Raw genomic sequence first — 67,819 nt, 5'->3', positions numbered from 1 at the left:
GGTCTCCAGTCTGCTGCAGAGCATCACAAATCACCAGACGACTGAGGGGACGACTGAGGGGACGACTGAGGGGACGACTGTGGGGACGAATGAGGGTACGACTGAGGGGACAACTGAGGGGACGACTGAGGGGACGACTGAGGGGACGAATGAGGGGACGAATGAGGGGACGACTGAGGGGACGACTGAGGGGACGACTGAGGGGACGAATAAGGGGACGACTGAGGGGACGACTGAGGGGACGAATAAGGGGACGACTGAGGGGACGACTGAGGGGACAAATAAGGGGACGACTGAGGGGACAACTGAGGGGACTGAGGGGACGAATGAGGGGACTGAGGGGACAACTGAGGGGACAACTGAGGAGGCGACTGAGGAGGCGACTGAGAAGTCTAGTGAGGAGACAGAGTCGCGGGTGGGGACAGTGGGCATGTTCGCCTGGATCGGTTTGCGGAGACACCGGTGGACGTGGTCAGACGGGGACAGCGCTTCCTTCAGGGCCTGGGCACCTCAACAACCTGAAGGCGCCCCGCACTGTGTCCTGCTGGACTCGTCCAGCTGGTACAGTGAGTCCTGTGACCGGCATCATCCCTTCATCTGTTACAAAGGTGAGTCCCCTGTCGAGTCCCGGATTGGGCCACGCGGTTCTGGACTCACCTGGTCTTCCTGTTTGCAGACCTAAAACCTAAAGTACGACGGCTGGTGAAGGTTCGGCTGAGCGGAGAGTCTGAAGACCCGAACGACCCAGCTCTGCAAGAGGCCATCCTGCACCAGGTCAGTAGACCATGGGTCAGAGTCAGGATCAGGGTCAGGGTCAGGATCAGGGTCAGGATCAGAGTCAGAGTCAGGACCAGGATCAGGTCAGGATCAGGTCAGAGTCGAGTCAGGGTCAGGACCAGGATCAGGGTCAGAGTCAGGACCAGGATCAGGGTCAGAGTCAGGATCATGGTCAGGATCATGGTCAGGATCAGGGTCAGGATCAGGATCAGAGTCAGAGTCAGGATCAGGGTCAGGGTCAGGACCAGAGTCAGGATCAGGGTCAGGGTCAGGATCAGGATCAGGGTCAGAGTCAGGATCAGGGTCAGGGTCAGGATCAGGATCAGGGTCAGAGTCAGGATCAGGGTCAGGGTCAGGATCAGGATCAGGGTCAGAGTCAGGACCAGGATCAGGGTCAGAGTCAGGGTCAGGACCAGGATCAGGGTCAGAGTCAGGATCATGGTCAGGATCATGGTCAGGATCAGGGTCAGGATCAGGATCAGAGTCAGAGTCAGGATCAGGGTCAGGGTCAGGACCAGAGTCAGGATCAGGGTCAGGATCAGGATTAGGATAGGAGTTCAGGATCAGGATCAGGATCAGGGTCAGAGTCAGGACCAGGATCAGGGTCAGAGTCAGGATCAGGGTCAGGGTCAGGATTAGGATAGGAGTTCAGGATCAGGATCAGGATCAGGGTCAGAGTCAGGATCAGGGTGAGGATCAGGATCAGGATCAGGGTCAGGATCAGCATCAGGGTCAGGATCAGCATCAGGGTCAGGATCAGGGTCAGGATCAGGATTAGGGTCAGGATCAGGGTCAGGATCAGGATCAGGATCAGGGTCAGGACCAGGATCAGGGTCAGAGTCAGGATCAGGGTCAGGATCAGAGTCAGGATCAGGGTCAGGGTCAGGACCAGAGTCAGGGTCAGGGTCAGGATCAGGATCAGAGTCAGGATCAGGGTCAGGATCAGGATCAGGGTCAGGACCAGGATCAGGGTCAGAGTCAGGATCAGGGTCAGGATCAGGGTCAGGACCAGAGTCAGGGTCAGGGTCAGGATCAGGATCAGGGTCAGGATCAGGGTCAGGATCAGGATCAGGATCAGGGTCAGGATCAGGGTCAGAGTCAGGGTCAGAGTCAGGGTCAGGATCAGGATCAGGATCAGGATCAGGGTCAGGATCAGGGTCAGGATCAGGATCAGGATCAGGGTCAGAGTCAGGATCAGGGTCAGGATCAGGATCAGGATCAGGATCAGGATCAGGGTCAGGATCAGGATCAGGGTCAGGATCAGGATCAGGGTCAGGATCAGGATCAGGGTCAGGATCAGAGTCAGGATCAGGATCAGGATCAGGGTCAGGGTCAGGATCAGGATCAGGGTCAGAGTCAGGATCAGGATCAGGGTCAGGGTCAGGATCAGGGTCAGAGTCAGGGTCAGGATCAGGATCAGGATCAGGATCAGGGTCAGGGTCAGGGTCAGGATCAGGATCAGGGTCGGAGTCAGGGTCAGGGTCAGGATCAGGATCAGGGTCAGGGTCAGGATCAGGATCAGGATCAGGATCAGGGTCAGGGTCAGGGTCAGGATCAGGGTCAGGATCAGGATCAGGATCAGGATCAGGGTCAGGGTCAGGATCAGGATCAGGGTCGGAGTCAGGGTCAGGGTCAGGGTCAGGATCAGGATCAGGATCAGGGTCAGGATCAGGATCAGGATCAGGGTCAGGGTCAGGATCAGGATCAGGATCAGGGTCAGGATCAGGATCAGGGTCAGGGTCAGGATCAGGGTCAGGGTCAGGATCAGGGTCAGAGTCAGGACCAGGATCAGGGTCAGAGTCAGGATCATGGTCAGGATCAGGATCAGGGTCAGAGTCAGGATCATGGTCAGGATCAGGATCAGGGTCAGGGTCAGGATCAGGATCAGGGTCAGGATCAGGATCAGGATCAGGGTCAGGGTCAGGATCAGGATCAGGATCAGGATCAGGATCAGGGTCAGGATCAGGATCAGGGTCAGGGTCAGGACCAGGATCAGGGTCAGGGTCAGGGTCAGGATCAGGATCAGGGTCAGGATCAGGATCAGGATCAGGGTCAGGATCAGGATCAGTTTTTAATACTGTACTGTGATGAAAGAAAAAAACTGCCTTTCAGCTGCGGGGTGGCTGGAGGAACGCGGCATCAGGGAGGGCGTGATGCTCCAGTGGAGGCAGCAGCCTGATGGGAAGGTTTTCCACAGGCAGGGGGAGACGGTGTCCCCCCCGGTCGGAGACATCTGTGAGGATGTTTAGTTTAGACACCCAGATGAAAATGTTTAGATCTTTTAGTCTGAATTAAATTCTTTGAACTGTTTCTTTTATATTTTAAAAGTTATTCTGTGATCATTTCTGTTCTTTTTCTAACTCCCCTTTTGGGTTTTGCTCTCCTCCCCCTTCAGCATCTCAACATTTTATCTTTATGCTCATCTTGATTTTTAGTTAGTTTCTAAATACTAATGTCCTTTATTTTCTTTTGTTGTTGTTGCGTTGTTTAATCACTGACGGTTGCACTGAAAATTAATTTTGGAAAATCTGAGTGAATGTCAGACGACATATATAGAACATGAGACCCAGAGTCCAGATCCAGGTTTCTGAGACAGTTTGGTGGCTTGAACAGTCGGTCTCTGAAAAGTCTCGGTCTTGAGGATCCTCTGGCAGTCCACTCTGAGCTCCGTGGGATCGTCCTCCGGATGGTGATGTCATTTTATGAGGTCTGATTGGTCAGTGGGCGTGGCTTCTGTACTTAGTGATCTCAGTCTCCACCATAGCCTTCTGTGGAGCAGGCTAGCCGTTCAGCATCAGTTACCATGGTGATATATCTGGCAAGAAGTGATCCACTTTTTTTTAGGACCAAAAAACACAGATAACCAGGATTTGGCCTCAGGAATGTTTGAGTGGTGATGCCATCAACAGTTCTGATGACTCACAGCTGGCATCATCAGATGATACTCCACCCATTTTCATCATGAGGCACCAGCAGATCTTCAGTGCAGCTTCATGATTGTCCATAAATCATGGACGGAGCGCAGATTATTGTTGACAAACATGCAGACAGTTCAACTTTAACGTTGGTATCTGGTAAACCCCAATTTCTAACTTTTGAAACATTTCTGTCAGAAATTGGAACAAACAACAGAATGTGAGCAGAAAATAGGATTTTGGACAAAATGGTTGAAAACTTCAATTTATTTTCAAATTTTATTGATTAATTTAAAAATTTATTTTGTGTTTTTGTTTGTTTTGTAACATAAAATGGGTTTTTTAATGTGTTTGACGTCTTTTAATTGAATTGCAGTTTTACTTCTGATATTTCTCTGTTTGATTCCAATTTTGATTCACTGATGAGTCATCAGACAGGATCTTAGTGTGAGATCATCTCTTCCTCACTGGACTCAGGTGGACTCACTGCAGCAGACAGCTGCACTTGACATTCTTATTGTGTGTGGCATCAAACAGCTGGATGGCCTGTTTGTTGATCAGAGTCCAGAAGTTCTGGAAAGAGATGGTCTGACCGCTCTGGACCCCCATCTGCTCCAGAACCGGACCCAGACTGTCCTCCTTGTCCAAAGTCTGTTGACAGGAAGCAGTCCGAACAGAGACACATGGAAACAGTTAGAGTGAGGTCAGTGGGCAGTGATGTCATCCCTGAAGAACGCTACAGACGACTGAGTCCAGGACTCACACAGAGCTTCTTGAGACTGAGGACATGTATATACAGCGGGTCCTGAATTTGAGGACATTGAGGGACATTTTGTAATAATGAAAAAGACAGAGTTTGAACGTGGCTCTAAAAGATGGAGGGAATGTTTTTCCTGACTGCGGACAGAAAGGTCAATTTCAGCTTACGCCACCAGGGGCAGCAGGAGGCCTTAAGAACCGAGCTGCTGTGATGTCACAGGTCATACCTTGGCAAAGGTCGGCAGCTGTTTGGAGACCAAGCTCTGGAGCTGTGTTGTATTCAAGGTCATTCCATCATCTGCAGATCTGTGGAACTCGCTCACCAGAGTGTTGATGGCCAGTTCCAGGTCTGAGTACTGAACAAGAGCAGCACCAATCAATAACCAACAATCAATCATCATCGATCAATCACCGATCATTGTCTGTCAAAGGGCAGAAGTTAAAATGATGATGAAGATGAGGCTGAGCCTTGATCACATGGCACCATCAGAAATGGCAGAAATCTGAGACTCCTCAAACTGTCCAACTGGGTCCAGGTCACACCTGAAACCAGAGTGTTACAGCTCTGTGTGTGTCAGAGGAAACACACTAAATAAATTCACTCTCATTATGCAACAAACCAACAACCGACGTCAGCAGCAGCTGTTCTAAATAAACAGTGGAGCAGGCTGTTTCAGGAAATTCCCGCTCCTCGTGCTCCTGAATCGACGCATTTCTCATACAGATTCTGGTCCTCAACACACCTTTGTTACACCATTTCCTTCAGATTTGGTCCAAAAAACTCCAGAAATACCACGACCGGGACCAGAAAGACCTGACTGACTGAGTGTCCAATGCCAGTTTCCTGCCGAGTTTCTGCCCGAGTTACTGATCCTCCCCCTAAACACACACAGTTTGAATATTTGTGGAAAGTCTTTACAGACTTATTCCAGCCACACCCAGAAAACGGCTCCGCTTGAGACACACACAGACACACACACTCACTTCAGACTCAGTCCCCCTTCAAACCTGAGGTCTTTCATGTGTTCCTTTGAGCTGGGAGTCTGGGTTCTGAGGGTCAGTCTCTGAAGGGTTCAGGTCTCTCTGAGGGTTCAGGTCTCTGCAGGTGTTCAGGGTCACTCTGAAGGTTCAGGTCTCTGAGGGTTCAGGTCTCTGAGGGTTCAGGTCTCTCTGAAGGTTCAGGTCTCTGAGGGTTCAGGTCTCTGAGGGTTCAGGTCTCTCTGAGGGTTCAGGTCTCTCTGAGGGTTCAGGTCTCTCTGAAGGTTCAGGTCTCTGAGGGTTCAGGTCTCTCTGAGGGTTCAGGTCTCTCTGAAGGTTCAGGTCTCTGAGGGTTCAGGTCTCTCTGAAGGTTCAGGTCTCTGAAGGTTCAGGTCTCTCTGAAGGTTCAGGTCTCTGAGGGTTCAGGTCTCTCTGAGGGTTCAGGTCACTCTGAAGGTTCAGGTCTCTGAGGGTTCAGGTCTCTCAGTCCAGAATCCTCTCACTGTCACTTACTGTCACATGAATGTTTTCCATTGGATGAAACCATTTCCTCTTCAAAATAAAAGCCTGATCATGTGACACGTGAGTCGATCTGATTGACAGCTCCTTTCCCTGACCGCTGCAGACCAATCAGACGGCTTCATTCTTGCACGATAAATATTCACTCCAGACTTTTATTGTAGTGCCCTGTGCAGAGGTCACGGGTCATCACCATGGTGATCCAGGCTTTTAGTGGAACCAAACAAGGTGTAACCAACAAACAGTTTCCTGTCAACAACAGGAAGTATTACCTGAACGCCTTTGTGTGATGCTGTGTCCCTTCAAAATAAAAGTCCTGTGTGGAGGGGAAATAATTCAAGCATCACCGTTTCAGGATGAATTTTAATCATACAGCTCCAACTAACACTGGTCTGCTTCAGGGTTCAGGTCCTGGGGGGTTCTGGGGGTCAGTCTGGTGGATGATGACCGTGACAAGGGCATCGTCTTGGTGTCTGCTGATTGTGGAAGAAGTGGTATGAAAGGAGGCGTCACTGTCGGACTCATCTGACCCAGGGTAGTTCTCGTACGTCATGTCTGCTTCACTGACAGTTGCCAGAGTGGGGAATTATACAATCACAGCTTTTAATAGTTTATACAGTTTGAAAATTAAACAATAAACAATAAATCAGCGTTCAGATAATCAATAAGGACAGTCGGGTCCTACCTGAGCTCAGAGTCCATACAGACATCTGCTCTCATTTCTTGAACTTTGGAGCACTCAGTCAGTCCTCGCTGTTTTTTCCATGGTGCCCCTCCTCTTCATCATGCTCCTGAGGTGAAGGTCAGTGAAGTGGGAGGAGTTCAGAGCTGCAGACCAGAAACTCTGCTGCTTTGTAATCACCGGAATCTCTGAGTCAAACCAGAGATCACAGGTGGAGTCTGCAAAATTTAGCCTGACTCAGCATTTCAGAGGACTGAGTCAGCACTTTTTAAATGAGTCAGCACTTCAGGTAAGTAGCTTCTAAACACAACTCAGTGATACTGAACATTTTTACTGTCAGCTCTGAGGTTGCCGCTGACCACTGGAAGTAGGAGACGGTCCCATAACTGTCTGACAGGGGAACGTAATCAGATTGAGGAAATTGTGATGTGGGACTGTCCGTCACAGGACGTCGCCTGAGTCTGGCCTCAATCAACAGACCGTGGACTGTGATTGGCTGCTGGTGTCTTTGTAGGAGGAGCAGAAGGTTTTTAGCCCAGACCTGCTCTACTCTTCTGTCGATTATAAACCCCAAATCTGATAGAGACCTGCACTTCATTATATGTGGTTCCCATAGAAACAGGCATCATATGAACCCTGTGATGTTCCAACAGTGACTCACAGCTCCGCCTCCTCGCAGTCTTCCTGGGAGGTCAAAGATGGCACGCAGAAGACACATGTGTTCCCAGACTGTGAAAACATGGGCGGCAGTACAGGCCTGAAACAGAGCAAGGAAGCAGCTCATAAAACTGAGGAGCTGGAAGGACTGATGGAAAGCAGAAACAGACAGGAAATCAGAGAGGACGCTTCATGAGTCCAGCCATAGAAACCTGAAAATCATGGAGCAGAAGATCAACATTTCCTGTGGGGAAATACACCAAACACTGCCAGCCCAAAGTTATATTCTAAGTTCCCCTTTTGTTTTGAAGGCTATGCCTTCTCTCTGAGACTTGACAGTTTGCATTGTGTCTGTTTTGTTTTTGAATAAACTTTGTCAATAGCCAGGAGCAAGAAGTGACCTCGTGGTTCAACCTGCAGGGAACACAAACTACCAGCTGCAGTCCCTGATCCTCCTGATCCTCCTCCAACACCAGGCCTAGTCCAGAGTCTGAGTCTCTGAAAGGGTTAACTGAACTGGCCTGAGAGGAAAACATTACAGTTTTCAGTTTGTTTATCTGACAGCTGAGTCATAATGTTAGGACACACACTCAGTACACACACACACACACACACCCTCAGTACACACCAGTGTTTCCCCTACCATTATATTAGGGGGGTGCCCCGCTGAGAAGGTCAAGTTAATTTAATATAATTTAATTTCCTATATAGTGCTAGATCACAGCAGACGTCATTTAAGGTTAATTTAACTTTGTTAAACAACATAGTAATTTATTAGTTATTTATTTTATCTAAGCGACAGAATGTCAATTCTGTCTCTTCAAGTCTGCACAGTTCTCTGTACTCTGTATCACACACGGCAGAGTTCCTCCTCTGTGTGCACGCACACAGCTGAGCAGACTCCAGCCAGCGAGTGTCGGAAAATATCACAAGAAAAGCAAAGCAAAATATCAGTGTTTTTTTAACGCTCACAGGGCGCTTCTCTCCTGCTCCGGGTCCAAGCAGCAACAGTTCTACACACCCTCCCCCGACTTGCAGCAAAAGTCTGCTCACCACCGCATGTCGGGCTCAGAAGGGAAATATTCCGCCTGGCTGTACAAGACTGATATTGGTAAGTAATTAAATACATACATTACATAAATAAAAGATAAATAGATGGATAGATAAATTAATTATCAAATAAATAGTTAGATACGATTGATAATGTATTATATATACATTATTGTCATTAAAATATATTATGATTCTGATGAATTTTTTCATGTTTTTTGTTTGACGACGACCCCCCCTCACCAAGACTGCAATCCTAGGGGAAACACTGCGCACACACACACACACACACTGAGGTGATGGCGATGCTTACTTGAACATTGGGGGATGTCACAGGTGACCACGTCGTACTCTGATGTCATCATCTCTTCACAGGCCAGACAGGTGACTGATGGTGACACACCGAGCAGGTAAGACAGGTGAGCTCCTCCAGGTAACCTGACACACGCACACACACGCACACACACAGAGTCAGTGACTTACTGATTGGTCCAGATGTGTACAGATGTTAAAGGTCCATGTTTGTACCACAGTACGAGGGTCTGAAGGAGACCCCGCCCCCTCACTCCTCTTTCTTGGTCAGCTTGGATCCGGACTGCAGACCTCCTCAGGGCCTCCCCCTCCGTCCTCCTCTGGTCCAGGATCTGCTCTCGGAGGAAGTGAATCCTTTCCTGAACAACAAACTGAGAATGTAATCCCCAGAGACCTCAGAAGGTTCCTGGTTCAGGTCTCAGTGTGTTCAGATTTGTCTCTGTCTCTGTCTGTCTCGTCTGTATCGTACCAGCTCCCTCTCTGGGTGATATTCAGCACAGACCAGTCGTCTGAAGCGTTGGATGAGTCCTCCAATCACGGAGACCAGCAGAGCCAGACCGAGCAGGAATCCTGGAACAGGAACCAGAGGTATAAGACATCTGGTCTGGATCTGTGGATCAGGGTCCTGAAGACAGGAAGTGCTTTCCCAGACCTGAGACCATCGTCCATTGATTGACTGGTTACTCACCCAGGATGAAACAGGAGTTGTAGTTTGGCTCTGATGGCTCCAGCAGACACTTCCTGCTGATCACTGTTATGTTCCCTCCCTGTAAGAAGTTAAATGAAGACACCAGGTCTCTGTAGATGTCTGAGGCAAATCCAGATCCATTGACCTGCACTCCCATGATGACTGGAGCTGCTGGGACACAGTGGTTTCCATGGTTACCCGCCTTTTTAAAACCACCATCATTCATATTTACAGGCTGACGTCTAATCTCACCCCGGGCCACAACGTCACCCGTGACCTGGTGGTGGACCTGATCCAGCATCCAAAACACCAGGAAGTCCAGCATCACCAGCAGACCCCCAGTCACCAGGTGTCTGAGGACCGAGACCACGCCCACCATCACCACCCTCCGCTCACAGCTCGACAGGTGGAGCGACACTGCAAACAGTTCAGAAAGAGAACACAGAGACAAATAGAGGCACAAGCTGGCCGCCTCCACGGGCAGACCACCCACTGACAAACTACATCCAACTACAGTAAAAGTCAAACTACGACAACTTTGTGAAAGAACAATAAACACAAACCAGACAGAGAGAGAGAGAGAGAGCGAGATTCACAATGAACAGGGAGAGAGAGGTGGACTGACGTGGTGTGATGTAGGTCTTGGCTTCTTTTCGAGTGATTGGCAGGACTGGGGCCCCACCCCCTGAGGCCACCTGTTGGTCAAGCGCTTTAAATTGAGATGTGATGTATACGTTGTCGAAGTCGAGCTCACGGAGATACCTGAGTCTGTACTGCACTGCCCTACACACACAAACAGGAACGGGGTCTCAGTGTGTGTCTGAGTGTGTGTGTGTGTGTGTGTGTGTCTCAGTGTGTGCCTTTGACCTCAGGAGGGAGCAACTAAGCAGCACGAGTCCTCCATACTTCAGCATCTCACTGAGGGTCTGAACCAGCTCCAGGTCTGAGGACACGTCCTCCATGATGTCCTGAGACACCTGCTGCAGGGACCGGCTGCTGTTGGCCTCCAGGTCAAAGGTCACAGATGTTGTGATGTTGAATTCAAACTCGCGCTTCATTCGCTCAAACGCTGCGATGGTGGCTGAGCAGAGACGTGATGAGATACTCCAGGTGAACCCCGCCCCTTCAACCGAGGAGGATGACCATGATGAACAACTTACGAGCTGCCAGATGTTTTTTCAGTAGGTTAGCGATGTAGGAGGGAATGATGCAGAAGAACTCGCCAACTAGAGCCGAACGAAGCCGAAGGAAGTCACATTGAAAAAAATTAATTCAAGGAAACAAAGCTAATTCATTAATTATTCACCTCAATAACATTTTAAAACAGCAGATTGTGCGAAAACATAAGGTCACCAAGGTCAGTGAACGCACCACGAGCAATGTTACAGAGCGGCAGGAAGCCGTTCATGATGTCACACAGGAAGTTGAAGTCTTCCCCAAGCAGGTCAGAACAGTCGGCCCGAGCCTCAGTGAACACCAACCGGCACTTCCTGTACGGGGAGCCCAGTTTGGCATTACAAGCATCCCCGATGTCAACCAGGAAGTGGAGGACGTTCCTCAGAGTGCGAGCTGTAGATCAGAGGTCAGAGATGAGAATGCTCAGGCAGCCAGCTGCCGTCAGCCATCTTTGAGCTGGTCATCTGGTCTGAGATATTTCACTGAGACTATAGTTCCCTGAGTTGAAGGCAGATGTCAGGTGACTCACATTAACTCCATATAAGGACAAGAGCCAAACACCTTCCAAAATCTGACTGCTCATTTGATGATTCTGTGGTTCGTTCAAGTGATAGTAATAACACTGACTGTGTCAAGTCTCCTAATGTGAAGTTCATTAGTGAAGATGATCCTGCTGAACTGAACCTGGTCTTTATTTTATGGAATCATTTGGAAGATGAAGGAGAAATCCAATTGGATGTTAGTTTGGGGTACAAGTGATGATGTCATCAGGGTTACATCATCACTGTAGGATTGAAACTAGTCTGATCTCACCGACATGTTGGACGCTGTCAGTTAGAGCTCTGATGAAGTTGTGGACTCTTCCTGCGACGGCGCGAGCATCACTACTGATCTGTGTGAATTTGTCCAATGCAGCTGCACGCACACACAGACACACACACACACACACACACACACACACACACACACACACACACACACACACACACACACACACACACACACTGTAGTGCAGTAGCAGCAGTGTCTTGTCGTGCACTGTGGGTGGATCTTACAGAAGAGGGGCATGGCTGCTCTCTGCATCAGTTCTTGCGTCTGATTGGCTGCCAGCTCAGCACCACACAGCAGACTGGCAGCTGCTCGCTCTGCGTTTTCTAAGGTGTTGGTGAGTGGGCCAGACAACAACATGGTGACAAACAGGAAGAGGAGGAAGTCCTGCCGTGGGCTTGAAACACAGTCAAAGAAGGAAATGATGATTATTGATAGGCCACACACGCTTTTAAAGCACACTCACACACAGACAATGACAGATGGCTTTACCTGAGCAGAGTGAGGGGAGCATCACCATGACGATTGTCCGGACACCAGTGGACAGGCCCATACTGAAAGCCACTATCAGAGCCATGGCGAGAGTGGTGTAGACGCAGAACCACAGGGGCTGTTTCTGCAGGAACAGAGCCGTGGCTCCATACACAGAAGCCAACACCAGCCCAGAGAAGAACGCCATGAGGCTCCATCCTGCCTCCAAAAGATGACCTTTAATCCTCTTCCAGGTGCTGATGCGAGAGCGTTCTGCTGACCTGTGGAGGGATATGGTCAGAGCTCCAGCATAGAAAGCTGCAACGTTCTGCCACAGATACGGACAGAGATGTTTCATTTTCCAGAAGTTACACTGCAAGATCTGCCATCAGTCAAACCGTCAACGGTCAATCAATTATCTATATGATGAAAGCAGAACTGGTGGGTGTGATCAGAGAAGAAGCAGCTGGTCAACTACTTTAAACCAGTTGGCACATTTACATGACACCTAAAAAAACTGAATTATTGCTTTAGTTCAACCAAAACTGGACTTTTTCAGTACATGTAAACACGTTAGCTCGACTGAAGTCCAGTTTATAATAGTTGGACTAACACACCCAGATAATACGACTGAAAGTCAATCTGTGGCTGCATGTTTATTGGACAGTCGGACTGGAGCTGGAGAAGGTATCTGCGCATGTGCTAAAGTTTCGCGCTAAACTATGACTCATTTAAAATGTAAACATAGGCGGTCAGGCAAAAGAAGCCGGCTAACTGCTAATTGCGTCGACAACTGACAAAGTCTGCAGCAAAGGCAAATTTTTGGACGGATACAGAGGCTAACTTGCTAGCTCACCTGTCTTTTTTTCTTTCTACCTTTTTAAAAACACTCAAGTTTCATAGAAAAATTCAGTGTTTTAGTGAAAAATGCTAAGATCAAAAGATTTGTTTTCAAAATAACAAAAGAATATCTATACATTCAATCTGTTTTTCCTCCATCCTGGACAGACCTCCAGCTCTCCTGGAAACTCAAGAGCATCAGCTCCTCCTGGCTGCCTCGAAGGTGAGTCTGGTCCTGATGAAGACGTCTGTTTGTTGTGTTGTGCGTCTCACATAGTGACTTTGTCTGTGATACCATGTTAATTTTGGACAGGAGATATTGATTATTTTGACAAAAATGCTCTTTTGTTTTAGTCATATTTTATTCAACTGAAATAAATTTTTTTCTAGTTTTAGTCAACGAAATACCAAAATGATTTCAATCTGACAGAATTTGTGGAAGATTTAGTCAACTAATATCTAAAAATTTTAGTTTAGGTGCAATCGCAGTAACATTTGTTAATCTGTTAAAATGGTATAACACGAAGCCCCTCCCACCACCTCTGATTGGCTGACATAAATCAGTGCGCAGGCAAACTTTCCTCAGGTGTGTCCAGGTCCTACAAGTCGAACCTCTGGATATGTAGAGTTAATTAAAAACGTCCATGTCTAACGGGCTGACATATCACCGTTGATGAGAACAACATGGCGGCACCGGAGAGTCTGGCGTCGACACTGCGGTCGAAAAAGAAATTCCCTGGTGTCACGGTTGCTTAGCAACCACAGTGGCGCGTTGCGACTGAACGTTAATACAGCATATTCCCGGGCAACGGCTCATTACGTCACCGAGTTAACGTTTAAGCCTCAAGAGCTGGCTAGCATCAGTTAGCATCAGTTAGCTCCGTGTGTCACCTGTGGACAGATACCTGCTCAGGACGCCTCTGATGCTGTGTCTGGCCTCGCCTCCTTCCACCAGGACTGTGACGTCAGCCTTCATCAGGTCCCTGCTCCTGTCCGCAGTCCTCAGCTTCCTGTCCAGGTGAAGTGTTTCCTGTCACCTGGAGACAAAAAAGTCACAACGACATTAAACTTCCAGAAGCTGCCACGTCACCCGACGCCAGGAAGTCACGTGATGAAGGCCCCTCACAGCAGTAGGTTCACCTGTCGGAGCTAACGGCTAATTGACAAACTATCGCCGTTGTGTGTAGACTCACCTGGGGGGCTTCAGGTTAACCGGACGTTTGTCACTTTCAGCTCTGGAGACCTTCAGTCAGACCTACCTGCCCCGCTACCTGCACCGGCTCCTCTTCAGCCAATCAGACTCCTTGGTGTCTCACCTGGTCAGAGCGCTGAATGGATTGTTGATGGGCTCAGGTAACATCCTGTCTGTGTATGATTAATTAACTTTTTCTTTTATTTTAATGTGAAAGGATTTCCTTTTTATTTTGTGTAATTTTTAACCCTTAATTAAATTTGAATTTACATATTTATTTATTTGATTTATTATTACAAAGAAATATAGAAGTATGGTTACTCAGTTATGCATGTCTATTTTAATACTTTTTAATATGTTTTTAGTTCTATTTTTAAGGCTACCTTTTAAACATTTGTTGTTTCACACTTTATATTTATCATTTTTATTTATTAGAGTTAGTTTTACTCATTTTTTTGTTTATTGTTTCATTTTCTTTATTTCATAAGTAATTATTTAAATGTGATGTGTTCTGTCCTGTTCTTTCATGTAAAATGGACATTTCTCATTGCCTCGTCCTCTGTCCGTCCTTCAGTCCTTTTCTTGGGTGTCGCTAACAGTCTCCCTCTGACCTTTGACCTGAAGCTGGCAGCAGGATGTGTGTTTGTTGGTGAGTAGAAGGAAACATTCAATCAACACATATTTATGGCATCTGACTGACATTTGTGTGTGTGTGTGTGTATTCCAGGTGTGTGTGTCATGGGTGGGGCATTGTCCTCATCCCTCAGGTGTTCAGTTCTTCTGATGTTTCCCAGCATGGTCGGCTCCCGCGGCAGAGCATACATGATGTTGTTTATCCTCTCTGTGCTCTACAGAGGTAAACGCACATAAACAATGAAATTCCCTCGAAATTAGCTGGGGCGGTCAATATGTCAAAGGTAGACTGGAACCAGATCGGTCCTTAGAATACTGCACCGGTCTGGGATCTGATGGGTTCACCTGATGATGCCACTTCCTGCTTTTATCTCCTTAAGCACCAAACTTCCTGCTTGTCAGCTGATAAATATCTCTCATAATACTGTGTATAAATCTAGCTGGACAATCCTCAGAAGAACCTGTCTTACTGGGGACACCTGCTGGTAAAGATAGAGGACAGCAGGCAACTGTCTGATTATTGTTGAACCGACTGCACATGAGTTGGGTGCTGTCTGTAAAACAGCTGGACCCTGCTGGTCCTGGAGACAAGTCCTCAAGTCCTCTGTCCTCCACACACCTGATCCAGAGGAGTGTGATGTTATCAGAACTCTGCAGAACTTGATGAGGGTGTTTTGGGGGACAGAGGAGGATGTCCCTGCTGTAGACCATGTGTGTCTATGTTGAGTTGTGGTGAATCATAGTGATGTTGTGATGCGCCTTCTCTGTATCATGATTTCCTCATAGGACCGGTCTCTAACATTCAGAGGAACGTGGAGACAGCGGCATTGTCCCTCAGCTGTAACTTGGACCTGCAGGTTCATCACAGCAAGCTGCTATGGCGAGATGCCATCACACCGTTTCTACGCATCACTCAGGAGCTCATGGTGAAACACACAGACAGCTAACTGCTAACAGCGAAATATGACCAGGGCTGAATGGTCAGTGTCTGATCACCAGGGGGTGGGGCCGTTTCCTGTTTCCTGTTGAGGATGGGGAAGTAGAGCTGGAGGCGGAGGCTCTGGATGTCAGCAGGAAGTTTCAGAGCATCAGAGATGAAGTAGTCCTGCAGTATGGATACGAACGGTTCAGACCTCAGCACAAAGAGTCGGGCAACAGCACGCAGCAGCAGTTCACTACAAAGACCATGATGCAGTGCGACAGTGAGTCAGACATTACATTCAGTATGGGGCTTTGGAGGAGCAGCACTCAGGTTTGTGGTTCAGTCCTGACGATCCCAGCTCTTCACTGCTGCCTCCTTTAGCTCCTGTTTCTCCTGGACTCCAGGACCTGGTTCTTCACCAGCTGGTCTCTGTATGTCCTCCAGGTGTGGTGGATGAGGGTGTGCAGCGCTGCTCTGATTGGTTCAGACAAAGGTGGGCGGAGTGTATGAAGGTAATACCTGTCCCCATCATCAACCACATCCTGTGTGTCTCCATGAAGTTCCATTTCCTGTGTCACGTCATGAGAGGTCAGAGGTCACCTGTGATGGACTCAACTTTTACTTTAATGTCAGGAAGCTTAATTGCAAGAATAACCCCCCCCCCCCCACACACACACACACACACACACCTCACAGTGATGACTCCTTGGTGCAGGGAGCAGATTCCAGTGGAGGGAAACTTTGGTCAGCTGTTTGATAGGTTGAATCTGTCCATCGGCTTGTTGTCCAGAGAATTCAGCACCAAGTTCGTCCTGCAGGTCTGAGCTCCACGACGCCTCTGTGACCTTTGGCTGGCAGCGAGTTGTCCTGTAGTAACTGATCTGTGACCTCTGACATCCTACAGGAGCAGCAACAGGCGGTGGTGGGCGGAGCTCTGACAGAACAGGAGATCAGTGAGTCTGTCAGACGATCTCTGCAGAGTCTGAGGAGGAACATGGACCAGCTGCTGGACGTCTTGGAGCTGCTGCTGTCCCTCAGCTTCCTGTCCATCTTCAGCCAGTGAGGGGGGACACAGGAGGGGCGTGGGGTCAAGTGACGCATGTCACATACATAACACACGATCCTCCTCCTCCTCATCCTCAGGGCATTTGGTTACCTGAGACATTACAGGAGGGACATTTGGTTCGACAACATCTACATCACCACCTATTTCAGACAGATCGACGCTCACAGGAGAAGAGTGGTATCATCATCATCTTTGTCTTCAGTGCTTCACACCAAGTTGAACTAAGTCCCAGTTTGATCTCCCGATGTATTCTCCTGTGGTGTGTTCAGGGACAGTGCACTCTGATGCCACTGAGACGCTCAGAGAGGAAGAAGCTAATCGACCCATGGAGCCTGAAGATTCATCCAGTCGAGTTCAAACAAGTGGTGAGTCCAAGTGTCCCTGTTGATGTGTCTGTTTCTTCTGATCAAGCCCCTCTGAGTTCGAGTGATTAAAACTGATCAATAACTGGTATTGATTGCTTGTCATGAATTCAGGATTTTATATGATAATTGTTTTAATTCATAAGTTTTCATTTTATTTTGAACTTAGACTTCTTGAGATGCAGGTATTTTCACTTAGGTCCTCAGTCCAAATATCACACAATGAAAATAAAATAAAGTGTGTGTGTGTGTGTGTGTGTGTGTGTGTGTAAGATGTCAAGTGTGTTTCAGGTGTTGTCATTGTCTCTGTTGTGTGTCATTCTCCTGACGGTCGACTTCTCTGTGTTCCACATTTTGGACATCGTGAGCAGACACAGCTTCACCCAGTTCAACCTGACCAGTAAACACACACACAAAAACACTCGCCATAAATCATTCAATGTTGTTCATGTATGACAAGTGTACAACTTATGTCACCAATCCATCAATAATGATATCAATCAGTGTGTGTGAAAATAAATGACCCTGACTGATGTCAACCCAGAGGGTTTGTGTGTAATGAAGTCCTCTGTGCAGGCAGCCATAAGGTGGACATCAGAGTGGGCGGGGCATCCATGATGGCCCGCCTCCTGAGGAAGACTATCTCAGCCTTCAACAGCTCATCTGACCTCCACATCCACACTGACAACCAGGGTAGGTCAGAGGTCGAAGTTCACAGACATTAATAAAAATTATTTTGACATGAATAACTTGAATTTTATTGCTAATTCCAAGATTTGATTATTAATTGTTTCATTGATATAGTCATATTTATTTTCCTTTTTATTTCATTAATTAGAATTTTTTTATACTAATTGATCTAATATAATGACTCAACCTGTTTTTTTGTTTTTTTTTTTAACTGCCCCCAGCCTGTGTGTCCCCCCCCTCCTCGCTCCCAGCAGCTGTCTATGTGAGCTGTGTGTGCTGTGTCCTGGTGGTGGTGCTCTTCGGCTGCCTTCAGGTTTACACCAACCGCCTCCGCCGGGTCATCGCCGCCTTCTACCACCCTGAGGTACACACACACACACACACACACACACACACACACACACACACACACACACACACACACATATATATATATATATATATATATATATATATATATATATATATATATATATATATATATATATATATATATATATATATGAGGACTTTAAGGGACAGTTCATCCAAAATAAAAACATGTGAGGACATCATTTACTATTGTTCACAATAAAGAAGCTCAGGAGACTAAAGCTGGTCTTCATGATTCTGTATCTGACTGGATTGTGATCAGGACCTGATCAACATCTGTCCTATCAATGTCTGTCTGATCTGCTCTCAGATGTTGACCAGTGTTTGTTAAATTTGTTTATTTTGAATGCATGCTACAATATGATGTCATTTCCTCTTCTTTTCTAATAAAGCAGCTCAATCCCATCAATACAAACAGACATGTTCTCTCTCACAGTTTAAACTCAGTAAATCTGATCTAAGAACAGATTAATGTAAGAGTCTTAGAACAGCCAAGCTGTGGTTGAGAGACACTGAGTCACAGAGACAGAGATAGAGTGAGAGAGACATCAACACTTTTTATATATAAATTAGAGAGCTCGTTCATATTTTACCAGGAGCTACCTGCTGATGTCATATATCTGACTTTTGATGTCCTGTGAAGTCCACATGTGAGCCCCCTGCTCTCTAACAAGACCATAACCCATAGATCTGATCCAAAGTCCAAGAACCCACCTAGGCTGGGTTCTGTTCAAGAGCAACAAACATGTAGTTCATGATGTTTGTGTCACAGAGGGAAAGGAAGAGAATCCTGTTCCTCTACAACCTGAAGATCCAGAGACGGATCTCTACCATGGAGGAGAAGCAGCGAGGGAGGAAGAGGACGGTGAGTCCCTCTTCAACACAGAAAGTTCCTCTCGTGTGTTTGGGTCATTCTAGAACTGATCTGGAGTTTCTATCTTTATCTGCTCAGGAAGTCTGCTTATTCTTCGGAGCAGTAACGATGAAAAATCAGCTCTAAATTAATCTGATTGTCTTTATTCTGTCAACACCATAAACTCAGAAACATACAGGACTGACCCGGAGACTTTGACAGCTAGGCCTCTGATTGCTGTGACATCACCCATCGGAGCCAATAGGAACGTCCAATGAGACGTGACTTGTTTTTGTTGTTGGTCTATGTTCTCCTGACTTTTGTGTCCTTTGTGTATTGACAGGAAGATCAGTCTTATGTGGCCCAGGTAAATATGAGACACTTAATATTTATACTTAATAATCAGATGTTTGAATTGTGAAAAATGAAATCTCAGTTTACTATTTTATCAGATCTGCATCACTATTGATGTTCTGTTGATGCTGCTTGGCCTGTTTGCGTTTTCATGTTATTTATTGGTTCACAATGTTAATTTCCCAGTTTAATAGATTTACAGAGACAAATGTTGGCCTTCCAATAATTGGTTTCAATGTACTGATGAATGTCTTCCTATTTTTCTTCTCGGCTCTGACTTTTTGTTCAGGCTATTGAAGTATTTAAGTTTTTATCTGATGTTTAAATAAAGATGAAATCTCTGTATCTGTGTAGGTACTTCAGTCTCTGAGCAGGTGTGGGCATTGCCTTCATGGTTCTCAGAGACAGGAAGAGTCTGACCCAGAGGAGACATTCTACGACCAGGGTTAGACAGAGGGATGAGGACAAGGACCAGACAAACCTTCATCCTGGCTGTCAATAAAACATTTTGAATGAACAGCTGATTCTCAAATGACAGTTTCCCTATGTTTTCTGATGTCTCTTAATTTTTTCTCTCCTGATTGTTTGTATGCAGGTGGGAGATCTGATAATGAATGACCTGTTGAGGATAAATACAGTTGTCTGAAATTAACCCACAGGTATAGCTGTAGTCTTTAAATCCTCATCTGGACCTGGTCCTGGTTGAGAATTGTCCCCCATGTTGCCCAGGGTCCACAGCTTTAATCACAGTTAAGTCACTGTGTGTATGTGAGATCAGATAAGACATAAATTATGTAACCAGCTGATCCAGCAGCACGTGCAGCTTTCGCTTCATTCGGATTTAATCTGATCCTTAAACAGGATCAGTTTACATCAGAGGAGCACAACAATAACACACATACAACAACACAACAGGACTCTACAGAGATCACACAGGTGAACCAGACTCAGGACTGGTGGACAAACCGGACTGACATGCTGTTCCTAATAAACTGGACTCTGTCTGACAGGAAGGGGAAACACCCTCTGGGTGTGTGTCACCACCTCTGACACCCTGTCAAGAGCCACAGTTGTGCAAATGGTGCTTCTGTGTGGTTTCAAAATAATAGACAAGCCACATTTTAGTGACATCTTATCAAAATAGACAGGTTGAATATCTTGTTATCCAAAGTTTATTATATTCCGTAATTTGACTCTATCGGTCTCGATCTCACCATATCAGTTTAATGTCCTACTCTATTATACTCTATTCTATTCTACTCACATTTCACATGAAAATCTGCTTTCTCAATAACTCTGAGGGGAAAGTGGAACAGGAGTACTGTTGGATAACAGGATGGATTCAACTTTTCTCTGTTTTCTGTGACTCTTGTGGCTGATGGCCAAAGTGTTTTTATATTTGTTCCAACAAAAGTTTTTGGTTGTGTGCGTGAACGTTGCCGTCATTAATGAAGTCTGATGTGACATAAATGGGATTTTCTTCATTAGTCGACTTGAATGAAAATTAACAACATGAAGGCATTTATTTTGAAGGCTGTATCCCAGTGTTTCCGGTCTTTTCGGTAGCTCAGGTTAGCTTAATGTAGCTCGACGGCCCCTCCGTTATCCCGGTATAAAGACGGAGAGCCGGTGTGTCCGCCGGTAATCAGCTGATCGGACCGACTCAGCTCGATTCTATCAGGACTTTACGGAACTCAAACAGTTTTGGCCGGACCAGGGGACCGGAGACCGGAGACCGGAGACCGGGGTTCGAAGACCGGGGGACTAGTTGACCAAAGACCGTGGATCGGTCACTGTCCCGGGCAGACCATGGAGTTCCGGAGCCTCCCGAAGGTCCCCACCGGGAGGTAACGGGAGCAGCCCGGGCCCCGCAGAGACGATGACCGCAGCAGGAGCGACGTTCCTCCTGCTGCTGGTCTGTGGCCGTGCTGCCTTCACCGCCGCCAGGTCCCTGAACGCACCGCAGGACGAAGAGGCGGACGGGACCGGGACAGGTACCGGAGCCCGTTCTGAGAACACTCAGTGACCCTGGATCAGTTGTATGGTACATATTTGTAGATGATCAATAATCGATAATCACTGAGTCCTCCGAAGTCTTCTTTCTAAACTTAACACGATTGTGTCAAAGTGAATCCGGTTCAGTCCCGCTCCGACCCCACGGGTTCACCGGTGACCTCCGGAGGGGCCGGACCCCCAGATTGGAAACCTTTATTTAATCTGAGTGTCAGAGATGTCACAGAGAGCTCTTTTACTCTGAAACTACCTACAGGAAGTACTTTTACTTTGATGACAGGAAGTGCTGTAGTTACGGCTGCACCATAAGGGAGTGTTTGTTAGGGGGCGTGGCTACGTGTGTTTAAGTGATTGAAACCCCCAATCAGGGAGCCTGAAGAGTCTTCCTGTAGCGTGACATCACACCAGGTGAGTCACCTTGTAGCTCCAAGTCCTCCAGGTTGTCCCCTGTGTGTCCTCAGGTGTGGACGGACGGCGCCGCCTGCTGGAGAAGATCCGCCCCTTCGCCATTGTGGACGGACAGAGGCGGAGTCTCGCTGAAGCTTTACAGGTGAGAGACAACCTGTGTCCTACTCTCACTACCTGCTTTTTGGTGGGTCTGTACTGGGTGTGTTTCTGTTCTGGTCCTGGTCCCAGTCTGGATGTTTGGGACGGGTGGGACACAAACACACCCTTCCTTTTCTCAGTTAAGAAAATAACCGGCCAGCTGTTCCCATGGTTACCTGACTGTGTCAGAGGCTCAGTTGTAGTTCTGTTTCCCTCCAGACAAAATGACTGTTTTTAAATCAAAAGGGTCTTTTCTGGTTTGTTGATGGTTTATTGGTTGTTCATTGATGTTTATTGATCAGATGATCTAGCCCCTTCCTGTCTGCAGTGGGCAGATTGACCATGTCCGGTTTAGTAGGGACATTGAAGATTACACAGTACTTGTGCAGCTCAGGATGTTTCAGAAGTCCCAGTGAATCTGTTGACGTGGACCGGGGTCTTGGTCCGGTTTAATAGATCAGGGCCAGATGAAGACCACCAGCTCTGATCCCACAGCTGCACCCAGCTGGGATGCTGAAGGTCTGATTGTGTCGTATGAAGGTTTCTGTCTGACTGACATTTTGTAGAGTCCTCGGTGTCTGTGGTGGGTCCAGTCCTCCTGACCCCTAACGGGCCTAATGGGTCTGAAGTGGAACAGTCTGGTGGGGACCAGGAGGACCAGGACCTGTTTCCTCCTGGTCTGATGTTCAGTATAACAAGCGAGAGGAAGGAAGTTGGAGCGCTGACACTTTTCTCCAGGAGCTTCCTGCAGGAACATTTAGATGGGGGGGGGCACTTCCTGTGCAGCTGACAGAAGCTCTGAGATAATTTCCTGTAGAAGTCCCCTGACCCCACCCAGACGAGAGGAAGCCAAGAGTAGAGGAGAAAGTGACGGAGTGAAGGTGTGGTCAGTTTAACGATCGAACGCACTGTGACTCTTGGTCAGGGTGTCGAGATTGTAGTGAAAGTTAACACTGTCCAGCTGTTGGGACCACATTAGACCGGCTCTCTAAACAATAACAGATGGTGAAGGATCAGGACAGTTCTGGGTCTCATGAGGCCTCTTTGTGGATCAGGAGCATCACCATGGTCACCAGTCTGGAACAGGTCTGGTTGTGTTCAGGTCCAAAATTTCACAACAGAAAATGTGACATCACCATCCAAACCTTCATCAGCTCTGTTCCCGCCCATCCTCATCCTCCCCCTCTTCCTTCCCCGCCCACGTGCTGTGACATCATTAGATGGGACGAGAGACATGATCTCACTGGAGAGAGAGAGCTTATGGCAGAACAGTGAGCAACAGATGGTGAGAGAGAATGAGAGAGAGAGAGAACAGAGAAACACAGAAATTGGGTTTGTCTTGTTTAGAAGAATCTGACTGGGCGTTCAACTGAAGGGTTGGTAGTTTGAGTCCCTGACCTATTTCCCTCTGCCGAAACTATCCATGTGACAGGACGGTCAGCTGATCAGGTCAGATACCTGGAGGGGGTGGAACTAGACAACCTCAGACTAACCCCCTCCGAAAGAGTGAGGGCCAGGTGTCTGGACTTCATGTATGGTTCTGGTTACAGAACCCCCTGAAAGACCTGAACAAGAGTCACCAAACAACCCCCCCCATCCTGCTGCACAATGATTCGACCCCACCTGGCACAAAGTACAGAGGGTGGAGAAAACAAACACGCCTAGGAGGGGAACTGCTGCTTCTGAAGGGAGACTCCACCCAAAGGGTCTATAGCAAGACCAGAACCACTTCATAGTCCTCACACACACACACACACACCTCGTCTACCTGCGGATCTGAATGGAGAAAGCGCGGAGGTGTCGGACAGGAAGTGACTCCTCTTCAAAGAGCAGCTGCTTTAAGAGGCAGGAAAACATGCTGATTGGTTTACGGATGTCCTTGGACCCACCCACTTCCTAAAGGAACAAAAAAAAAAAAAGACAGAATCAGGAACATGGACGCACAGGGACAAAAATGTGTGTTTTCTAATACTCACTGAAGTGGTTGAATGTCAGTGTGTTGTCTTACACTTACCAGCTGGTTAGAGTCACATGGATTTCTGATTTCTGATCTTCATGTGTCTTCATGTGTATTTTGTGTTTCCTGTGTGTTCCAGTATGGACACCCAGACCAGCTGCAGTGTGGAATGGAGGTTGGAGGACGACTCCTCCTGCTGGACCTGGAGAAAAACCAGTGAGTCCAATTAAAGGACGGCTGTTAACCACAACACGTACTGAAAAGCTCACCCCTGTTCTGAAGGGTCTGATCTCATCTCATCTCATCTGGTCTCTCTGCAGTGACCTCCTGCCCAAACCACCCAGCGTCTTCTACTACCTGCCTAATGGCACCGGAGTGTCTGTGAACACTGATCCTGTGGTAAGTCAGTGAAGGCAGCACCGTGTTTGCGCCCTCAGTGTGTGCTTGTTGTGACAGATGTGCCTTTGTTGTGTTTGCAGACTCATTGTTATTATCACGGCAGTGTCCGAGGGTTCCCTCGATCCAGAGTGGCTCTGAGTACCTGTTTTGGACTCAGGTCAGTATCCAACAGTTCTTTGTGCTGCCTCTTTTGGACCTCTCAGGCCACAGTAGATCCATTTAATCAGATGGAGCTCTGAGCTCAGAATGAGGAGAAGTTGGTCTGAGATTTTAATGACAATGAGCAGAATTCATCATCAGATAAAGACAAACTTCATCAAGATCAGGGTTTTTTCTTTTGCACAGAAAAATCAGCCTCTGAGTCAGAGAAGAAAAGAGGGGGAAGCTGCGGGAAGAAAACATTTCATCCAACTGCTCCGTGACATTTTCAGCCACAAAACAAGTTCGAGATTTCTTGAGGCTATTTTTGGACGCTCTGTCTGAAAAAACACATAAAAAGTGAATAACAGTCTGAAGCTGACGGAGCTTAGTTGAAGTTGAAGACTCAGTGACTTCAAGGATTCGAACTAATCATTTCAACGAGCAGTTCTGAGTCAGCATTCACTAACCTGATAATGAGACCTGCTGAGTCCAGAATCTGCCAGAGACCACGTGGACTGAAACAAAAAAATCTCCTTAAACCTAAAAGCCTTCAATCTGGTTTGTCCAGAGTCCAGGATTTGTAGTGTTTTGGATCTTTGTGTTTCTTGGCTGTTCTCAGCACAAAACGTGAGTCCTCCTACAGGTCCAGCTGATCCGGATCAGCATTTGTGACCTCTGACCCCTGCAGCACAGAGGGTGGAGGCAGCAGGAGGATTACAAGGTTTATGAATCAGTTTACATGAGGTGACCAGGTCAAGGTCCAGTTGGTGGTTTTCAGGGTCAGGAGGTCCAGCTGGAGACTCAGTCCTGTCAGGTACATGTGGGCCCTGATTGGCCCAGTCTAGTTGTGATGTGACTGTGATATATGGGGAAGCAGAGAAACGTTTCTCTGCCTGTGGAGTCACTTGATGCATTCAGGAACATCTGTATAGAAAAGAAGCAGCCTGTTTATCCTCTGGGGACCACGCAGGTGATGACTCCAAGGCACATGCCTCTCATCATCCACTGACTGTGCTTCCTCCTGCAGAGGCATCGTCGCCATCAACGCCACCCTGAGCTTTGAGCTGCAGCCGCAGGACACCGGCCACCATCATCAGCACCTCGACCAGGGGGAGGTGGGGGGAGGGGGAAGCGGAGGAAGTGGAGGAGGAGGAGCTGATGAAGAAGAAGGAGTCCACCTACTGTTCTCCACCCACCCTCAAAAGGACAATGCTGGAGGCTGTGGGGTCTCCCACACAGCTGCCCCCCGCCTCCACAGCCCCTCACACACACACAGGGTGAGACCCCCTGCCTTAGCAGCTAAGGGTGAACAGTTAGCCGTTAGCTGCTCCTAATGGTCCTGTTTTTTTCTTCTGCAGAGGAAGAGAGACATCTTGTCTGAGACCAAATACATCGAGCTGGTGCTGGTGGTCGACCACCAGGAGGTCAGTGTGTGTGTGAGGATCCTCAGAAATTTGTTAAAACACTTTTGTTGTCATGCATTTTATGTTTGTTGGCTTTATATTGTGTGTGTTTTACTGACATCAAATTCGTAGAAAACACACAGAGCCATGTATGTCACCCCTGCTGGTCCTACAGTTGACTCAGAACTAGAATCTTGTTTATTATACTTTAATAATCACTTTTATTTTGGTGTTTGGCTGCAGAAACAGTGACAGAGATCAAATCATGAACTCTAAATAGAAAAAACTACCATCACTGATGGTTGCTGTGTCTCTTCACAGTTCCTGAACTACCAGAAGAACAACAAGACCATCATCTACCGCATGCTAGATGTGGCCAACCAGGTGGACTGGGTGAGACCTTTGACCTTTGACCTCCCTGTCACTGTAAATCCGCTATAACCTCAGAGCTGTGCTGACCGGCCCGTCTCTCAACAGTTCTACCGTCCGCTGAATGTGCGAGTGGCGCTGACTGGGCTGGAGATCTGGAGCGATCGGGATAAGATCCGTGTGGAGAAGAGTCCGACCGACACCCTCAACAACTTCCTGGAGTGGAGGAACAGAGAGCTGCTGCCGCGCCTTCGCCATGACAACGCCCAGCTCATCATGTAGGACAGGAAAAGTTACCAGAATAGAAGTCTGATTGGGTTAGGGCAATAATCCTGTGTGTCTCGCAGGGGCGGAGCTTTTGACGGCACCACAGTGGGGATGGCGTCTCAGTCCTCCATGTGCTCCAGAGACCGGTCCGGGGGTGTCAATGTGGTGAGTGTCCCCATCACCAAGGTAGCTGGACCTGACCTGGTTCTGAATCTAAAACCAGATGAAGGATTTAGAAAACCTGTCTGTCTCAGGATCACCTGGTCAGCGTTTTGGGTGTGGCCTCCACTGTCGCACATGAGCTGGGTCATAATCTGGGGATGAGCCACGACACGGCCGAACGCAGCTGCTCCTGCCAGACTGAACCACGGCTCGGAGGCTGCATCATGGAGCCATCAACTGGGTCAGTACCAGATCCTATAACCTTCCTCTGTGTCCCGCTGTCTCTCTAAAACCGGGTTCTTGAAGATCACTACCTGGTCTCTTTGAAACGACTGAAAATACAAAGACTGACCACTTCAGACCAGGATCTTTGTGGTGGTCTACCTCAGGTTCATGCCAGGTCAGCAGTTCAGCAGCTGTAGCGCCGCAGACCTGTCTGTCAGCCTGCTGCACGGCGGTGGGATGTGTCTGTTCAACGTGCCACAGCCGGACCGTCTGCTGGGGGGGCCACGCTGTGGTAACCTGTACGTGGAGACTGGGGAGGAGTGTGACTGCGGCCTGTTGGAGGTGCCTACCTGTCTACCTGCTCACCTGTCTGCCTACTCGCCCTGATCTTCTTCCTGTTAATGTGTTGCTGTGCTCTGATTGGTCAGGAGTGTGATGACCCCTGCTGTAATGCCTCCACCTGTCAGCTGGTCCCTGGAGCTCAGTGTTCTTCTGATGGAATCTGCTGCCAGGACTGTAAGGTAAAACTGAAACTGGACCTTCATCATCATCAAAATCAAACCTCCTCTAACCAGTACCACCCCCCACCCCCCCTCCTCTCACCCAGTTGCGGACGGCGGGCTCAGTGTGCCGTGAGCCACTCGGAGAATGTGACCTCCCTGAGTTCTGCACCGGCTCCTCTCCCCACTGCCCCCCTAATGTCTTCCTGCAGAACGGAGAGTCCTGTGAGGACGGCGCCTCCTACTGCTACGGAGGCGTCTGCGCCAGCATGAATGCTCAGTGCCAGATGCTGTGGGGACCCAGTAAGACACAACAACAGGAAACTGATGGTGTTAGCACTGCTAATGTTAGCCACCTGAGGCTAACCTAGTCTACCCATGATGCATCAGTAGACGCTAAAACCAGTTTATATGAAACACAACCACTTCGTACTGGTCAGTTTAGGCCCTCCTGAACCTAAACCAGTTTGGACCAGTTAATTCGCAGTCAGTTAACACAGACCCGAAACCAATTCTGGCCTGAAGCCGGTTTACTGAGACCAGTTTGACCCGTCTCTGGTGTCATCCTCAGACTCCACATCTGCTCCAGCTGTTTGTTTCTCATCAGTCAACAAACAAGGAAACAAATATGGAAACTGTGGTCAGCTGATCAACGGCTCCTACATCCCCTGTGCACACTCGTGAGTACACCCTGTACACACCAAACTGCACAGTATGCACTGCAGAGTTCTTCCAATAGGAAGCTCCGCCTCCTCTTTCCTTCTGTGGTCTTGGTGCTGCAGGGACGTTCACTGTGGGAGGATCCAGTGTCAGGGGGGGAGGGAGCGCCCCCTGCTGGGCACCAACGCAGAGATCCTGACCACCACGGTCAGTTTCAACCGGAGCGACCTGGTCTGCAGGGGAACCTTCTTCCACCTGGGAGACGACGTGTCCGATCCCGCCACCGTGGCCCAGGGCACCGCCTGCGGCCACAGAAAGGTCAGACGGCGGCACTGCAGGACTGTCAGCCTGTAAGTGGGGGTCCTGTGTCATTGTATGTTGTTTTGTGCTGCAGGCCTGCTTGAACCAGAAGTGCCAGGACGTGTCCGTGTTCGGTGTTGACGAATGTCGCAGGAAGTGCAACGGTCACGGGGTGAGTGAAGTACACCATCGTGTGCCATCATCATTCCTTTATGTTGTATTGTGTAGTGTTTTGTTGAAAACTTGTAATAGTGATGTCTATAACTTCCCAATTACACAACAATAGAAATACACAACTGCAGAACATCATGAAGGTAAAGGTGAACAGGGGAATGTTGCTGACCCAGTGTGGTGACAGTGTGTGTTGTGTGTTGCAGGTGTGTAACAGTAATCAGCGGTGTCACTGTGATGCAGGCTGGGCTCCTCCTGACTGCAGGTCTTCAGGTCTTGGGGGCAGCGTGGACAGCGGCCCGACCCGAGCTGAAGAAGGTGAGGTCCTGAGGACCGACTGACCCGTGGCCGATCTGACCCTGGGTGACCCCTGGTAACACTGTCCCTCTGTGTGTGTCTGTGTGTGTGTGTTTAGAGTCTGACCCCGTTCGAGTTGCTCTGCTCGTCATCTTCCTCTTCATCCTGCCAGTAGTCCTCCTCTTCCTTGTTCTTCGCTTCCCTCGTTTCCGACGGAGTCTCTTCTGTTTGGGACCAAACAGCCCGTTTAACAAAGCTCGACAACACAACCGGTAACACAACTGTGTGTATGTGTGTGAGATTCTTTTGTTTTGTCATCGGTAAACAATAGGAAATAATAATCAGCTAATAAAGTTTTATTGATTTAATTCAACCAAAACGTGTTGTTGACTCAGAAACTCTTCAGTCTGAGAATGATGTGTTTTCTTACCCATAATGCAGTGTGGCTCACTGTGAGATATGGGAGTTTGACCACGCCCACGCCTGCAGGTACTGTTGGACCCACTGTGTCCAGCTGAGACCTGCTGGGTCCTGGTTTGTAGTCGGTCCCTGTAGAGTCTGGATCAAACCCACAGGTCAGGACTTAAAGCTGCTCTGATCCAGACTGCGTGTCCTCCTGGTCTGACAGAGAGGCTTCTGGGTAATGACAGTGCAGCTTTAAGTATGGCTCTGTTCACATTCACACATTCTGCTGAAGGCGGGAAAAGCCTCCTTCCTCACTTTTGGCATCACATCGACCTTGTTAGGTTGTTAGTGTAGCGGGACCTCTCTGTGGGAGGGGCTTGTGTTTGTTGCGTACTTGGCCTGCCCCTTTGAAACATTTTTTTTTTTTTTTTTAATTGTTGCTGTGAGACCGAATTTCTTTTTCTGGTCCAGGACGCCAGCGATGGAGCGGGTTGATGGCAGTAACGGTGAGCAGGTTCGACCTCTGCGATACCAACTGAACACGCAGCCTGGCATCCCATTGACTCCACCCAGCAAAGAGGTAACCATGGCAACCTGGCTAATTCTGACAGTGAAGCTTGATTGTTGAAGTCAACAATGAAATCCAATCAAATTTTATTTCTAAGGCACCAAATCAAAACAGTTATTTTGCATACAAAACTCTTTGTTATGATTTCAAGAGGTACACAAATCCTTATAAGGTCATGGGGGAGGAGCCTGTCCCCTCTGACACGTCCACCGTGATGGACGCAGTTCTTTCCATCACGGTGACTGTGAACCTGATGTCCACATCTCACAGAGTCCTCCAACTCAGGGTTCAAACCCCAGTGGTGACCACTGTACCACCGTGGCCCCACATTCCCTATCAGAAGGTGGTTCGTTGACTAAATCAGATCATAAACTATGACTATAATCTGCCTGTTGCATGGAGCTGCATGTGTTTAGCATTCAATTGTCAATCACAGTAAGAAGCTCCGCCCACTGGTGGATCCAGGTACTACAGAGAACTACAGCTGAGCGTCAACAACTTCCTGTCTGTTTATAAAAATACATAACCAATAACAATTGTTGATAGATTGGCCATTGACATCCTTCACCCTCTAAACTCTGAAGAACAGAGAGGTGACCAATCAGAGAGTGAGAATGGTGTGATGTCAGAACTGTCTGTGATGGTCAGATGCACACTGCTCACAAATGTTATCTGACAGCTGCTCATCAGTTTGACTAAACGCCAAACAGACCCCAGAGGACCAACTCAGAAAGCATGATGGGAACTGTAGTGCTGATGGCCAGAGGAGGAAATAACAGTACCAAGAAGTTTATGATCAATGGGTACAATTAGCACACCTCTTTGACCATATTTGGATGAGTTGGGTTTGGAGGGGGTGGAGTCAGACATTTCTACAAAGGCGGTGGTGGAGCACCTCACTGTGAGCTTTAGAAACCTGGTGATGTCACAGAGGCGGTGTCCAGGTAACTAGGATTGCAGCTTTGGGGGGTTGTATCAAAACATGAAAAAAGGAATCGGAATCATAATATATTTTAATGACAACAATATATAATACAATAGAACTGGACAATGAGTTTTCGTCACTGCTTTCATGTGCAGCTTCCTGGACTTCCAGCGCCTCTTCACATGGGCAGTCTGAAACTTCTGGCTCATTTATGGAGATCTGCAGGCAGGCTGCTAGATGGTCCCTTTGCAGCCTGTTGCGGATGTTTGTCTTGACCTGCAAACACATTAACTGTTAGGCTTTAAAAGTGATAGCATCGTATTTATTACCCTGTCATGGTTGAGAAGTCCCTCTCACAGTTTCCACTGGGCAATGGAAGCCAGCAGGCTCATAGTTCAGATACTATCGCCAACACAGTATAGTGTTCTCGATAATGTCATGTGAAAACACATTTTAAGTTACCTTAACCAGAGACCACTTGCTCCTTGAAAGATTTCCATTCTTTGAGGACAGTGCGAAAACCGACACAGGAACAAAACTTCTCCACCAGTATCCTCAGTTTTGTGTGTAGCTGCTTGTGGACCGAGTATTCCAAATGCAGCAACGACGCCAACCTCACAGAAATCATTCAAGATGGGCAATGATCTATCTATCTACCTATCTATCTTTTATTGATGCAATGTATGTATTTAATTACTTACCATTATCAGCCAGGGAAATATTCCCCCTGGCGCTACCTTGCTTTGCTTTTCTTGTGATATTTTCCGACACTCGCTGGCTGGAGTCTGCTCAGCTGTGTGCGTGCACACAGAGGAGGAACTCTGCCGTGTGTGATACAGAGTACAGAGAACTGTGCAGACTTGAAGAGACAGAATTGACATTCTGTCGCTTAGATAAAATAAATAACTAATAAATTACTATGTTGTTTAACAAAAGCGATAGATATGTTCTATAAGAAAATTAACCTTAAATGACGTCTGCTGTGATCTAGCACTATATAGGAAATTAAATTATATTAAATTAACTTGACCTCATCTCAGCGGGGCACCCCCCTAATATAATGGTAGGGGAAACACTGGAAGCTCAAGAGTGGTAACAGAAAAAATGATTTTGAAGGTCAGCATGACCTCGTCAACCTGGTTTTATTGTGAAAGGAAAATCATAAGGAAGTGACATCACTGCTGCAAATGTGTTTCCCTCTCTTTCTGCCATTAACTCACATTAACACGGCTGCTTGTTTGACCTTTGACCTCTGGTAGAGGCTCCTCTGCAGTGCATGTATCAGCTGTCACTCTGCCTCTGCTTCCTGTTTTCTCTCCTATCAGGTTCATGACAGACCTGCTCCTCCCACTAAGCCACTCCCTCCCGACCCCGCCCTAAAATCCTACACTCAGGTAACCTCACCTGAACAAAGCGTCCATTCAGATGTGTGACTGTGTGCGTGTGGATGTGTTATCAATGTTGTGTTATGTCATTAGTGTCAAACACAAGCAGTTCATCGCTCTGAGACACACACTAAGTGTGTGTCAGCAGCAGAAGTTGAAGCTGATGATGATGATCAACATCTTCATCTTCTTTTATTTCTGCTGCTTCCTCCCACCGCTGCCTGTGTGCTGCTCAGTGTGTGTAGAGTGTGTATCTGTTCATCTACTTTGTGTCTCAGTGTCTTTAATCGCTGACAAACTCCAACATAACACAACACACCTGAGCTCAGACTCACACAGCTGTGGCGCTGTTCTGATTGTTGTGATGACGTCAGTCTGTCAGTTTAAATTGAATCATGGGAGTCCTGTGAAGGAAGGTGTAGTGTTTCCTTGCTGAAGGAGATGAGATAGGAAGCACTGAAGCTCCTTTGCTTTGCTCTCTTCACTTCACCTTGCCCCAGTGTGGTGCATTGTGGGAATGAAGGGGGCGGACAGAAAGAGGTTGACATCAATAACTGCCTGTGAGTCTGAGTCTTAACCCTCCTCTTCCTCACTAACCCTCCAGCAGCTGGTGAGTCGACCGGCTCCACCCACCAAGCCGCTCCCCCCCGACCCCGTCTCACCTGGACAGGTACACCGTCTGCCTGCTGGTAGCTCCTAGCGTGAATCACACGATTATTGATGATTGATAATTGCTATCAAGTGGTGTCAGGAGAGGTTTGACTGGATCAGGTGTTCATAGCTGTACAAATATCCACCTGCTTTCCGGCTGCATTAATTGATACCTGATCAGACCTAATCATCTAGTTCCATCACACACTTTTACTGTGACAGTCAGCACTTCCTGTCACAATAAAAGCTCAGTAGTAAACAACAGGAAGGGGCAGCTGAATGCTTTTAATTTAACACATGGTTGTGATAATCTCCCTCTTCAGTCTCCACTTCCTCTCAAACCGATGGTGCCCAAGAAGCCCCGCCCATTGGCCACACCCTCCAACCCTTATCTGCCTCCTCACCCTGGACACACCCCCAGCACCAAACCTCCACCACACGGCGCCATTGCTCCTGCAGCAGTTCCCAACAGGTATGCCCTCCACCCCCCTTCTGTGACAGCTGATGAACTGTGATGCTGACAGGATTCTGTGCCTTTGTAGACCTGCTGGTCCTCGTGGTCTTCGTGGTCCTCCTGGTCATCATCCTGGTCCTCGTGGTCTTCGTGGTCCTCCTGGTCATCATCCTGTTCCTCGTGGTACTCGTGGTTGTCCTGGTCCTCTGGGTCTTCCAGTCCGGCCTGCAGTTCCTCATAGGGTCCAGACCTCGCCTCCCCTGTAGGACCCTGGGTTCAGGGGTGGGGGTGGGGATGACAGAGATGAAGAGGACTTTGACCTTTCAGTGCCTTGCTCAGCAGCACCTCGGCAGTGACCCTTGGGAATCCAACCCATGGCCTCTGAGCAGCCAGGGTTAGTGCCTTGTTGGAGGAACCCAGACAGGGATCAAACCTGTGATCAAAGTGTTTTCCATGCTGCAGTTTGGGATGGCCTTCTTTTTTAACTTCAATAACAATATTTTAATAAAGTGACACAAATGTTTTCTATTGGACTGAACCTCCACAAAGATCTGGATCTGGACCAACTGAGACCTCATCCAGGTGGACGACAGCGCCGGGAAAACCTGAGTCTGAAGTGGGACTTTAAATATTCAGGAAAAAATTACGGTTTCATATTTTAACTTTATTCTGTAAATGTGCTGACTTTAATGATGAAGATGATGACGATCACAAATGTCCTGATTAGTAAAACAGTGTAAGGCTAAAGTCTAAAACCTGACGCTTCCTGTCTGGACTGAATCAACCAGATCAGCATCATCACAGGGATGAAGCTCCTGTTGGTCCTGAAGTGTCTGATCTGTTCATCAGTCCTTCTGCTCCTCTCAATAAAACAGACTGTTAGTACATTTATTGTTTGGTGAATAATTACATCATGATGACATCACACTGACTTCAGTGTCTCTCCTCGCCCTGTTGGATGCCAGGGGTCTGAACCAAGAAGCGGGTTTTGGAGTTCTCAAGGTAAAATCCTGATTATCTGGTCTTTAGTCCTACTGAACTGGAGCCTTTCTTCTATATGACACGTCACCATGGTAACTGATGCTGCGCGGCTAACCCGCTCCAGAGCAGCTTATGTTGGAGACAGATCACCGAGTATAAAAGCCCCGCCCACTGATAATGGAGTTTGTTTCAGGATCATATATCTATGGACATCAGAAGTAGAAATACTTGATGAATCGACCAGGGGAGATCCAGGTACAGAATTAAGAGAGCAACAAACGAAATATTACAAGAATATAACACAGAGGGTAGAATATAGATCCATAAGAATATTCAAATAAGATTAAATACAAAGAGAGATAATGAAGGTGTGAAGTAAATACATTTCACTTTAAGGTTACTTCAGTAAATGAGCTGAATTATGAGCCTTGTGACCGCCTCAGCCTGTTATTACTGTCAGACTGACGCTCACACCGTCTGTCTTCAGACAGACTTCCGCTTCCTGTCCGATCTCTGTTCAGGTGGACTGAGAGGATCTGAAAACAGAACAGAATCCTCTTCAGAAAAACACTTCCTCTTCTTCTTCGGCAGCTCCCACTGATCTGTGGCTCCGCTGCAGGACACTGAAGTCGAGCTTATTTTGTGTTATTGTTGTGTTGTGGGTGTGCAGCTGTCAGATTAACTCTGAAGTAACAACAGGAAGTTGTCTTTTCTCCCTGTTTATAATAAGACACATCAGCCCTGATGATGATGGTGGTGGTTTCAGCCCCCCCCCTCCTCAGGCACCACAGAAACGGGAAGTTGTGGTGTTTTTGTTCTTCATTGTTTCTTCAGTCACCGCTGCTGACAGTCATTCAACATTTAACAACAGAGCTGACATCTGTCCTCTATCATCTGCTCTTCATCATGGCTCCATCCCTCCTCCTCCTCCTCGGCCTACTGTGTTCTGGCTCCTCTCTGTCTCCGCCTCGAACCTCCTTCCTGCTCGGTGAGTCCAAAAAGCTTTTCTCGTCCGTAATCTGTGGTGTTGTCATGAGGACTGATCTTCTGATGATCCGGAACAGGAGCACAGTGATGTTATGACATCACAGCTCATGCCATGTTTTTTTTAGCTAATCATTATTTTAATTATTGATTATTTGTCTGTTAAATGTTCATCTGTGGACCACAGATGAACAGCTAAAATCTGATCGAGGTTACACGGGAGTCTACTGCATGTCGGTTGTGTCAGATTGTGTAACACTTCCTGGTGTGTTTGCATCAGATAAAATTTTGAGGTTTTCATGCAGTGTCACAGATCAGTCATCGTGGAGATCAGTGTTACCATGGAAACAGGTGTGTATTCACGGCATTGACGAGAAGTGAATCTGCTCAATGATCTTTACATCAACTCAATCCAGTTTAATTTTCAATTCAAAGTTTCAAACTTTACAGGTCGTGTGCAACAGAAACAGAACTGTTTGATTCAGTTCACTGTTTTATAGAATAAATCTGATGAAACTGAATCACAGCTCAGATTTAAGGTCCTTTTTGGAACTTCTCAGACTTGAAGGGTTGATCCATAAGAGGATTGTTTGTGCTCGGTCTGGTTTTACACTTCAGTCAGCCAATCAGAGGCCGCTCCTGATGGCTGGTTTGAAGGACCACTTCCTGGATCCAGACCTTTGATACTTTCACTGGATTCACAAACCACAGAGACCTCACAAACAGGAAATTCTTCTGCTGTCCTCTGATCAGCTGAAGCTTTTGATCGCTGCAGGTCCTGCACTCTCATTTCAGCTTCACTCTGCTTCTCCACTCAGAAAATGCTATAAATGACTTCCTGTTTCCGTTAAGAGGAGGTGCATGATGGGAAGATGGGGCCCTCCTGCAGCTCAGTCCATGTGTCCCCTGCACCTCGAACCTTCTGCTTTAAAGCTGGATCTGAACCCTGTTTGTGTCCAGGATCTGCAGACAGGCCTCTGGTCCACTTTGGTCTCCCGGACGTTCATGACACCGCCACGCTGTTGCTAAGCGGCGACGCCTCCACCCTGTACGTGGGGGCCCAAGACACTGTCCTCTCACTGGACGTCAATCAGAGTGATGTCATCAGCCTGAGGGGCCAGGTGAGCTGGACCTCTGACACCTGAATCTTCTTGATGTGAACCCTGTGCTGAGTGTCTGTATCTGGTCCAGGTCCAGTGGAGTCCGTCTCAGACCCAGATCCAGGAATGCCAGGCTAAAGGGAAAAACATGACGGTAACAAACACACTTCCAGCTATGCTAAGCTAAATGGTGCCGTAGTGTTTCTGTTCTGTGGTTCCTCCAAGGTCCTGATTGGACCACCAGATGGTCCAGCCCAGACCAGGTCTCTCAGAGGCAGTGAGCAAGTCCACGCTTATAGAGACCTCTGGGCTTGGAGCATTTGTTAGACCAGTCCTGAGGCCTGTGATCAGCTGTTTCCTGTTTCCTGTCCTCAGGTGGACTGTCCAAACTTTGTGCACGTGTTGCAGCTGATAAACTCCACCCACCTGTACGCCTGCGGCAGCTTCGCTTTCAGCCCCCGAGACGCCATCATTGTATGTCCACCATGTTTACTGATGGTAGATCAAGAACTGAAGTCCAGTTCAGACCTGATGTGGTTTTGATGATCTAGACTCTGTTTGTTTCCAGGACACTGATTCTTTCAACATGGTCCGTCAGGGCGAGGCCAAAGGTCGCTGCCCCTTCAGCCCCCTCCAGAGGAGCACGGCCATCACTGTCGGTCGGTTTGATGACTCACACTCTATCTGTCACCTGATTGGCTGAGTGGACGACTCTAACAAGGTGCTCGCTCTCTGTTCCTGTGCAGATGGCGAGCTGTTCACTGCCACCACCAGCGACTTCAGGGGCGCCAAACCTCAGATCTCCCGACATTTCAGCAAAGATGGCCGACCGGATGTCAGCCAGGACTCCGTCAGTCTCCTGGCAGGTGAGTCAGACCAGGTCCTCAGTCCTTCTGAGTCCGACAGACCAAATCTGTCTCTGAGTCCACTCATACTTCCTGTCCCTTCATGTGGGCCCAGGACCTGGTCCTGTGACGTTCAGATGTGATCTGAACCTTGATGTGCTCTCATGTGGCACGGCAGAGCCGCTGACATCGTTTCCCATGTTTCAGAGCCGACGTTTGTGGGTTCGTCAGCCGACGTGACGGAGAGGAAGCTCTACTTCTTCTTCACTGAAGTTGGGAAAGAGTTCAGCTTTGTGGACGACTTGCAGACCGCCAGAGTGGCCCAAGTCTGCAAGGTGACTCTGCCCCCTCCATTTCTCTGTCCCCCTTCCTGTTTAGAGCACAGCTCATGTCACAATAAAAGCCGAGGAAGGAAGTTTTTCCTTGCCACTGTTGCCAAGTGCTTGCTCATCGGGGGATCTGTTGGGTCTCTTTAAATAAATTTATAAAGAGTTTGGTCCAGACCTGCTCTATATGTAAAGTGCCTTGATGTAACTTTGTTATGATTTGGCGCTATACAAATAAATCTGATTTGATTTGATTTGATTTGATTTGAAGCCCAAATTAGAAAGAGAAATAATCAGACATGACGGGTCACCGTGTCCTTCGCTCCGAGTCTTCATTAGACCAAAGCACTGAGGGCACATGACCACCCGATCACCTGACAGTGGTCCTGTCTCTGTCCTGTCTCAGGACGACATTGGCGGCCAAAGGACGCTGCAGAAGAAGTGGACATCCTTCGCCAAAGCCACTCTGCTCTGTCAGTCCCACAGGCAGCTTCCCTTTAACGTCCTGCAGGATGTGTTCACACTGCCTCCATCTGATGACACCAACTCCGCCGACACACTGTTCTACGGGGTCTTCACCTCTCAGTGGTGAGAGAGCTGAAGGTTGTTGGTACATGGTGGTGAATCAGCCATTCAGCTGCAGTATTTTTAAAGTCCCCTCTTTCTGGTGTCCATCAGGTCCTCAGGTCCAGGGTCTGCGGTCTGCGTCTTCAGGCTCCAGGATGTCCAGGCGGCGTTCTCTGGAGACTATATGACCTTCGACATGCAGAGCCACCAATGGCGTCCTTTCTGGGGGAAACAGCTTGGCCTCGGGAAGGTGAGCACATAATGACCACGATGCATCAGTGCTGGGACATCTACTTCCTGTTTTTGCACCAGGAAGGAATCAGGAAGGAAGGAGAAGAGTTTACTTAATACTCATCACACATAGATTAAACACTGTCATGACCACTGATGTTGGCTGTGATTCCGCCCTCAGTGTGGTCTGGACGGGGCGTCAGACTCTGACCTGGCAGAGGTGAAAAAGAACTTCCTGACCAACACCCACATCAAGCCGGTCTCAGGCGGTCCACTGGTGGTGTCCTCAGGACAGAGCTACAGCCGCGTCACTGCCATGAGGACGACAGCTGCCGATGGAAAAAAGTACACCGTCCTCTTCCTGCTCACAGGTGAGGGGTCCTGGCGGTCCTGATGGTCCCTAATGATAAACGTGATAAAAACCTGTTCTTTGTGTCTCCATGTCCAGAGTCTGGATTCCTACACAAAGTGGTTTTGTTTGATCAGGGTTCTCAAGTCATTGAGGAGATCCAAGTCTTCACCAAACCCCAACTGGTCAAAAGCATTGTCCTGTCCTCCACCAAGGTAAACCTGGTCTAGATCTGGTCCACATCTGATAGCCTTTATTTGGTCTAACTAGTTCTGGTCTCTGGTCCGGTAGGGAGTCCTGTACGTGGGGACATCGGAGGCAGTGACTGCCGTCCCTGTGGCCAGATGCGCCACGTCCAGGACCTGCAGCCAGTGCATCCAGTCCAGAGACCCCTTCTGTGGCTGGAGTCCCACAAGGAGGACCTGCACCAGTCTGGGCAGCAGTCCTGAAACCTTGTAAGTGAAACATGAAATTACGCTGATCCTGGTCAATCTGGATCAGGTTTTTAAGGACAGTATGCCCTGAGCAGTGACTGACAGGATCTGGTCTCACACCTCAGGCTCCAAGACCTGGAGAACGGCAATGCAGGAGAGAGGTGTCAGCACCAGACCAGGACGGGTCTGGATTCAGGTGAGTTCTGGATAAAGATCGGGTCATCTGGTTGAAGAGTCTTGTTTGATCCGAATCATTTCTGTTCTTCAGACGTCGTCGTGGTTCTGAATCAAGTCGTGACTCTTCCATGTCTCAAACCGTCCAACTTGGCATCTCTGAGCTGGATGTCCCCTCAATTCACTGAGCTGCCTGAGAATCTCTTCTTCCAATTGGCCGACGGCAGCCTTAGGTTCCTCGCCACTGCTGCCACATTGGGGACGTACCGCTGCCAGGCAGAGGAGGGCGGATTCAAGGACATCGTTGTGGGCTACATCGTCAAACAGGCAGCGTCGCCGCGCGCCATCAGTCCTGACCACATAAACGCACCAGACAAAAGCGGCATACCGGAGAAGCTCCCTGTGACAGAACTTTTAGGAGAACCTGAGGACGAGGAGGACACACTCACAGACAGTTATGAGAAAGAGACCAAAGACTCTGAGGACGGCAGATCGAATCTGACTTTGGGAAGAGACAACCAGTCCAGTGAAAAGGACAACGTCTCCGGGAAAGGGAAGAGTTTCCACCGGGAGCTCGTGGTTGTGTCCGTCCTGCTTGTCCTCTGCATCTGCATCCTGGTCCTCGGCGGCATCCTCATGTCGCGGCAGCAGAAAACAAAGCCTAAACCGAACTGCCTGGTGAGTCCGGATCCTGGTCCTGAGCTGAAGGTGGTAGACTGATGCTGGGAGACCAGAACCTTTTTCTGTTGTCCAGAATGAGGAGGGGCTCAGTTAACTTACCTCAGCACAAACGCTGGCAGCAGATAGAAACTGTTGGTTTTCCTGCGTCACGTTGGACCGCACTTTATTTCAAGATAACCGTCTAAGCTAACCTTTATCTGGAACATTTGCTGGACGCCACTTCCGTGTTTTCATCCATTCATTCTTCTTCTTCTTCCTCTGATCTGTTTCCGGGTCGGGGGGGGTTCTGGAGCCAATCCCAGCTCACTCAGGTGAGGGGTGGGGTCACACTGGACAGGTCTCCGGTCCATCACAGGGCCGACTCACAGTCCTGCATGTTTTTCAGTCAATATTATTATTAAAACTGAAAAACATCACATTAGCACACAGCAGCTGTTCAGCTTTGTGCTGATTGTGAACCAGTTCACATTAAAGCTGCTTTATTTTCATCACCTTTCTCTTTTGGTCAGTTGTTGATCACTTCGACCAAACTGGTTTCCCTCCATCGGTAATTGTGCTAAACTAGGCTAAACATCGCTGGAGCTTTGGACCTTTAAACTGGGGTCTGTGGTTTATGTGCTGATTTCGTCAGTTTCTTGTTCCATTTAATTTAGTTTTATTTCTTCTTTCAACTTTCCTTTCTCTTCTGTTGAAAACCTTACTGAATCAATAACCAACCAAAGAGTTCAGTTTGGATTGCAAATTATTCCTCTAAAATCACAGCAGACTCTTTTATTAGTTTAATTACTGATTTAGAATGAATACACACAAAAAAAGAAAAGTTTAAAAGGCAACTTCATGAAGTAATTTTATTTGATTTTTGATTGAATTGCTTTAATTTTTGAATACCCAAAAAACTTTTGAGAATTTTAATCAATCCATCCATTTTATATTTAACCCCCCAAAAAACTGCTCTTCATTTTTATTTGTCATAAATAAAAAAACAAATGTTAAACAAAAAATTCTGCTTCCTTTCTTTTATCTTTCTGTTCCAACAACATCCTCACACTTAGGAATGATAATCAGATTGAGAAGTTTTGTTTGACAACCCTAACAAAAACAAAACACAACAAAAAACAGCTTTCAGTTGGTTCATTTTTGCTTTGCATCATTTTGTTGTTATATTTTCACATTTCATCATTTAGCATATAGATAGATTAGTAGATTTAAAATAAATGTCTTATTGTCTGTCTCTCAGATCTACAGGGTGAGTTCTGTTGGTTGTATTGTAATCCTGCTGTTTTTTGTTATTTGCTCCCAACCAATGGCAGCGGAGTGGGCGTGGCCTAACGGTCTGATCCTTCTCTGATTAATTGTTTTCATCACTGAGCTTTAATGGAGCTCTGATTTTAATAGACAATTTCCAGGCTGAGCATGAACGGGAAGTCAACAACCACGACCCCACAAGGCTTCCACAGCATTTATGGAAGCCTCATGGGAACTGTAGTTCATCAATAGTTATAAAAAAAAAATCATGTGACGTTTTTGTTTCCTGAAAGTCCTGAATAATGAACCTTATTTTGAAAACATAACTTCTTAGTGATTAAAATGATAAATCTGAGAATTTTACAGAGATTTTCAGCTTTTCGTTTCCATGAATATTTAATATCATTGGAATGATTTTGATCCTTTTTTTTTAATACCGTCTGTGTGAGGGTGCTGCTGTGCGTTATGTCAGTGTTGTGCTGTTTTTGTGGAGATGATGGTTGGACTGGTGGACATCTGTCTGGGTTCACTTCTGCTGAACTGAAGGAAATCTTCATAGTTCTCATGGCTGCAGTTTGGAAACAAAAAAAGAAACCCTGTGAGGTTTTTATTTTGAAAGTCTTTAGCAGTCCCGAAGGTTGCTGTGAGTGATTTATGGGACTTTTATTTTGAAAATACAGCCTAAATCCGTGTGTTAGTATGAATTATCCATCAGTCTGCCAGCTGATGGCTCAATTAATGAGCTCATTAATTCCTGACATTATCAGCTGTGAGTTAATCACACATTCTCTTCTGTCTGATGAAGAACACAATAACTGGCCAAAGTTGACTTCTGGCGTGCTAAAAACGCAACTTCCCACTCACATTTTCCCATTGACTTCAATACAATGGGACTTCTTTTTACAGCCCCCTGGTGGCAGGTAGACAGAATGAATGTGTAAGGCTCCTCAGACATCAAGACTTCTTCTGTGGTCATCATCGTCGTCGACCTCTGACCCTGAGGTTCTCATTTCTTTCTGGCAGACTCTGAACCGACCAGATGACCCTGACCACATCGAAAGCACCGCCTCCCTGCATCAGGTGACCTTGGTCAACGTCTGACGGACAGGAAGGACATTTTCAGATTAAAGTGACTCATTTTAATTTAGTCTCAAAGACAAAGTGAACATCTGTTGTAGCCACACCCACTGGTGATGTCACAGTCACGTTACATCACTGCAGCATGACCTTCATGTTTCAATATAAGGGAGGAGGAGGGACCTGTGTGTGTGTTGATTAGCCGATTAGCATAAAGCAGCGCTCCTGTTTGTGTTGTATATTTAAATACCGACCTTTGACCTTTATCTTCCAGTCTTTTATTTTGAAGTGTGGAACCGGAAGTTTGTCGCAGCCAAAATGGCGTGATGGTCGACTTTCTTCTGTCAGGAAGTTTCTGCTGTTCGTTTGTTTGACCGGTTTAACTTAAAACTTCATGGTCGGTTCGTCGGTCAGTTTACAGCAAACAGCATGGACAAAGTCCGGAGGGTCCTGGTCCACATCTGCAGGGAGACAGCGGCTCCGCAGAGAGCTCCGTTTGTCCAGGTCAGTGCAGCCAGACCGGTCCGGACCGGTCCCTTTGGCCATCCGGACCGTCCCCTCTGACAGCTCTGACCGTCCGGACCGGTCCATTTGGCCATCCGGACCGGCCCCTCTGACCGTCCGGACCGGTCCATTTGGCCATCCGGACCGTCCCCTCTGACAGCTCTGACCGTCCGGACCGGTCCATTTGTCCGTCCCCTCTGACAGCTCCGGCCGTCTGGACCGGCCCCTCTGACCGTCCGGACCGGTCCATTTGTCCGTCCCCTCTGACAGCTGGCCGTCCGGACCGGCCCCTCTGACCGTCCGGACCTGTCCATTTGTCCGTCCCCTCTGACAGCTCCGGCCATCCGGACCGGTCCATTTGGCCATCCGGACCGTCCCCTCTGACAGCTGGCCGTCTGGACCGGCCCCTCTGACCGTCCGGACCGGTCCATTTGTCCGTCCCCTCTGACAGCTCTGACCGTCCGGACCGGTCCCTCTGACCGTCCGGACCGTCCCCTCTGACAGCTCCGGCCGTCCGGACCGGCCCCTCTGACAGCTCTGACCGTCCGGACCGGTCCATTTGCCCGGCCCCTCTGACAGCTCTGACCGTCCGGACCGGTCCATTTGCCCGGCCCCTCTGACAGCTCCGGCTGTTCTTCTGCTGGTCTTTCAGAGTATAACGGGTCACTTCAGCGTCGGCGGTGAAGATGAGGTGCAGGTGAACTGCTGTCTGGACAAAAACCGGTTCATCCTGTCTGGAGGAGACGAAGGACCTGCTGTCCCTCTGAAGGTCAGACACACAACACGTTCATGGCTGAACGTCTTAGTGACATCACACCAGCGCTGTATTACTCACACCCCTCAGCTCAAAGCTCATTGGTCCACACCGATCTACAACCTGAAACATCCCACAAAGAAAAATCCAGATTTGGTACAACAGTGTTTGTGTTCAGGTGATGAGCTGTCTCTCTGGCCTTCAGCCAATCAGAGAGAGGATGAGTATCGGTAGATTTCCCCAGGTAAGGAAATGGCCGACAGCGGACAAAGAGCCCTGTTGTTGGGGGAGGAAATGGGAGCCCCCCTCAGACGGTGTATGGAGACAGAGCTCTGGGGTTGATTTATTATAAAACCATGACATGAGCGTTTTCTGCAGCTGATCCTGACTGTGACCCCCCCGTGTTTCTCAGAGGCCCGCCTTCTGTCCCATGAAGCACCTGTCAGTCACAGAGGCAGCAGCAATCCCACTGGACATTCAGCAGCGAGGGGTGGATGTGGGTGTGGCCATACTGCTGCAGACAGCCAATCAGAGAGTGCTGCTGACGCGACGGGCAAAGGAGCTTCACATATTCCCAAACGTCTGGGTCCCTCCAGGTCTGACACACACACGACTGGCTTTGGTCCTCCGAGTTTAACACCACAGGGTGTCACACCATATGAAGATCGAACATAAAGAACAGAACTGAAGCTCCGATACACTAACACAGCATCTGTAACTGTTCCAACACCTCAGTGATGCAGCTGACGAGCTGTCTGTAGCAGGCCAATTAACAAACGAGTCATAAATAACAGCTTTAAGGCTTCACTGGACAATATCTCCGCACACACGGTCACAGCGGTAACAGTTCCGCTTCTGTGCCTGTCCCAAAAGTATTCAGAACTGTACTTTCTCCGACATCTTCTCTTTTGTTTGTCGGCTCACCATTCGTCTCTTCTCTCTTTTAACTCTCCCAGTGGCTAGCCAGCTAGCCATCTTTATACTCCAGTTTCAATATTATCAAACATAAACAAGTCAAGTGCAATTTGTTCCTGCCGATATCAACAAAAGTTCCAATCTGTCATTTGCTTGTCACATGTCTAATAATAATGAAAATATTTAAACATGTTTAATATCCTTTTAAACGTAAATGAGTTTTAACATTTAAAACATATTTTTCTTTTTATATAGTCAGAAAAATCACACACTTCTTGATCCCCCACAAAAATCATACTTTTTGGGAAATGATTTGGCGGCCCACAGGTTGGGAGTCACTGATTTAGTGGAATGACCTTTGTGTGTCAGTGAGCACGGGAGAGAGGGGAGTCCAGGTATGTGAAGGTGTCCCAGGTTTCATCAATTCTTCATGAGCTGGCAAGTGACTCTCTCTTGTTTTTTCTCTGAGGCGGACACTTGGAGCCTGATGAAACGGTAAAAACAGTCTTCATTTTCTTTCACTTTAACAGGATGTGATGTCACAGCTTCACACACACAACAAACATATCATTTGAGCGTTAGGTGTGTGTTGTGTTGTGTAGCTGCTGGATGCTGGCCTCAGGGAGCTACAGGAGGAAACTGGACTGAAACTGGAAGCAGAGGAAGTCTGCCCTAAAATACTGGGACTGTGGGAGGTGAGACATGAGACATGAGGTCCAAGACCTGCTGTCTTACTGGACCATCTGGACTCAGAGAGGATTTAATGAAAGGGCCAACTGTTCTCTGTCAGTCAGTGTATCCCCCCATGCTGTCCAGAGGACATCCTCAGAGACATCACATCGTGGTCTACATGCTGCTGAGCTCCTCCCTGTCTCACCTGCAACTGCAGGTAGTGTTTGAATCATGACACTGACCTGAATGACCCCGAGGACACGACCTTGACCTTAGTCATGGCTGTGTTGTGTGTTTTCCTCTCACCCTGCAGTGCTGTCTCCGTCCGTCTCCAGCAGAGGTCAGCGCCTGTCTGTGGGCCGACAGGCCGCTGGTCCGAGCCATCGTGTCTGCCAAGGACGGGGAGGACAGAGAGCTCCAACTGGACCAACTGCCCTCCAGCATCAGGTATCACAGCGTTCAAGGTCAAAGGGCTGAGCCCTGACCCTGGACTGAAACAACATCCTCAACCTCCCCCTGAACTCTGACCTCTGACCTCCTGCGTTGTGTCCAGTGTGTCTCAGGTGTCTTCAGACGGAGCTCTCAGCGACTGTTGTCTGCCGCTGAAGGTGTTGGTCAGTCGTGCACCAGCCAGCGGTCCTGATGTGCAGCGGGTCAGCACAGGGACCAAGTTCGCTCTGGAGCTATGGCTCAGGACTTTGGGGCCATCTGACCCCAACAACCTAACCCTCTAGGCAACAGGAAGGACTCTTCAAAATAAGAGAAATGACTGTCACTTTGATTTCGTATCATTTGAATAAAGGAGAAAGGACCAAAGCTGGTCATTCACCAACATCCCCTGTTGTGTGGTGGTGGGGGGGCAGAATGTAATATTGGAAAATAAAGTCCACGGAATATTTAATTTTAGAATTGAAATAAAAAATTCCATTATCCAGTACCAGTGAGCATACATAGTTGTACAGTAAGTTCTAGTATTAAAATCACATTTTGCCATGAAGACACATAAAATATATGTAATGCATGGAGGTGAAAAACATGAATATAATGTGTTTAATGAGGACATCAAACCTGGAAAAGCAAAGAAACTTGATACATGATAATTAAAGATAGTAAATGGAGATAAAACCTCAGGCCAAGGTTCATGTTGAAGCTGAATGGAAACACTCAACACTGACATTGAGAAATTATGAAACCAGAATAAGAACATTTCAGTCTTGTTGCTGGTGATAAATGCGTCTGATATTGAGTGACTCATAGAGCCAGTAAACACACCACAGAGCCTGGCCCCGTGTTCTTTATGTCCATATCAGCTCCATTAACAGCATATCAAACACTCTGCAGGCGCCACACCTCTGCTCCCTGGGCTTTGGTTAAGAAAGGGGAATAAAACATGCACAAATGAGGATCTACTTTCCGACAGTTGGAAACACAATACACATCAAACTGGGACAGTGACTATCAACACCAGTCCCTGCTAAAGTGCAAGCAACACAACACTGCACAAAGGAAATCATATAATAAGACTGAACAGGATTATATTGTGTATCAGGTGAGTATTTTAGATGTAAAATACTTAAATAGAGCTGAATTAATGTCAAAAATCTCAAAACATTTGAAAGAAAAAATGATAAAAACATATTTTAAAAAAGAAAACATGTCATTTCCGTATGAACATTGGGAACAAAGAATATGTCCATCATAAATCAATAAGAGCTCTAACAAGAATATCTTAAATTAAACAAAACTGCAGGAATAATTTCAAAAGCACAGGAATGGTAATAAGACGGATTGTAAACATTGACATACAAACCATTACCCATAACTGCAAATCAAATCAGTAACGACTGGCAGTTTGTTTTAAGATCAGGAAAGTTACATAGAATATTGTAATCTTTTGCATAAAGGAAGAATTAGCTTGTTTTTAATAAATATAGTTGCTAACTTGTGGAAGTCTCAATTACTGCCAATTAATGGAAATAATAATAACTGTGACATAAAATTGAGTGTCATTATTAAGAAAATGCAAATGCATAAATAATGTGATTATTTGAATGTTCAAATATATGCAGCAAAACTCTAACAGTAATGACAATAATATCAGAATGTCTGAGAGAAACAGTAAAAATATAATCATACTGTTTGTCTAATAATAAATGATAGTGAATTGGAATACTTTTCAAAAAGTGATTGAGACGTGCAAAATATGAGGCCACAGTAAATTTGTTGTTACTCGTGTTATTAATATTTGCAGCAGTTACAACAGTGGCAGTAAAAATAAAATGATGAACATCATAGTAATGGTCACAATTTCAATCAGTGTCACATCAGTGAAAAAAAAATTCAAATATATCTACAAAATATATAATTGTGATGGTCGTGGGAATACCTAAGAAAATTAAAATGTAAAATGTAATGAGGGTGGTTTTGCTACTTTAATTTTTCCAACACTAACTGTTCATTTTGTTTGTTTGTTAAAATATAATTACATGACAGACAACAAATTAAAGTTAATTAAGGAAACAATACAGACATCATATTCACGAAAATGTAAACCAGAACAACATAAAAACAAGGAACAGCTTTGTGTAAGTGAGGTTGGTAATCGTTGGTCTTTCAGCAGGTTAAGAGTTTATTGGTTCACTGTGTACTTCCCTGTTCGGTTCTTTGTCGTCTTTTCCAGGTCTTCCTGAAACAGATGATTGAGGGCAGAATTATTGTTAACATGTTCAGAAAACTCTCACCTTCTTCAGATTATTTCTCTCTTATTGTAACTGCCAAATATAAAATAATAATAAGGTTTTGGGTTAGTATGTTTCATTAGCATGAACGAATACTGGAGCAGATCTCCAAAAGACCTCAGCTCTGATTGGCAGTAAAGGTTTACTCCAATGATAAAAAGGTCTGCGTCGGTTTGTACAGTCTGACGCGAACACAAAGATTAAACCACTGAAGTCAATGAACACTTACACAAGGTGTGTTTTGTTCGGGTCCCTGTTGCTGAACTGACATTAATCATATCACAGGGTGGTGTAGCTATTCTTTCTTTGTGGTCTCTGTGTAAATGTTGACTGTGACTCAGGATGTCAACAGTTGAATGAAACTTCCACATACACACCCAGTGATTGAAGCTCACGCCATCGGGGCACCTCACGGGTGTCAGTGTTGTTCTAGTTACTCGAGCTAGCCTGGATCTGCCTGGAGCTGCTTCACTCTGCTGCAGGACGCAGGCACTTTCCCCGGTGTCGAATTAATCTAATCATTTCATTCTATAACTCCAAATCATGAAGTTCCATCAAGGCTCAAGGCAGACAGAGAAGGAGCGACAAAGAGAGAAAGAGAGACTGAAGGAGGGGGGTAAAGAGAGAACAAGAACAGGAGGAGAGAAGCTTAAGTCTTCTTCTCCAGCGACTGATGAAACCTGCTTGTTCTAAATGTGCTGTAGTAAATATCAGGAGAAGACGAGGTCACAGTGGGAGGGAGCTAACTGAAGGGAACTGTTGGAGCAGAGATGGTTCAGTACCTGGAGGATAGAGACAGGAAGTGGGGGGTGGACATGGGGGGGCTCTCCCAGCAGTCTAGGCCTATAGCCGCACAGTAATTAATCCTTAAATTGTTAACTGTAGTCTTTGTCATTAAGGAATGTTTCCTGAAGCTGCGACAGAGTCCCCCCCGGACTGATACTGGGAGTTGGATCCATAGAAGATGTCCTTATGAGGACATTAGAGTTTTGCTGTGTCCTCCCAGCTGCCCTTACTTACGTACGGTCCCCCGTTGTCGAAGCGGCTGTGGGTGGTGTATAGAGGGATGTCGTCTCTGTGGGTCAGCTGGTCGTAGGGACTGAAGCCCTTGGAGCCCCCCCTACAGCAGCAGCACCACACCATCTGGAGAGGAAATGAGACTACATCAGAACACTAACAGCAGCCATTCAACACTCAGGTCAAGTTACGCAAGTGCAGTGAATGCAGCAGGTCATGGCTGAGTGTAGGTCACTTGTGATGCAGATTGTAAATGTAAAACATGGATTTTGTGGTGCATTCACAGACACCCAGCACACAAAGTAGAAGTGTGTCTTTTCTGCATCCACCACCTGTGTGTGTGTGTCCACTCACCAGTGCGACCAGCAGCAGCAGCAACAACAGAAGAACCAGAGCTGCCAGGACCAGCAGAGCGATCCCCCAGCCTGGTACCCCCTCGGCTGCAGGCGAAATGGGAACAGGTGACCCAGCTGTTGACGTCTCAGTCCTTGTTGCTATGGTTTCAGTGGATGGTGTCACAGTGGTTTTGATGGGAGTGACGCTGTTGTGTGAGGTGATGTTGTGTTCGGTGTTTGCAGTGTTCGTCGTCGTGGTAATGGTAAAGTTTGTGGTGGAGTGTGTCCTGTTTGGAGAGCTGGTTGTCATGGTAAGATGGGACATTGTTGTCATGTTGTTGTTGTCTGCAGCTGTCGTCATGTTCTGCGTGCTCATTGCCACGCTGTGTGTGGCTGTCGTTATGTTGTTGTTGTTGTCTGCGGCTGTTGTCGTGCTCTGGGGTCTAAGTGTTGCTGCTGTGGTGTTGATGTGCGCCTCAGGTGTATTTGCAGACACTGAGATGGTTCCTTCCATGGCTACGCTGGGTGTCTGTCCTGTGGAGGCTCCATATGTGGCCGTGCGGTCACTGGTGGTTCTGGTCTCTCTGTCGGCAGCTACAGTAGTGTGGTCAGGTGTCATGGATACAAGGCGTGTAGAAACATCTGGACTGCTGGTCGCCAGCGGTGTGGTTGTCATAGAAGACACTGAAGGAAAACGACGACAGCGATTTGATCTTTGATTCGTCTGCTTTTTATTTGTTTGATTATTTGGATCCTTGTGAGCCACTTCCTGGATCCAAACAATGACATCATTACTGGAGGTGTTGTGGGCCTAACTAGACGAAACACTGACGAAAGGAGGTTCCCACCTGATGACCTCAAAGACATGATAGCTATCACCGCTCGCTGGCCTAGTTGGATATTATCTGTAGGGCACATCACTGGCACGTAATCACTGAGTCTGGTTCATTTTTTTTGTCGCACAAGTTTCTTGTGTTTTCTCTAAATTCTCTAAATAAAGTTTAGGACATTACAGTTCAAACTATTGTCGAAATGTTTATCAGTTAAACTTTCAACTTTTCTTTGGTTATTCTGCTTTACACAGTTTTTATCAGGAAAATCAGGAAACATTCAGAGTGTGTTCTTAGTTCTTGTTTTCTGAGTCTGAACTGATCAGACAGAATCAGATGAGTCTGGAGGAGACTTTTATAAATGAAAAACACCCTGTCTCTCTTTTTCTCTGTCTGTCACTGTCTTTAGTTCAAGCTATTTTCTTTTGCTGTCTATTAATTTGAATCAAATGATCACAAATTGTCTAAAAAGATAGAAATAATAGAATGAAGCCGAGAGTTTTCCTGACCTGAGATGATGAAGCTGAGGGAGATCCAGAGAGCGAGCAGCGTGTCCATCTTTCTTCGGGAAGTCTATGACAGAGATCTCTGTGAGTGTGTTTCCCACAGAAAGACGCCTTTATACACCTGGATCACCTGTGCACACTGGGAGGGGGAGGGGCGGCCCTGGATCACTCCCATAATCCTCTGCTCCACCCTGTGGTCACAGTCAGGACTTCAGTCCAGGTTCTGGGTTCACAGGGGCGAATCCTGATCATGACTTAATTCCTTTTATGTAAGTAACAGAGTCTCATCCCTGTGTGGTCTTGGGTTCAGAATTTGGTTGATTGTGTTTGATTCTGACTTTTCTTATTTTCTACAGTTCTTATGAAATGAATATTTAAGTTAAGACAATCAGTCAGTTCGTCAGCTCAGTCCTTCATGTGTAGAAAATACATGAACTGGATGTTTTTTTACTTCTTAATTAATGTTGTTTAATGTTCTAACCCTTTTTTAAAAAGTTTGTTTTATTACAAAAGGTGACATTTTTTTTAAGGTATGAATGTATTTGTAGGCAGACACTCAGACAGTCGAGAGTTTAAGATGCTGTTTATTGATGATTTAGAGACAATTTGATCAAACTGTTTATTTTTTCTTCTTCACTGATGAATCAAACTGGATCTGGAAACAGGAAGCTGTCATGTCATCTGCTTAACTGTAGGCATCCTTCTCAATCTGTGATTGGCTGGATGGTGCAGCCACTGCAGGTTGGACGGGCTCTGCCCCCGACTCACCTGGAGGAAAACAAAAGGAGAGGAGAGTAGAATAGAGTAAAGAGAGCAGAGAAGAGAAGAATAAACTGGATTCTGACCTGTCAGACTGATCAGTATGGGTCCTAGTTGACTCCAGAATGAGCAGGATCTCTGACTCAGCCCCTGCCGATGGACGAGGGTGGGGCTTAACTGCAGGTAAGTGGGCGTGGCCTCCGATGACTGGACTGGTTTCCAGTGGGGCAGAAGTGACTGCGCCCACACTCGGGATGGATTTGGGTTCCTTACAAAAACAGGAAACATTAACTTCATGATCACACCAGACAGACTCACCAGTTTCACCTGAGTGGTGATAACCAATCAGAGGACTGCTTTGAATCTGGCACCAAAGAGATATCTGTTGATGTCACTGATAAAAAGAAGAGTTGCATTATTGGTAGTTTGTAGCCTTGAAACTGCTAAGCTAGTGAAGTCAGTCTTCATCATACTCTTCATCACTGCCTTCAGAGTCCTGCTGGCAGTTGGAGGAATGACTCACCCCGTCCTGATGAAGCTGGAGACGTACGTCATCATTGCCAGAGACAGGCGGCGATCAGAGGAAGTGAAACGCTGAGAGCTGATTGGAAGATGAGGAGTCCCAAAGACCAGCTGAACGTCCAGAGGAACAGACACATCAGCCCTGCAGACAGAAACAACCAGTTTGATCAGAGTGAGACAGGAAGTGATGATAGGGCTTCCCTCTGCTCTGGTCTCATGTACCTGTCGTGGCTGCTGCTGATTGGCTGGTGATACAGGAAGACGTTTGCATTGCTGTTAGCCCAGTGGCTAGCCATCCGCAGAGCAGGACAGATGATGAACAGGTCCCTGCAGAGAGAGTCCAGTCAGTGTTCAGAGAGATTTCAAGTCCCAACAGGAGAGTAAAGCTTCAGAGGCTGGATGGGGTCGGACCTGGTGGCGTTGGCGAGTGCCCTGGAGAACAAGTTGTACCCGGCAGGAGTGGGACTGTGGTCCAGAGAGTAGAACCAGGTCGCAGCCTCCTTCAGCAGCTCATTTCCTGTCTCGCCACCCAGAGAGCGACTCAGCGCCTCATAGAACGCTGTTTTACCATCGGCCCGCCCCTGAAGGGCCTCGAAGTCCTGGACACAGGCAAAAAATTATTTAGCAGTCAACGGTTCTGGATCTGGTCAGGTGACCTGACAAACCTTTATCCTGCGAGCGCGGCTGATCAGCCCGTCGTGCTCTGATGTTCCCAGCAGCAGATCGACTCTGTGGACAGATGACCGGGCAAGCGGTTGACGGACCGGAGACCAGGACCTGAACGGGCCGCTGACTGCCAACAGCTGCACACATGAGAGACCGAGTAAGACCGGCGGGAGCCTGGGCTCAGACGGACGGATCTGAACTTTACCTTGGTTTGAGCGGCATTGAGCTTCTCAACAGGCACCGCTCTGAGGCAGGCAGCAAGGTCAGAGGTCACACAACCAAGCTCTTTGGCCAGATCGAGCGCCAGACGTGTGGATGCATCAGGAGTCTGAACCAGTGACGGAGAAAAGACTGAACCGCCCTGCAGGAGGAGGAGCCTTCTGTTTGAGTCCAGTTTTCTGAATCAAACTTCATCTAAACAGCACTTTCACATGATGACAAATCCTCAGCCCTCTCACCATCAGTATCATCCTCTGAAACAGAGAAGAAGAGGAGAAGAGGTGGAGGCTCGTGATGTCAGCTCCACGACGCTCCGCCCCCACCGTCAGTCTTGTGTTGTCTCCACCCATCAGGGAGATGTGGGCATTAACCCAGTGAAGCACCGCTTCCTGGTCCGACAGCCCGTAGTTACCATGGAGACCATGCTCACCTGGAGAAAAGTAGATGTTAGTCTGTCCGTGTGTGTGTGTGTGTGTGTGTGTGTGTGTGCTCTTCATTCACCTGTGCTCAGAAATCCCAGTGCAGCAGTTCGGTAGTTTGCCGTCACTACGATGATATTGCCCAAAGCAGCAAGGGTGGAGCCATCCAGCAGTTCTGTGCTCTGATTGGCTGATGGGTTGATGAAGAAGACCAGGACTGGGACACGCCCCCTCTGACACACACACACACACACACAGACAGACAAATGAGCTGATGTCTGACCTGAAGGAGCGACACCGGAGAGACGACAACTCACCCGAGCAGCTGGAACGAAGACATTCAGGTACAGACAGTCCTCACTGGAGGAGGATGCAACATCACCTGGCTGCACACAACTGGGCCTGAAGGACACACACAGTCACACAACACAGCTGGGCCTGAAGGACACACACAGTCACACAACACAGCTGGGCCTGAAGGACACACACAGTCACACAACACAGCTGGGCCTGAAGGACACACATGGTCAAACAACACAACTGGGCCTGAAGGACACACATGGTCAAACAACACAACTGGGCCTGAAGGACACACACAGTCACACAACACAGCTGGGCCTGAAGGACACACACAGTCACACAACACAGCTGGGCCTGAAGGACACACACAATCACACAACACAGCTGGGCCTGAAGGACACACACAATCACACAACACAGCTGGGCCTGAAGGACACACACAGTCACACAACACAGCTGGGCCTGAAGGACACACACAATCACACAACACAGCTGGGCCTGAAGGACACACACAATCACACAACACAGCTGGGCCTGAAGGACATACACAATCACACAACACAGCTGGGCCTGAAGGACACACACGGTCAAACAACACAGCTGGGCCTGAAGGACACACATGGTCAAACAACACAACTGGGCCTGAAGGACACACACAGTCACACAACACAGCTGGGCCTGAAGGACACACACAGTCACACAACACAGCTGGGCCTGAAGGACACACATGGTCAAACAACACAGCTGGGCCTGAAGGACACACATGGTCAAACAACACAACTGGGCCTGAAGGACATACACAATCACACAACACAACTGGGCCTGAAGGACATACACAATCACACAACACAACTGGGCCTGAAGGACACACACAATCACACAACACAACTGGGCCTGAAGGACACACACAGTCACACAACACAGCTGGGCCTGAAGGACACACATGGTCACACAACACAACTGGGCCTGAAGGACACACATGGTCAAACAACACAGCTGGGCCTGAAGGACACACACAATCACACAACACAGCTGGGCCTGAAGGACATACACAATCACACAACACAGCTGGGCCTGAAGGACATACACAATCACACAACACAGCTGGGCCTGAAGGACACACATGGTCAAACAACACAGCTGGGCCTGAAGGACACACACGGTCAAACAACACAACTGGGCCTGAAGGACACACACAATCACACAACACAACTGGGCCTGAAGGACACACACAGTCACACAACACAGCTGGGCCTGAAGGACACACATGGTCAAACAACACAACTGGGCCTGAAGGACACACACAATCACACAACACAACTGGGCCTGAAGGACACACACAATCACACAACACAGCTGGGCCTGAAGGACACACACAATCACACAACACAGCTGGGCCTGAAGGACACACACAATCACACAACACAGCTGGGCCTGAAGGACACACACAGTCACACAACACAGCTGGGCCTGAAGGACACACATGGTCAAACAACACAGCTGGGCCTGAAGGACACACACAGTCACACAACACAGCTGGGCCTGAAGAACACACATGGTCAAACAACACAACTGGGCCTGAAGGACATACACAATCACACAACACAACTGGGCCTGAAGGACATACACAATCACACAACACAACTGGGCCTGAAGGACACACACAATCACACAACACAACTGGGCCTGAAGGACACACACAGTCACACAACACAGCTGGGCCTGAAGGACACACATGGTCACACAACACAACTGGGCCTGAAGGACACACATGGTCAAACAACACAGCTGGGCCTGAAGGACACACACAATCACACAACACAGCTGGGCCTGAAGGACATACACAATCACACAACACAGCTGGGCCTGAAGGACATACACAATCACACAACACAGCTGGGCCTGAAGGACACACATGGTCAAACAACACAGCTGGGCCTGAAGGACACACACGGTCAAACAACACAACTGGGCCTGAAGGACACACACAATCACACAACACAACTGGGCCTGAAGGACACACACAGTCACACAACACAGCTGGGCCTGAAGGACACACACGGTCAAACAACACAACTGGGCCTGAAGGACACACACAATCACACAACACAACTGGGCCTGAAGGACACACACAGTCACACAACACAGCTGGGCCTGAAGGACACACATGGTCAAACAACACAACTGGGCCTGAAGGACACACACAATCACACAACACAACTGGGCCTGAAGGACACACACAATCACACAACACAGCTGGGCCTGAAGGACACACACAATCACACAACACAGCTGGGCCTGAAGGACACACATGGTCAAACAACACAGCTGGGCCTGAAGGACACACACAATCACACAACACAGCTGGGCCTGAAGGACACACACAATCACACAACACAACTGGGCCTGAAGGACACACACAATCACACAACACAACTGGGCCTGAAGGACACACACAATCACACAACACAGCTGGGCCTGAAGGACACACACAATCACACAACACAACTGGGCCTGAAGGACATACACAATCACACAACACAGCTGGGCCTGAAGGACACACACAATCACACAACACAACTGGGCCTGAAGGACATACACAATCACACAACACAGCTGGGCCTGAAGGACATACACAATCACACAACACAACTGGGCCTGAAGGACACACACAATCACACAGGTACCGTAGTTTGGTGGCGTCCCAAGTTCCTGTCCAATCAGGTAGCTGAGCGTCTTTGAAACGGAGCGATCCTATTGGTGGACGGGCATATGGTACTCCAAGAAACTGAATAACTGTCCTCCGGTTGAAGCCCTGTGCCGTTTCCACAGCAACGCCCTGCAAGTTGCCATGACCCGGGATGGAGACAGTTGTAACCTTTGGCAACAGCTCTGGTGAGACAAAAACTGGGTGAGCAGACCTTCGTGGAAGTCAACATGGAGAGGCTGCTCTTTGCTTCGATCAATTCACCTGTTCTTAGGTACACCTGAGGGGCGGGCTCTCTGATGACCAGTCTGCAGGAAGTGGTTGGTTCGGAGGAGGTGAGGGCGGAGCTTAGCCCACAAACTGTGGTGTCAGGGTAGAGGATGCAGCGAGTGGCGGACTCCACCTCACTGAGTGACGTGGCCACACAAGACTCCTCCTCCTGGCAGGCTGACAGGAGCAGAGGGGTTAGGGGCAGCATTGGAACCCGGGGGGGAGCGGTACATGATAGAGATGTTTGGATGGTTACCATGGAGACACCAGTCCCTGGTCTTTTCCCGGTCGTTGCTGATGTCACGGCTTACGTGGATGACATCATACGTAGAGACAGATGGGTCGACCAGGACTGCAGAGTCAGAGAGGAGATGCCACTTGTCCAGAGACACTGAGACACAAGCACAGAGTATTAAATGTTAGAGGAACTATACAGGGCATTACAGTGATGATGTCATCAGCCGCAGCTTTCACAGACAGGAAACAGGAAACAGCGTTTGACCAGCAGGACCTCACCGTTTGTTGCCGTCAGGCTGAATGAAGGACAGAGATCAGGAGCTGAACTCCAATGATTCACTGAGGACAAAGACAAACCACATTACACTGTGTGTGTGTGTGTGTGTGTGTGTGTGTGTGTGTGTGTGTGTCTCCTCAGTACCCGGTTTCTGGTACCACCCAAAGGGGTGTGGTCGGGTCTTCACTGCAGATGGTCGACAGTCCTGAGTGCTCCAGGTCGTTGTGTTGTCTTCATTGCAAGTCTGAATCCCGAGACTGATCAGGGACAGACACACTATGTCTGACTCACCTACACACACGAGCACACACACACACACATCCACATAAGGATCACTAAATCCGATGTAAACAGCTGTTCCTCCTCCTCCATGTTGTTACCTGCTGATTTGGTGTCTCGGACAAAGCCAATACCACGACAACAAGGATCCTCATCACACCGCCGCTCACACTCCATGAACCTGAATACACAAGCACTTTGGTCAGACCAGATTCAGGTAAAGTCCGGTCTAAGGTCTGATCAGAGTGCTGTTACCCCTTCGTCAGCGGCGTGCCCCCCCCCACCATGACTCTACTGCGAACAGAGTAAGACACCATTTTCTGGAAGGGGACTCTCTGGTAGAAGCTCCTCACTGGTCCAGACAGGTTCACTGGACACAGAGACAAGGTCAAAGGTCAGCAGCACAGCTACAGAACTACAGAGACAGAGCAGCAGGGTAAATACCCCTCTTGCTGTATGTGTTGTTGGGCTCTCTGTCCAGCAGGGGGCGGCAACTGCGTCTCAGTGGTTTGTCGTAACTGCCGCAGACTCTGGTGTTGGGAAACAAGGAGCAGCTGAAGAATCCAGCCGAATCAGCATCTCTGAGATCAGACAGTGAGCACTGCAGCTCCTCATCACATCCTGAGACAGACACAAATCTTTGTAACACTTCCATCCACGCTCCATCTGCCCCGAACAACAACAAAAAGAAGAGTCGTACGTGTGAGACACCACAGCAATGCCTGCTGGGAGTCAAAGTTCTTCTTGTTGAGCAAGAAAGAAAGAGTGGAGAGCTCTCTCTTTGGATCCACGAGGACTTCGTCATCTGACAGAGTCTCAAATCTCTGCTGCACTGAGCCTGAGAAAACACACACACACAGTTCATCAGGGTGTCCTCTGACTCTGCTCAGCAAGTTCAGCACTGAAACAAGAGACAAACCATCCAAAAGAGGACTGAACGCTGCTGCTGCACAGGAAGGAGAACCAGGACTAACTGTTGAGTCTGCATCTGCACATCAGAAATGGCACATATGGAGATTTCGTTAGCTGTTGTAAACAAACAGGAAACCCTTAGTATCTGAGGTCAGGGGTCAGAGGTCAGGTACCGGTGCTCAGGTAGATGGCTTGAAAGCTGACGATGGAAGCCTGGTAGTCCTTCTTGTCCTTACTGTCGGCAGGAAGAGCAGAATCCGCTGGAGGAATCAGAGACAGACTCGATGAAACTACTTCCTGTCTGAGTACCTGCTTACTGTTTTAGTGGAGATTCAGTTTTTGTTTTCTCACTCATGGTGAATTTCTGTCCTCCAAAGTCCAACGTCAAGTTTTTCTGCTGCTTGTTGTATACTAGCCCCGCCCCACACACACGCTTGGCTGTCCCTTGCCCAATCACATCCCAGTCCTGGTCACCACACATCAGGACGGGCGGAGCACTCAGCCAACCACAGAACAGAGAGCCTGTGGGCGGCAGGGCAAGTTACACAATTCATTTAGTAATCCAGCTGTTCTCTCATTCAATCCCCTATCCCGTGCTCCGGTCTCCATGGTAACATACCTCCATTCAGGCTGTTCTGACTGAGGATGAAACCCTGGCAGCAGGTGTCGAGGCTGCAGCCGTCCTGACAGAAACGATGAGCGTCAGACAGAGAGGTCCGCCTGGAGGAGAACACCTGAGTCCTGAACACACCTGAGACAGCCTTCCTCATCTTCATCCTCACAAAGCTCCTTTGGTGCTGCCGCCATGGAAACTCTTCCCCTGGGACACATACAGGTAAACACACCTTTCACCTTTGGCCTGTCTTCATTTTGCAAATACTAGTCATCTGGTTGCTATGGTAACTGTACCTTTCTTCCTGATGACCAGCAGATCTGAAGCTCCACCCCTCACTCTGAGAGAGCAGCTCAGCCAATCAAACAGCTCAGCCTGAGGATTACCCAGAAACCCACTGATCTGAAGTAAAACACACACACAAATCAAAAGACATTATCAGCAACAATGTTCCTGTCAGTAAAGAAAACAAATGTTACATTTGTGTGTGTTTACCTGCTTGGATGTGTTGCATTGTGTGTTCAATGTGTGTGTGCTGTACAGTTCACACTGAGTGTGTGTCTGGAACAGTGCCACATAATGACAGGATGGCTCCGCTGCACATGCTGACACAAACAAACAAAAAATCAAAGTGATTTAAATTCAAAACTGAAATGTTTCACATTTTAGAAAATGTCCTCATAATTCTTAACTACTTCGTAACTCTGTGTGAGTGTGTCACCTTGAACACATGTTTTGAGGTCAGAGGTCATCGTCTGCAGGATGTCAGTGTCTTCGGCTCCAACAGTCAGGTCTGATCCAGAAAAAGCCTGAAACCTGTTGAGAACTACAGACACACAACATTACAAAGTGCTTCCCAGAGGAAGAAGTGAAAGAGCTGCTCTGTGATTGGCTGCAGCGTCTTCACCTGAGCACTCATCATCAGTCAAAGCTTTGTCACTGCTGGTCCACTCAAGCTCCGCCCCCTCGCTACTGAAACACACCCACTTGCCAGACAGGAAGTCAGACTGCGCTGGCAGGAAGTCACCCCGGTCTGAGCACCGCAGACCCCGCCTCTGACACTCCGTCACACCTGACACACACACACACATGCATACAGGTGAGTCACAAATGATGACTTCTGAGAACCAGACTGATCTGAGCTATTCTAGAGCCAGAACCAGAAGGGGATCAAAACCAGATCCAGCACCAGGACCATAAGACTCACACTGATGGACAGATGATGCTCCAGCAGGGGATGAACCTTTAGGACACCTGTTGCAGAAGTCTTGCCCTTCTTCATCCTGATAGGTTCCCTGAGGACACAGAAGACACGCCCCTTCACTGGAGAAACTCCCAGCAGGACAAACCACTGCAGAGACAGAAACAGAGTTCAGACCACCCAAATCCAGGACTGATATCTGTAGAGGGTGAAGCACTCACCACAGCCTTCACCATCACTGGTCAGGTGGTAACCATGGGAACAGCTGAAGTTTGGTGCTGTCATGGAGAGCAGTTTGGGATCCGATGTGAGTGTGGCCCGGACATTATCCAGAATAACCTGAACTCCCTCCAGAAGTCTGGAGCCATTGAGGAACAGACCTGATTTAGGATAAACAGTCTGATGAGGTCTCTCCGTTAAAACAAACATTTTAAAATGGAGCCTGGTGGGACAGTGTCCCTCAGGTGAAAGGCCTGAACTCACTGATGTCATGGAGGTCAGGGAGGTCCAAGGTCGGCAGGTCAGGCAGGGCAGCTCGCCACGTGACTGTTAACTTCAGGGACCCGTCACCGTCACACTGCACACGCACTGACGAGTCGTCACACAACGACACAGAATGGCCCGACACAGGGAGCTACACACACACACACACAGTTTAACGCTTGTGATCCAGAACCAATTTCTGCAGCTGGTTCAGTTCAGACTCAGGATCTGGGTCATGTTGGACATGATATCTATCTACATGAATGAAAATCTCCTGCAGACAAATCTGATCTTCTTAGGGACCCGATCTGTTCCCTCTGAATGGAGCTTCATTTAAAACCTGAACATCATGTTGTGTTGAAGACTAAGACCATAAAATCATCAGGGAGGAGGAAGGATATTTTCCCATTGACTTCAGTACAGTCTGACCAGTGGAGTTGCCGCTGATGCTCACCTGTAAGGAGCAGAGCCCCCTGCTGGTCATCGAGCTGAACAACACGGATTGAAAACTGTCGACCTCCGAGCAGGAAGACGACAATGACCAGAGCTGAGAGGACGACACTGACTGAAGAGGCTGAGAGACTGCACACACACACAGACACACAGAGGTAAAAATACATTTTGACTCTAATGTTCCTCCTACAGGTCAGAGTTCAGTCATTAAAAGGTCAAAGGTCAGAGATCTTACTCTGACAGGCTCCTCTCAGAGGTTGGTGTTCTCCCGCCCATTGCCGACGCTCGATCTCACACAGGAAGCTGCTGACAGGAAGTGGGTTGTGGTAACCACGGTGACAGACAAGCTCACAGCTCTGATGACCACCGGCGACCGGTCGGCAGACCAGTGCACCATGGGTAATGACAGATTCGTGACACAGGGGACCTGCAGAGTGACAGACATGGACCAATCAGGAGTCTCGGTCTAAACTGCAGTTCTGCTTTCTTTAATCTCCACCTACGATCACACGATGGCGTTTCTCCTGTCCGTCGAGACATCCTGGTTCCATGCACTTCCTGTCCATCCATAGAGACACACCAGCAGGAAGTGACATCACACTGCAGTGGGATGAAGGAGCCATCAGGGCTACACTGAAGACCCTGCAGCTCACACCAGCTGGGACCTGAACGCACAAGTTTTCACAGTCAAGTGTGACAGTGAATGCATCACTTACGGCAGTTTGTGTGTGTGTGTGTGTGTGTGCGTGTGCGTACATGTCAGCTGTCCAGCGGCGCTCCGGGTTGCTGCTTGTATCACCTCTCCGGTCAGAGGGTTCACACACCAGCCTGCAGCGCCTCCTGTCTGCAGCACAGCATAACGACCATCCTGACCACACACACATTAAAGACATCAGTCAGGAGTTGGTGCTGTGTGAATAAATCTACAGTTAATAATCCATAATCACACATTAATAATAAAGATAAGTCTAATAATCAATAGAAATGATTGATTAGCCTGAAGGTTTGAGTGATTATTGGGAAACGATCAGACACTTACTGATGTCTTTATGGATCTGTCACTCATGAGTGTGTGTGTGTTCCTACCTCATCACACTGTGGATGATACACTGAGCCGCTGGTGATGTCAGAGCTTTTCATCCAACCAGACAGCAGAAAATGAGTCCGAGCTCTTTGACAAGCAGTCAGACCTGCAAGAATGCACACACACACACACACACCGCACACTGTTAGGTTGTATATCACAATATTAATGAAGAAGACTGTTGTTGTAAAAGGTACATTTAAGTAAAGTTTTGAAAGTGTGTGTGTGTGTGTGTGTTTGTGTGTGTGTGCCCTTACACTTTGGCAGGCTGAGTGAGCGGCTTCCCAAAGAATCAGGGATGTACTCTCCATCTTCATCAACACACCAACACTGGCCTGAACACACAGATGCACTTGTTACAAAGAGTGTGTGTGTATCTGTAAGTGCAAGAAAGTGTATCTCTGTGTGTGTGACCTGTGCTCTGGTAACACTGTGTGTGCAGCCAGCGTCCGTCAGCGTCACACTGAGGAGTGAAGGGCTGATAAGAACGATGCTGAGGAGGGAGGAGCATCTGGACAGCTGAAAAACACCATCATCACCATCATCATCATCATCATCATCATCATCATCATCATCATCATCATCACCATCACCATCATCATCATCATCATCATCATCATCATCATCATCATCATCACCATCACCATCATCATCATCATCATCACCATCATCATCATCATCATCATCATCATCATCATCATCACCATCATCATCTTCTTCATCATCATCGTCATCACCATCATCATCTTCTTCATCATCATCATCATCGTCATCACCATCATCATCATCATCATCATCATCATCACCATCATCATCTTCTTCATCATCATCATCATCACCATCATCATCTTCTTCATCATCATCATCATCACCATCACCATCATCATCATCATCATCATCATCATCATCACCATCATCATCTTCTTCATCATCATCATCACCATCATCATCATCATCATCATCATCATCATCATCATCACCATCATCATCATCATCATCATCACCATCATCATCTTCTTCCTCATCACCATCACCATCATCATCATCATCATCATCACCATCATCACCATCATCATCATCATCATCATCATCATCTTCTTCCTCATCACCATCACCATCATCATCATCATCATCATCATCATCATCATCACCATCATCACCATCATCATCATCATCATCATCATCATCACCATCATCATCTTCTTCATCATCATCATCACCATCATCATCATCTTCTTCATCATCATCATCATCACCATCATCTTCTTCATCATCATCATCATCACCATCATCACCATCATCATCACCATCATCACCAGCATCATCATCATCATCATCACCATCATCATCATCACCATCATCACCATCATCATCATCATCATCACCATCATCATCATCACCATCATCACCATCATCATCATCACCATCATCACCATCATCATCACCAGCATCATCATCATCATCATCATCATCATCATCATCACCATCATCACCATCATCATCACCAGCATCATCATCATCATCATCATCATCATCATCATCACCATCATCATCATCATCATCATCACCATCATCATCATCATCATCATCATCATCATCTTCACCATCATCATCATCATCACGTCATCACCATCATCATCCTCATCGTCGTCATCAGACTTACTGGAGTAAGCAGCCAATTGCAGAGCAGCTTTGGTTCGGCTCAGCAGACTCTCAGAAATCTTTGTGCTCTCCTCTGATTGGCTGATCTGAAGCTCCTCGGGGGTCAGGCGCACACCCTCAGCCAATAGGAAGCCATATCCCGGAGGCAGGTGGGAGGAGTTAGAGAAGGTGACGATGCTTGTCACTTCCTGTCTGAACGCTATGACCTCAGCTAACACCTGAGCACACTTTCCTGTGAGTTAGCATGAAATGGGTTAGCATGCTGTGCTAAAGTTAGAGCTGAGCACTTCAGAGATGATTGATGGTGCTGAGCTGGTTTACAAACTGACCCGCCTGAAGTGTCTGTGTCGTTCTCTCCGGACCTGCAGCACAACAGACCACATGATGACCTCAGAGGATGAACCTCGCATTTAGACTTTTTCTGTTCAACATGATTTGTGCTATATATTTCAATTGCAGCCTGATTGGTCACGCACAGCTGATGGCGCCCCCTGTTGGTCCAGGATTCATCCTTCTGCCCTCAGCGTCCACGCAGAAGCAACGCGCCCCGACGCACTGAAGCGGCAGGAAGTCTCCATCCTCCGAGCAACTGGGGACGTGGATTTCATGTCCAGCCACCATATTTGCTTTCACCTTCAGCGCCATCCTTCGCTCCTTCTCACAGCGGGATGGACAGCGGGGTCGAGGACCGAAGGTCCGGGACCCGACAACCTCCACACCCTGATGGTCAACGCACCAGCACTGCCCACCCTGACACTGAACCTCCTGGAAACCACCGCTGGATGTGCAACTTGGAACAAATATGTCGGCCACATCTTCCTTTTCCTCGGCAGAGCAGGACCGGATCAGAGGAGTCAGGACCTGTACAACAAGACTTTCAGGTCTGACTGAAACCTTTGAAAAAGATTCAACAGCTGCCTTCAATTCAGGCCACCTTCAAACCGGAGCCCTAGACAGGACCCCACCCTGAGGTGCTATGAGGGCATGACTCAGTTGAAGGTTAAGGATCCATAACTGACCTGGTCCAGAGAGTTGGACTGTGAGCTGCTGAACTCCCTCAGTGTGAGATGGAGGGCAGAGAGGAAGGCAGGATCCTCTAGGGCTCTGCTGACGAACTGAACCAGGTGTTGGTTCTTCTCGAGGTTCTGGGGGGTGAGCTGTTCCAGACCCAGAGGCCCTCGACGTCCCACCACCCCACTGAGGTTGAATGCAGCAGTATTCTTGAGGAACTTCCCTCCAAACAGGTTTTCTTGGAGGCGGCGGGGGGAGGTGCGAGCCAAGGCCTGCAGAGCCCCGCCCACAGAGGGGAAAAGACCCTGGAGGACCTCAACCAGGTGGGCCAGGAAAGAGGTTGGCTCCGCCTCCACTGGCAGAAAGTCCCCAAGAGGCCGCAAAAGGGAGAGACAAGAGCCACTAGGGGACGACTCGGAGAGAGGATGAGCAACAGGACCAGAGAAGAGCTGAGAGAGGGCGAGACGACGCTGAGACCGGCAGTCTGCAAGACCTGGACCTGGACCTGGACCAGAACCAGGAGGGAGGACAAATTTAATCAAGAGATAAAAAAGAGATGAATAGAGATAAGGAGTTCCACGGAGATGAGAACCACTGAGCAGCATTAGCTCGACGCTAACTCGAAGCTAACCCTGCTCCTCCACACTGACCACAGACCACGGAGTCTCCGAGTTGCTGTGTCCCAGGAAGCTCTCTCCCTGTCCAATCGACACACCAACACAGCCCCCCCCTCTGACACTGTCTGGGGCTAAAGGATCCTCGTCTGCCACAGGACGGGACGAAAACACTGGATGCCGCCATCGCTGCCCGCCGCTCTTCTTCACAGGGGGAGGGACCTGAGGCACACAGGTGCAACCGGTTCAGACCAGTCTGGACCAGTTTTAACCAAACTCAAAGACCAAATTCAGTGGGAGCCAGATCTAGATCCAGATCCAGATCTAGCTGAAATGAAGCTGTTTACATCTGAAGTGTCCAGTGAGGGCGAGACGAACTCCCAGCATCCTCCTCTGCAGGACTCTGTAGATGTTGGTCTGAGAGAAGGACCGACCGGACCGAAGACCAGAGAACGCAGAGTCATACACCTCTGACAGGAGGAGCTCCACACCTGAACAGGAAGTACACACCTTCATCATCATTGTCATTCTCTTCGTCATCATCATCATCATCATCACCATCACCTGTGTCTTCCAGCTCTCTTCCTCTGCTGTCAGAACAGAAACAGTACGCAGAAACCATCGGGAACAACTTCCTGAAACGGCCAAAGGTCTCAAAAGATTCTGGGAAACTGCAATGATACACACATACAGTGTGATGTGATACTTGTGGACAGGAACAGAAACAAACAGGTGTGTCCAGGTGAGCGCACCTGCTGAGCGCCTGCAGCAAGTCGAGCTCTGTCCTGTCTGTCATGTTGATGAATTTACACTGAACGGGGAGGAAGCTGCCATCAGCGGCACACTGGGGAGGGGAGGAAGGGGCGGAGCTGTGGAGGAGCCGCCTCTCCCTCACCTCACAGCTGCCGGGACCTGCAGGTCAAAGGTCACACAGAAGTTACTTGTGCGTCCTGACCCAGAAACCCAAGGTCATCAGGGGTCTCAGTACGTACAGGTCTGAGGTCTCCTGGTCTGCCGGGTTCCATACAGCTCCATGCCGTCCTGGTCCACACACCAACACTGGCCCCTACTGGACTCACACTGAACTGGCTCAAAGGCACCGGACGGAGAACAGCTCAGGTCTGACTGCAGCTGGCAGGGGGACAGACCTGCAGGGAGACAGGTGGACACAGAGACTGAGACAGAGACAGACAGGCGGAGACAGAGAGAGACAGGTAGGACATGTTTTGTGTCTCACAGTGAGGAGCAGAGTTGTTGGTTCGAGTCCCAGCGACCTCCTGACCTTCAGCATCAACACACCAACACTCCTGACCCCGCCCACTACACTGCACTGGTCTACAAACACAACACACACAGGCGATCACACTGTCAGTCCTTTTTCCTGGATACTCATTGACCTCTGACCTTTGACACATACCTGAACCTTCCATCCTCTGCGCAGTGGGGGATGTTGCCTTGTTGCTTGGCAACAGCCACGGCCCTGAGTGACTCACATCTGCTCAGAGTGTCCGACTCCAGCTGGTACTCTGCAGCATCATCAGTCAACAATTGTAACATCAGGTGAGACCTCAATGACGTCAATGAAAATGACAACATCATCAGCTAAACCTAATGACCCAATCACCAGCTGTCGCTTTAACAAGGCAGTGAAGGTCCAAAGGGATCCACATGGATCCTACTGGATCTGAGGACCAGCTAACAATGCTAACTGCTGTCAGAGATCACAGAAGAAGAAACAGGGAAACCGTGGTAACCATCACCGTGGACCTTTAAAATATGGACATAATAAAAAAGAAGTTCCACCAAAAAGAAGGCACGGACTGTGTGAATGATTTGGTCACTGAAAATGGTCCCCAACACATTCTTTAAAAAACTTCAGTGAGACAGAGACAGACAGGTGTGTCCAGGTGTGTTACCTGAAGCTGTGCCCTGCAGCAGCGACGGACAGCAGACCAGGATGCAGGTGATGCAGAGCAACCAAACCATCGTCTCCACGGTGACAGACGGAGCGTCCCTGCTTCGTTATAAACCCTCAGACCTGCTGAGTCACTCCACTTCATCCCTCCTCTTCTCAGTCCTCCTCTGTCCGTCCTGGTGGAACCAGGAGTCCTTGAACACAACTCAGAAGGCGGTTAGTGAGCCGTGAAGCCCTCTGATTGGACGAGAGGTCTGTGTCAAGAGACACTTTTTATTTCTGAAGCCGTTTCACCTGATGACCAGATGAGCATGAGTCACACTGAGACAGCAACTGATCAGCTGAGCAGTTATCATACTAAAATGATCTGTTAACGAGCTTTGACAGGGTGTTTTCCAGCTGTTCTCTGGAAACTCCTTCTCCACAGAAAAGTTCCTCTCCTGTGTTTGGGTCCTTTCTGTCTTTATCTGATCAGGAGTTCTGCTCAGTAATGATGAAAAATCAGCTCTTTATTCTGTCAACACAATAAACTCACACCAACTTCTCCTCACTGACAACAGAAACATCCAGCACATTTACTGCTGAAACTTCTTCCAGACATGGTGACATTACACAGGAACTCAACTTCCGGTGAAAACACAGTTGAAAAAGGAGAAGAGGTGAGGATGACCTCACAGGAAGAGCTCTGCTGGTCTGTTACTGTTGGTCCTGGAGCTTGTTCGTTTCACTTTCCTGTGATGAGACTCAGACCAAACCAGATCAGTTCAGAAAAGAAAGACAAGATTGAAGTAATATTGTAGAGACTTGTTTTATGTGAGGGACAAAGGACCAGACCAGCTCTGACTGCGGTGTGTTTGTATCCAGGTGCTTTGGGTCAAACGGTGAACTACCCACCTCCTGTCTGTGTGGTGACGGGGTGATCTGTCAAATATCTTGCATAGAACTACGCCATCTGTGGTCGACACCTCCGATCGGACCAACCTGTCCATCGACCCTCGATAACGTTACCTGGGAGACAAGACAGGAAACTGTTCTTTACAGATCAGAGACCTGAAGG

The 67,819-nt window shown here is 48.0% G+C and overlaps 8 protein-coding genes across 14 annotated transcripts; 4 read left to right on the top strand and 4 right to left on the bottom strand.

Annotated features, from left to right (window-relative positions):
• Positions 1-4,037: 4,037 nt before the first annotated feature.
• On the bottom strand, positions 4,038-5,009 carry LOC115045474 (protein S100-A14-like). The gene is made up of 2 exons (XM_029505178.1): positions 4,679-5,009; positions 4,038-4,343 (listed from the first exon to the last, which is right to left on the bottom strand). The coding sequence occupies exons 1-2, from the start codon at positions 4,850-4,852 to the stop codon at positions 4,176-4,178; spliced, it is 342 nt and encodes a 113-aa protein (XP_029361038.1). The 5' UTR covers positions 4,853-5,009; the 3' UTR covers positions 4,038-4,175.
• A 2,278-nt stretch (positions 5,010-7,287) lies between these two features.
• Positions 7,288-13,676, bottom strand: LOC115044715 (DC-STAMP domain-containing protein 2-like). The gene is given in 15 exon segments (XM_029503881.1): positions 7,288-7,358; positions 7,361-7,387; positions 8,651-8,775; positions 8,866-9,008; positions 9,119-9,219; positions 9,338-9,505; positions 9,590-9,754; positions 9,963-10,120; positions 10,205-10,418; positions 10,498-10,563; positions 10,709-10,906; positions 11,327-11,428; positions 11,569-11,728; positions 11,829-12,093; positions 13,558-13,676. Coding segments are annotated over 15 exon segments (2,034 nt in total). The 5' UTR covers positions 13,629-13,676.
• An 87-nt stretch (positions 13,677-13,763) lies between these two features.
• On the top strand, positions 13,764-19,586 carry LOC115044714 (E3 ubiquitin-protein ligase DCST1-like). The gene is made up of 17 exons (XM_029503880.1): positions 13,764-13,782; positions 13,886-14,005; positions 14,419-14,493; positions 14,572-14,700; positions 15,264-15,403; positions 15,508-15,679; positions 15,844-15,987; positions 16,096-16,217; positions 16,304-16,458; positions 16,543-16,642; positions 16,735-16,830; positions 17,101-17,227; positions 17,404-17,520; positions 17,739-17,881; positions 18,662-18,754; positions 19,086-19,109; positions 19,451-19,586. The coding sequence occupies exons 1-17, from the start codon at positions 13,764-13,766 to the stop codon at positions 19,544-19,546; spliced, it is 1,872 nt and encodes a 623-aa protein (XP_029359740.1). The 3' UTR covers positions 19,547-19,586.
• Positions 19,587-20,657: 1,071 nt separating this feature from the next.
• Positions 20,658-33,775, top strand: adam15 (ADAM metallopeptidase domain 15). 6 transcript variants are annotated; one of them, XM_029503341.1, is made up of 24 exons: positions 20,658-21,090; positions 21,571-21,659; positions 23,752-23,828; positions 23,933-24,011; positions 24,092-24,168; positions 25,180-25,429; positions 25,511-25,576; positions 25,877-25,948; positions 26,033-26,202; positions 26,272-26,356; positions 26,446-26,594; positions 26,743-26,920; positions 27,007-27,099; positions 27,186-27,381; positions 27,650-27,758; positions 27,861-28,056; positions 28,133-28,210; positions 28,416-28,527; positions 28,625-28,778; positions 29,383-29,491; positions 31,730-31,798; positions 32,397-32,459; positions 32,764-32,912; positions 32,983-33,775. In XM_029503341.1, the coding sequence occupies exons 1-24, from the start codon at positions 20,976-20,978 to the stop codon at positions 33,158-33,160; spliced, it is 2,913 nt and encodes a 970-aa protein (XP_029359201.1). In that variant the 5' UTR covers positions 20,658-20,975; the 3' UTR covers positions 33,161-33,775. The 6 variants fall into 6 exon arrangements, with proteins under 6 accessions (XP_029359201.1, XP_029359200.1, XP_029359203.1 ...); XM_029503340.1 differs by having other exon boundaries at positions 32,394-32,459; XM_029503345.1 differs by having other exon boundaries at positions 21,004-21,140; positions 32,394-32,459.
• An 825-nt stretch (positions 33,776-34,600) lies between these two features.
• Positions 34,601-40,684, top strand: LOC115044397 (semaphorin-4A-like). The gene is made up of 14 exons (XM_029503346.1): positions 34,601-34,863; positions 35,820-35,980; positions 36,051-36,113; positions 36,335-36,433; positions 36,528-36,618; positions 36,706-36,825; positions 37,012-37,139; positions 37,537-37,718; positions 37,809-37,947; positions 38,110-38,299; positions 38,377-38,492; positions 38,569-38,732; positions 38,837-38,907; positions 38,980-40,684. The coding sequence occupies exons 1-14, from the start codon at positions 34,620-34,622 to the stop codon at positions 39,603-39,605; spliced, it is 2,394 nt and encodes a 797-aa protein (XP_029359206.1). The 5' UTR covers positions 34,601-34,619; the 3' UTR covers positions 39,606-40,684.
• Positions 40,685-42,175: 1,491 nt separating this feature from the next.
• Positions 42,176-45,567, top strand: nudt17 (nudix (nucleoside diphosphate linked moiety X)-type motif 17). The gene is made up of 8 exons (XM_029503348.1): positions 42,176-42,392; positions 43,045-43,161; positions 43,559-43,742; positions 44,531-44,556; positions 44,664-44,756; positions 44,852-44,950; positions 45,047-45,180; positions 45,287-45,567. Exons 1-8 carry the CDS (start codon positions 42,318-42,320, stop codon positions 45,465-45,467), a joined length of 909 nt encoding a protein of 302 aa, XP_029359208.1. The 5' UTR covers positions 42,176-42,317; the 3' UTR covers positions 45,468-45,567.
• A 112-nt stretch (positions 45,568-45,679) lies between these two features.
• On the bottom strand, positions 45,680-50,246 carry LOC115044399 (cell wall protein DAN4-like). 2 transcript variants are annotated; one of them, XM_029503349.1, is made up of 4 exons: positions 50,163-50,246; positions 48,843-49,507; positions 48,492-48,614; positions 45,680-47,419 (listed from the first exon to the last, which is right to left on the bottom strand). In XM_029503349.1, the coding sequence occupies exons 1-4, from the start codon at positions 50,209-50,211 to the stop codon at positions 47,363-47,365; spliced, it is 894 nt and encodes a 297-aa protein (XP_029359209.1). In that variant the 5' UTR covers positions 50,212-50,246; the 3' UTR covers positions 45,680-47,362. The 2 variants fall into 2 exon arrangements, with proteins under 2 accessions (XP_029359209.1, XP_029359210.1); XM_029503350.1 differs by having other exon boundaries at positions 48,496-48,614.
• Positions 50,247-50,844: 598 nt separating this feature from the next.
• Positions 50,845-66,833, bottom strand: tg (thyroglobulin). Its single transcript, XM_029503877.1, has 46 exons — positions 66,764-66,833; positions 66,265-66,373; positions 66,085-66,182; positions 65,840-65,995; positions 65,600-65,759; positions 65,412-65,518; positions 65,195-65,338; positions 64,884-65,069; positions 64,242-64,732; positions 63,699-64,083; positions 63,552-63,584; positions 63,186-63,433; positions 61,975-62,053; positions 61,818-61,895; positions 61,563-61,666; positions 61,233-61,344; positions 60,980-61,141; positions 60,712-60,903; positions 60,478-60,597; positions 60,024-60,128; positions 59,762-59,920; positions 59,547-59,690; positions 59,247-59,411; positions 59,061-59,165; positions 58,346-58,546; positions 58,078-58,248; positions 57,900-57,986; positions 57,734-57,802; positions 57,515-57,652; positions 57,259-57,435; positions 57,070-57,184; positions 56,916-56,995; positions 56,680-56,826; positions 56,278-56,412; positions 56,002-56,198; positions 55,732-55,922; positions 53,062-53,146; positions 52,827-52,977; positions 52,565-52,755; positions 52,312-52,467; positions 52,106-52,243; positions 51,852-52,039; positions 51,663-51,767; positions 51,442-51,582; positions 51,005-51,186; positions 50,845-50,927 (listed from the first exon to the last, which is right to left on the bottom strand). Exons 1-46 carry the CDS (start codon positions 66,831-66,833, stop codon positions 50,845-50,847), a joined length of 6,840 nt encoding a protein of 2,279 aa, XP_029359737.1.
• Positions 66,834-67,819: the final 986 nt, after the last annotated feature.

Source organism: Echeneis naucrates, chromosome 6 (assembly GCF_900963305.1).
Source record: "Echeneis naucrates chromosome 6, fEcheNa1.1, whole genome shotgun sequence".
NCBI classification, from domain to species: domain Eukaryota; kingdom Metazoa; phylum Chordata; class Actinopteri; order Carangiformes; family Echeneidae; genus Echeneis; species Echeneis naucrates.
The sequence above is the reverse complement of the archived record's forward strand: the minus strand, read 5'-3'. Positions and strand labels throughout refer to the sequence as shown.

Excerpts from the sequence above, each read along its gene's own strand:
- LOC115045474 (XM_029505178.1), bottom strand. The coding sequence starts at position 4,852 with ATGATGATTGATTGTTGGTTATTGATTGGTGCTGCTCTTGTTCAGTAC. Across the intron at positions 4,344-4,678 it reads AGCTGCCGACCTTTGCCAAG|ACTTTGGACAAGGAGGACAG; the intron begins GTATGACCTGTG and ends TCCTGTCAACAG.
- LOC115044714 (XM_029503880.1), top strand. Across the intron at positions 14,494-14,571 it reads AGCAGGATGTGTGTTTGTTG|GTGTGTGTGTCATGGGTGGG; the intron begins GTGAGTAGAAGG and ends TGTGTATTCCAG. Across the intron at positions 17,521-17,738 it reads CATCCACACTGACAACCAGG|CCTGTGTGTCCCCCCCCTCC; the intron begins GTAGGTCAGAGG and ends AACTGCCCCCAG.
- adam15 (XM_029503340.1), top strand. The coding sequence starts at position 20,976 with ATGACCGCAGCAGGAGCGACGTTCCTCCTGCTGCTGGTCTGTGGCCGT. Across the intron at positions 28,211-28,415 it reads GGAAGTGCAACGGTCACGGG|GTGTGTAACAGTAATCAGCG; the intron begins GTGAGTGAAGTA and ends TGTGTGTTGCAG. Across the intron at positions 28,779-29,382 it reads AAAGCTCGACAACACAACCG|GACGCCAGCGATGGAGCGGG; the intron begins GTAACACAACTG and ends TTTCTGGTCCAG.
- LOC115044397 (XM_029503346.1), top strand. The coding sequence starts at position 34,620 with ATGATGATGGTGGTGGTTTCAGCCCCCCCCCTCCTCAGGCACCACAGA. Across the intron at positions 36,114-36,334 it reads CTAAAGGGAAAAACATGACG|GTGGACTGTCCAAACTTTGT; the intron begins GTAACAAACACA and ends TCCTGTCCTCAG. Across the intron at positions 38,908-38,979 it reads CAGGACGGGTCTGGATTCAG|ACGTCGTCGTGGTTCTGAAT; the intron begins GTGAGTTCTGGA and ends TCTGTTCTTCAG.
- nudt17 (XM_029503348.1), top strand. The coding sequence starts at position 42,318 with ATGGACAAAGTCCGGAGGGTCCTGGTCCACATCTGCAGGGAGACAGCG. Across the intron at positions 43,162-43,558 it reads GACCTGCTGTCCCTCTGAAG|AGGCCCGCCTTCTGTCCCAT; the intron begins GTCAGACACACA and ends CGTGTTTCTCAG. Across the intron at positions 44,557-44,663 it reads ACTTGGAGCCTGATGAAACG|CTGCTGGATGCTGGCCTCAG; the intron begins GTAAAAACAGTC and ends TGTGTTGTGTAG.
- LOC115044399 (XM_029503349.1), bottom strand. The coding sequence starts at position 50,211 with ATGGACACGCTGCTCGCTCTCTGGATCTCCCTCAGCTTCATCATCTCA. Across the intron at positions 49,508-50,162 it reads CCTCAGCTTCATCATCTCAG|TGTCTTCTATGACAACCACA; the intron begins GTCAGGAAAACT and ends GTTTTCCTTCAG. Across the intron at positions 47,420-48,491 it reads TCGACAACGGGGGACCGTAC|GAAGACCTGGAAAAGACGAC; the intron begins GTAAGTAAGGGC and ends CATCTGTTTCAG.
- tg (XM_029503877.1), bottom strand. The coding sequence starts at position 66,833 with ATGGTTTGGTTGCTCTGCATCACCTGCATCCTGGTCTGCTGTCCGTCG. Across the intron at positions 65,519-65,599 it reads TTGCTGCAGGCGCTCAGCAG|TTTCCCAGAATCTTTTGAGA; the intron begins GTGCGCTCACCT and ends GTATCATTGCAG. Across the intron at positions 60,129-60,477 it reads GGGGGCTCTGCTCCTTACAG|TGCGTGTGCAGTGTGACGGT; the intron begins GTGAGCATCAGC and ends ACGACTCGTCAG.